The sequence below is a fragment of the Anolis sagrei genome, chromosome 11 (assembly GCF_037176765.1).
Source record: "Anolis sagrei isolate rAnoSag1 chromosome 11, rAnoSag1.mat, whole genome shotgun sequence".
NCBI classification, from domain to species: domain Eukaryota; kingdom Metazoa; phylum Chordata; class Lepidosauria; order Squamata; family Dactyloidae; genus Anolis; species Anolis sagrei.
The window spans coordinates 24307656-24379744 of NC_090031.1; the positions used below are offsets into that span (position 1 = coordinate 24307656).

The 72089-nt window shown below is 43.1% G+C and overlaps 2 protein-coding genes across 2 annotated transcripts; one reads left to right on the plus strand and one right to left on the minus strand.

Moving 5' to 3' along the window:
* Positions 1-914: 914 nt before the first annotated feature.
* On the plus strand, positions 915-49787 carry APPBP2 (amyloid beta precursor protein binding protein 2). The gene is made up of 13 exons (XM_060757010.2): positions 915-1105; positions 24973-25061; positions 28186-28337; positions 28540-28663; positions 30410-30578; positions 32887-32976; positions 36498-36565; positions 36673-36778; positions 38671-38795; positions 43586-43671; positions 45607-45797; positions 47208-47373; positions 49012-49787. The coding sequence occupies exons 1-13, from the start codon at positions 965-967 to the stop codon at positions 49263-49265; spliced, it is 1761 nt and encodes a 586-aa protein (XP_060612993.1). The 5' UTR covers positions 915-964; the 3' UTR covers positions 49266-49787.
* A 10585-nt stretch (positions 49788-60372) lies between these two features.
* On the minus strand, positions 60373-67989 carry CHCT1 (CHD1 helical C-terminal domain containing 1; the record flags this gene model as incomplete). Its single annotated transcript, XM_067472241.1, has 4 exons — positions 67886-67989; positions 67368-67592; positions 63079-63178; positions 60373-60465 (listed from the first exon to the last, which is right to left on the minus strand). Coding segments are annotated over exons 1-4 (522 nt in total), but the record flags the coding sequence as incomplete, so codon positions are not given.
* Positions 67990-72089: the final 4100 nt, after the last annotated feature.

Sequence of the window (72089 nt, forward strand, 5' to 3'; positions counted from 1 at the left end):
CTGCAGCCTACTCTTTCTTCTCAAGTCTGGTCCCCTCACTGTGAAAGAACCGGGACTGCGGCCTACTCTTTCCTCTCAAGCCTGGTCCCCTCGCTGTGAAAGAACCAGGACTGCGGCCTACTCTTTCCAATCAAGCCTGGTCCCCTCACTGTGAAAGAACCAGGACTGCGGCCTACTCTTTCCTTGTCCTGTCAGTGTTAAAGATCCAGGACTGCGGCCTACTCTTTCCCCTCAAGCCTGGTCCCCTCACTGTGAAAGAACCAGGGCTGCGGCCTACTATTCACTCTCAAGCCTGGTCCCCTAACTGTGAAAGATCCAGGACTGCGGCCTACTTTCCAATCAATCCTGGTCCCCTCACCATGAAAGAACCAGGACTATGGCCTAGTCTTTCCCCTCAAGCCTGCTCCCCTCACTGTGAAAGAACCAAGACTGCGGCCTACTCTATCCTCTCGCCCTGACAGTGTTAAAGAACCAGGACTGCGGCCTACTCTTTCCTCTCAAGCCTGGTCCCCTCACTGTGAAAGAACCAGGACTGCGGCCTACTCTTTCCTTGTCCTGTCAGTGTGAAAGAATCAGGACTGCGGCCTACTCTTTCCTCTCAATCCTGCTCCCCTCACTGTAAAAGAACCAGGACAGCGGCCTACTTTCAAAGCAAGCCTGGTCCCCTCACTGTCAAAGAACTAGGGCTACGGCCTACTCTTCGCTCGCCCTGTCAGTGTTAAAGAGACTGCGGCCTAGTCTTTCCCCTGAAGCCTGGCCTCTTTCTGGGCGGAGAGGAGGCTGTGTGAGAGGCTGCGGGCGGCGAGGCGCCTCCTGGGCCGGGTTGGGGGAGGCCCCGGGGGCGGAGCTGGGGCCGAGGCGCCTCTTCTCCGTCCGCAGCCACTGAGCGAGCCCTCCTCCGCCTCCTCCTCCTCCTTCCCTCCTCTCCCTCCCTCCCTCGGCCTGGGCAGGGCGTCCTCGCAAGATGGCGGCGGTGGAGCTGGAGTGGGTGCCCGAGACGCTCTACAACACCGCCATCTCTGCCGTGGTCGACAGCTACGGGCGCGCCAGGCGGAGGGACATCCGCTCCTTGCCCGAAAACATCCAGTTCGACGTCTACTACAAGGTGGGAAGGAAGGGGGGGACATGGAGGCCCAGGGAAATGGGGGACCCCCCTCCCCTCCTCTTCCCTTCCCGTCCTTCCCTGTGAGGGAAACGAGGGCGCCTGGAGAGAGGTTGGGGTTTGCTTGGGTCTTTTCCCCCCTCAAGGGCCTTCCTCTCCATCTCTCTTCCCCCCGCCTCTTGTTTATATTTATTGTTGTTTATTAGAGGAGGGAGAAATCAGGGCCAGGAAGGGGGAGAGGCACCTCCATCTTCCCTTAAAGAGACCCACTCGTGGGAAATCACGATTTCTGGGCCTATAGATAGAGGAATAGATAGGTTGGACTTGTATATCTTGTCTATATATGGCACATTTCTCTCCCCATACATTCTCATTCATATACACACATACAGACACATAAATATACATATATTCTCTCTATATATTTCCCTATCTCAGGATATTTCTCTCCCTATACATTCTCATTCACATATACACACATAAATATACATATATTCTCTCTATATTTCCCTATCTCAGTATATTTCTCACCCTATACATTCTCATTCACATATACACACACATAAATATACATATATTCTCTCTATATGTCTCTATCTCAGTATATTTCTCTCCCTATACGTTCTCATTCACATATACACACATAAATATATATATTCTCTCTATCTCAGTATATTTCTCTCACCATACATTCTCATTCACATATACACACATAAATATACATATATTCTCTCTATATTTCCCTATCTCAGTATATTTCTCACCCTATACATTCTCATTCACATATACACACACATAAATATACATATATTCTCTCTATATGTCTCTATCTCAGTATATTTCTCTCCCTATACATTCTCATTCACATATACACACATAAATATATATATTCTCTCTATCTCAGTATATTTCTCTCACCATACATTCTCATTCACATATACACACATAAATATACATATATTCTCTCTATATTTCTCTCTCAATATATTTCTCTCCTCATACATTCTCATTCACATATATACACACATATAATCTCCATATGTCTCTATCTCAGTATATTTATCTCCCCATACATTCTCATTCACATACACACACACACACATAAATATACATATATTTTCTATCTCAGTATATTTCTCTCCCTATACATTCTCATTCAGATACACACACATATATTCTCTCTCTATATTTCTCTATCTCAGTATATTTCTCTCCCCATACATTCTCATTCACATATACAGACACATAAATATACATATATTCTCTCTATATTTCTCTATTTCAGTATATTTCTCTCCCCATACATTCTCATTCACACACACACACACACACATATATATTCTCTCTATATATTTCCCTATCTCAGTATATTTCTCTTCCCATACATTCTCATTCACATATACACACACATATATATTCTCTCTATATATTTCTCTATCTCAGTATATTTCTCTCTCCATAGATTCTCATTCATACACACACATACAGGTGTGTGTATTCATACACACACATACAGACACATAAATATACATATATTTTCTCTATATTTCCCTATCTCAGTATATTTCTCTCCCCATACATTCTCATTCACATATACACATAAATATACATATATAGATAGATAGATAGATCCATTCTTCTTTCCATACATTCATATACATACACACACACACACTTTGCAGATCAATATGTGTGTGTCTATATATATATGTTTATTACTGTATGGGGAGAGAAATGTGCCAATATATAGAGATAAATGATCTATATGAATGTCTGGAGAGAAGAATGGATCTATATAGGGACAATATACATACTTTGCACACACACACACACACATATGAATGAGACTATGGGGAGAGAAAAATGCCAGTGTTTAGGGATAAATGATTTATATGCATATATATGTGTGTGTGTGTAGGCACATATATAGAAAGTAAGAGAGAAAGAGGAATATAGATATAAACTTTGCAGATAAACATATACATATAAACGAGAATGTATGGGGAAAGAAACATACCACTGTTTAGGGATAAATCATCTATATGTATATATAAATGTATGAGGAGAGAAGTGTGTGTGTGTGTATATATATGCTCTTTGCAGATAAATATGTATGTATTTGTATATACATATGAATGAGAATGTATGGAGAGAGAAATATGCCAATGTTTAAGGATAAATTATATATATATATATATATATATATATATATATGAGAAGTGTATATGGAAAGATATATAAAGAAATAGAGTGAAATGGGGGGTGTAAATAGAAACTTTGCAGATAAATATGTGTGTATATATGTATATACATATGAATGAGACTGGGGAGAGAATATGCCAATGTATAGGGATTTAATTTAATATATGTATGTATATGAATGTATGGGGAGAGAAAGGTATCTATATACGGATATATAGAGAAAATGAACATACGAGTGTGTGTATATATAGGGAGAATGATAAGTTGTTTATAGATATAGAAAGGAAAAGAGGAACATGCTTTTGTAAAGGGAGAGAGAAATATTTTGTGTATATATAGGGGAGAGGTGTGTGTATGTGTGTTGGTCCTCTGTATCCATGGATTTTGCAACCATAGGTTCCACTATCCACAGCTTGCAAATCTATACTTTGCCACTTTTGTATCTGGGACATATCTCTCTACCCTGTTTCAGGTAATGGGATTTGAGCATCCATAGGTTCAGTATCCACAAGGGTCTCCAGTGGATATCCAGGGCCTGCTATATTAATGTAAACACATTAATATAGCAGGCCCTGGATATCCACTGGATAGTGTCCAGGATGAAATGGTTGGGGCTCCATGTTTGGATTAAATGTGAAACACATATGTCATAAACGCCTTATAATACACATAGCCTGAAGGTAAATGTATGTATTTCCTGCCAGCATCTGCATATCTCCTCCCGATTTTCCCGTATGCTCTTCCTGTAGAATTGGGCCCATCTCTTAGAATGTACCTGCTTCACCTCTTCTCCTTTCTCTACAACATTCTTTTTTTCCTTTTCACCTCTTCTCTGTGGAATCTCTTCATCTGCTTTACCTTTTCTTTACCATTTTGTATCACATCAGCTTTTGAAACACTTCACTTTCTTCTCCACATGTCATCCATTTCTACAAACATGCACCTTCTGATTATTATTATTTTCTCAGAGGCAACTCTTCATTCCTTTTATATATTTTCTTCCTACGCCTTTAAAGAAAATCACTATTCTGTGCACACAGAGAGATTCAAATGTCAGGTTTCCTCCCTCTTCCAATTTATTATATTTATTTATGCTCCATATTTCTTTTCTTCAGGAATGTTTACTTTAGGAGCTGTTCTTTGGTGTGTTTTAGGTCAGCGTGTTGTTGTTAGTAAAGACTTTGCAGGACTCCTTCATATTTGATTTCTCTCTTTCTCTCCCACTCCCAACTGCAGAGAATGTACATTTTGGAAAAATAATTGTGGAATGCTATAACTTCCAGTCTTTAACAGCCAGCCAGCCAGCCAGCCAGGATGGGGGATTCTGGAAATTATAATTAAATATTTAGCATTTATATTGTCTAACCTTTATTTATTTCTCGTGTCAGGGCAGCCAGTCAATTATATTACATTTCTAACAGAACAAAGCAAACAATCAGAGAAAATACAAAATGTGTGAGTTTGGTAGTTGATTAGATGTCCTTTGACCAGTATCTGGCCCCTTGGAGTGCTTCTGGTGTTGCTGCAAGAAGGTCCTCCATTGTGCATGTGGCAGGGCTCAGGTTGCATTGCAGCAGGTGGTCTGTGGTATGCTCCTCTCCGCACTCGCATGTCGAGGATTCCGCTTTGTAGCCCCATTTCTGAAGGTTGGCTCTACATCTCGTGGTGCCAGAGCGCAGTCTGTTCAGCGCCTTCCAAGTCGCCCAGTCCTCTGTGTGCCCAGGGGGGAGTCTCTCATTTGGTATCAGCCATTGGTTGAGGTTCTGGGTTTGAGCCTGCCACTTTTGGACTCTCGCTTGCTGAGGCGTTCCAGCGAGTGTCTCTGTAGATCTTAGAAAACTATGTCTGGATTTAAGTCGTTGACGTGCTGGCTGATACCCAAACAGGGGATGAGCTGGAGATGTCTCTGCCTTGGTCCTTTCACTGTTGGCTGCCATTTCCCGGCGGATGAAAGTGGTGCGATACCGGCTAGACAGTGTAATTTCTCCAGTGGTGTAGGGCGCAGACACCCCGTGATAATGCGGCATGCCTCATTAAGAGCCACATCCACTGTTTTAGTGTGGTGAGATGTGTTCCACACTGGGCATGCATACTCAGCAGCAGAGTAGCACAGCGCAAGGGCAGATGTCTTCACTGTATCTGGTTGTGATCCCCAGGTTGTGCCAGTCAGCTTTCGTATGATATTGTTTCTAGCACCCACTTTTTGCTTGATGTTCAGGCAGTGCTTCTTGTAGGTAAGAGCACGGTCCAGAGTGACTCCCAGGTATTTGGGTGCACTGCAATGCTCCAGTGGGATTCCTTCCCAGGTGATCTTCAGAGCTCGGGATGCTGACCTGAAATATTACATTGGAGGGTAGGCAAGGATTTGCCATAATCTGCCTAGTTTGTAGTTTGCTGTTCTGTTTCTTCAGCTGTACTCTCAGGCAGCGTGCTCCACTCTGACTTGCTCCAGATCTTTTCGGGGTGATGGCAGGTGTAATCTACATCTAGAGCAGCATTTCTCAACCTGGGGGTCATAATAGTTGATTGTAAGTGAACTATGAATCCCAGCAACCACAATGCCCAAATGTCAAGCTCTATTTTCCCCAAACTCCACCACTGTTCACATACTGAATATTCATGCCAGTTTGGTCTGGATCCATCATTGTTTGAGTCCAGAGTGCTCTCTGGATGTAGGTGAACTGCAACTCCAAAACTCAAGGACAATGTCCACCAAAACCTTTCAGTGTTTTCTGTTGATCATGGGAGTTCTCTCTGCCAAGTTTGGTTCAATTCCACTGTTGGTATAGGACCTATACTATAGGTCATGAGAAGTTTGGCCAAATCCTATCGTAGGTGGGGTTCAGAATGCTCTTTGATTGTAGGTGAACTATAAATCCCAGCATCTACAACTCCCAAATGTCAAGGTCTATATTCCCCAAACTCCATTGGTGTTCACATTTGGGCATATTGAGTATTTGTGCCAAGTTTGGTCCAGATCCATCATTGTTTGAGTCCACAGTGCTCTCTGGATGTACGTGAACTACAACTCCCAAACTTAAGGTCAGTGCCCATCAGACCCTGCCAGTGTTTTCAGTTGGTCATGGGGGTTCTGTGTGCCAAGTTTGGTTCAATTTGATCGTTGGTGGAGTTTAGAATGCTCTTTGATTGTATGTGAACTATAAATCCCAGCAACTACAACTCCAAAATGACAAAACCAGTCCCTCCCCTTAACCCCACCAGTATTCAAATTTGGGCGTATCGGGTATTTGTGCCAAATTTGTTCCAGTGAATGAAAATACATCCAGGTATTTACATTACGCTTCATAACAGTAGGAAAATGACAGCAACAAAAATAAAGTTATGGTTGGGGTTCATCACAGCAAGAGGAACTGTATTAAGGGGTCACGACATTGGGAAGGATGAGAAATACTGATCTATGGGAAGTCAAATTGGAGAAGTCAGATTTAGGCATTGGAATGGCTTTGTAAACCTTTTTGGATCAGATCAAGGCAAAGAGGCGCTTATCTGAACTATCCTGCTGTTGCCCTAAAAAAAAATTACAATTCCAGTTTATTTTATTGCAGATGCTCCTCTTTAGCCCCTTTGAAAGCTGCAGTACTTTCTAGATGCTGGTGCAAGTCCCATCCACAGTCGCCACATAGCCAGTGGTTAGGGATGCTGGGATTTGCCACCCAGTGATAGCCAACATGATTTCCACTCCCTAGAGCCCTGATGGCGAACCTGTGACACGTGTGTCAGCACTGACATGCCTGGCTATTTTCTGTGACACGCGGCCACATGCGGCTGCATACAGAGAAGTATAGGGCTGCATCAGGGGCGTTTGAAGCAACTTACGCATTTCCCTGTGAAATAACGTCCAGGGTGGGGGAAAGAACTCTTGTCTGTTGGAGGCAAGTGTGAATGTTGCCATTGGCCACCTTGATTAGCATTGAATGGCCTTTCAGCTTCAAAGCCTGGCTGTGGAAGGTCCAGGGTGGGAGCAAGAATTCTTGTCTGTTGGAGGCAAGTGTGAATGTTGCAATTGGTCATTTTAATTAGCCTTGAATGGCCTGGCAGCTTCAAAGTCTGGCTCCTTCCTGCTCAGGGGAATCCTTTGTTGGGAGGTGTTAGCTGGGTTTGACTGATTCTTGTCTGGAATTTCCCTGTTTTTTAGGGTTTATATATCTGTGGAATAACATCCAGGGTGGGAGAAAGAACTCTTGTCTGTTGGAGACAAGTGTGAATGTTGCAATTGGCCATTTTTATTAGCTTTGAATGGCCTGGCAGCTTCAAAGTTTGGCTCCTTCCTGCTCAGGGGAATCCTTTGTTGGGAGGTGTTAGCTGGGTCTGACTGATTCTTGTCTGGAATTCCTCTGTTTCCTGAGTGTTGCTATTTCTTTACTCTCCTGATTTTAGCGTTTTTAAATACTGGTAGCCAGATTTTGTTCATTTTCATGGTTTCCTCCTTTCTGTCGAAAATTTCCACATGCTTCTTGTGGATTTCAGTGGCTTCTCTGTGTAGTCTGACATGGCTTTACTCACAATTTTTCCCTCTATGTACTTTTGTGAGACCTTATTCTCTGTGCTAAATAATATCAAAACCATCAAAAGAAACAGATTGACAGATGATCCTAGTAGCACTTGCTTGGGCTTGAAGTGCACAAAATGCCAACCTTCAATTGAACATTTAGTCAATGAAATTCAGCAACAAAAAAGTCACTAATAGGCAGCTTAGTTAAAGAATTTCTCCTCCCATTATGCATTTTTGTTATTTAAACTATAAATATCGCAAAATTATGGGGTTTTTTTTCTCAAAGTGGCACCCCACCTGAATTATGCTCGTTTTTTGGCAGATTTTGACACACCAAGCTGAAAAGGTTGCCCATCACTGCCCTAGAGAATGGCCCTTTGTATATTTAAAGGCGTCAAGATACTGTATGGAGGTACAGTACCTTCATTCTCTTAACGTTAATCTTGATTATTCCTGGCAAATGACTTTAGAGTGTTTATTTAACCTTAAGTAGGACTGTGTGTGACAGTCAGTTCGTTGATGAGAGAAAAATATGCAAACTCTACTTTTGGAATCCTTGTTTTTAGGAGGGAAAAATGTTGGAGGTGTTTCTGTGTGGGCAGGAGGTATATTTCGCAGTTTTCCCCCTGTGTGAGCTTCTAAAAAAGACTAGAATAGAATATAATAGAATATAATATAATACAATATAATAGAATGTAATGTAAGATAATATATTTTATTTCATATAATATTTATAATATTATAATGTAATACAATATAATACTACTAATAATGATTTTATAATTATATATTTTATATTACATGTAATATTACTAATAATATTACAGTATAGTGGTATAGTACAATATAGTGGTATAGTACAATATAGTAATATATAATACTAATATTGTGCTATGCTAATAATATAATAAATTGTATGAACATATATTATAATTATATTGGAGATTCCATCTGAACATTAGGAATACTGATATTGTACTATGCTAATAATATATATTGTATGTATATATTTCTTGTAAGCCGCCCTGAGACCCCTTCGGGGTGAGAAGCATGGCATATAAATGTGGTAAAGAAATAAAAATAAATAAAAATAGAAGATATCCTTCCCCTCCCTTGCTTTCAGCGCTGACCTAGTCCGGGAGGACAATCAAAGAGAAACAGAGCAGTAATGAGATCCAATTTAAGTCACTTCTAGATGTCCTCTATCTTGTGAGGTGTGGGAGTGCCATTGAAATAATAGCATTTTAACCATTCTAATTCTGCTTTCTCTTCCATACTTGAGATACTTTGTGGACACCTTCTGTGTTTTCGACAAAAAGGTTTCCCTTGTTCCTCAAAATGTGTCACTGCGCAGGAAATTAAAGCCATCTCTGGTTGGGAAGTAGAGCTGTATTATTTAGAAAAGGAAGGATCTGTTCAATCAGAGTCAGGGGGATCTCATAATTATAATATATTGTATGTACATACAATATTGATAATAATATTGTAATACAATATAATACTAAAAATAATACAATATAATAATATAATAATAATGTATTTTATATTACATAATAATCAGAATAATATTACAGTATAGTGGTATAGTACAATATAGTAATATAAAATACTAATATTGTGCTATGCTAATAATTATATTGTATGTACATGAAATTATATTATATTGTAAAACAATATAATAATAATAGTATTGCAGTATAGTGGTATGGTACAGCATAGTAATATATAATGCTAATATTGAGCTATGCTAATAATAAAATATAATTATATTGTATTGTAGTACAATATAATACTAATAATATTGCAGTATAGTGGTATAGTACAATATAGTAATATATAATATTAATATTGTGCTATGCTAATAATCATATTGTATGTACATAAAATTATATTGTATTGTAATACAATATAATACTAATAATATTGTAGTATAGTGGTATAGTACAATATAGTAATATATAATACTAATATTGTGCTATGCTAATTAATATAATAAATTGTATGAACATATATTATAATTATATTGGAGATTCCATCTGAACATTAGGAAGAACTTCCTGACTGTTAGAGCTGTTCAGCAGTGGAACTCTCTGCCCCGGAGTGTGGTGGAGGTTCCTTCTTTGGAAGCTTTTAAACAGAGGCTGGATGGCCATCTGTTGGGGGTATTTTGAATGCATTTTTCCTGCTTCTTGACAGGGGGTTGGACTGGATGGCCCATGAAGTCTCTTCCAACTCTATGATTCTATGATTCTAACAATATTGCAGTATAGTGGTATAGTACAATATAGTAATACACAATACTCATATTGTACTATGCTAACAATTATATTGTATGTACATAAAATTGCATTGTAATATAATATAATATAATATAATAATTATATATTTTATATTACATGTAATATTGCTAATAATATTGCAGTATAGTGGTATAGTACAATATAGTAATATATAATACTAATATTGTGCTATGCTAATAATATAATATATCGTATGTCCATATATTATAATTATATTATATTGTAATACAACATAATACTAATAATATTGCAGTATAGAGGTATAGTACAATATAGCAATACACAAATACTCATATTGTGCTATGCTAATAATTGACGGGGTTACACTCCCCCTAAGGGTGCAGGTCTGTAGCTTGGGGGTCCTTCTAGACTCAATGCTGTCACTTGAGGTTCAGGTGTCGGTGATGGCTGGGAGGGCCTTTTCACAACTCAAATTTGTGTGCCAGCTGCGACCATACCTCAGTGAGGTCCATGCCTTGGGTACATCCAGATTGGACTATTGCAATGCGCTCTATGTGGGGCTGCCCTTGGAGATGGCCCAGAAATTCTAACTGGTACAACGGGCGGCAGACAGGCTCCTTACTGGAGCAAACTATAGGGAGCATACTACACCCCTTTAAAAACAGCTTCCCTGGCTGCCAATAAGTTGCCGAGCCAAATTCAAGGTGCAGGTTATGACCTATAAAGCCCTAAACAGTTCGGGACCTGCCTATCTTCGCGATTGCATCTCCCTCTAACTTTAAGATCTTTCGAGGAGGCCCTCCTCTTGCTCCCACCACCGTCACAAGCACAAGGAAAGAGGGCCTTCTCGGTGGTGGCCTCCCACTTCTGGAATGTCCTTCCTCGAGAAAGAAGACAAGCCCCATCCCTCCCCTCTTTTGGTAAGAGCTTGAAGACCTGGTGGTTTAAACAAGCCTTTGAGAATGACTACTGTATTTTCTGTCGTATAAGACTACTTTTTAACCCAAGAAAATATTCTCAAAAGTCAGGGGTTGTCTTATATGCTGGGAGTCATCTTATAGAGTGGGTGCTGAAACTTCCAATCTGTGGAGAATCTGTGGTTGCCACATATGGTGGGGGGAGCTCAAAAATGGCAGTGGTCGCGTCCCTGCCGTATGCAGCAACTGTATGAAAGCATTAAGGGCAACACTGTACAAGTACGGTAGAAGAAAATGTATTCATTAGGATTTGTGGACTTAATGTGGTCCTGATGGTGAGGTGAAGGGACGCCTCGCCGGGAAGGTGTAAGTGAAGGGCGGAGCAAGTTGCAGGTGTCCGGGGCGCCCGGGATATGGAAAAAAGAGATAGAGTGGGTCTGGGCCCAGAAAAACACACCTCTTTTACCTGTCTGGCCCGCCCTTGTATCCTATTACCGTACCTCCTCCTCTGCCTCTCAGATCTCGCTCCTGAAGACTGCAGGTGCGCATGTGCGAGACCTGAGAGGCAGAGAAGGAGGTACAGTAATAGGAAAATTACCATATTGAAATCAAATCTGATGTTTTTAAAAATTTTATTTGGCGTGCTTTGGAAGAGGGGTAGTCTTATACGGCGAGTACATCCCAAATTCTATATTTTAACTGGAAAAATTGGGGATCGTCTTTTACGCTCAGTCGTCTTATATGTTGGAAAATATGGTAGTTCTAGCTCAGCCCCAGATGTTGTTGAATATGGCCATATTCTACCAATTACCCAGGTCACTTCCCCCTATCAGGCCCCGGAAATGAACAGCCATAGACTATACCAGCAGTTCTCAACCTGGGGGGTCGTTGCCTGCTATAGCATTGCACCTAATTTCCCGGGTCCTCTAAAAATGGCACTAGCCTCAGCCCGGCCTTTTAAATTGCCTTGAATAGGCTGGATTGTTTTAAATATATATGTGCTATTGTGATTTTTTATATTGTATTGTTTTGTATTGTTTATGTTTATGTTGTTTACTCTATGTATTGATGATGTTACTTGGAAACCCCTCTGAGTCTCCTCGGGGAGATAGAGCAGTATGTAAATGAAGTTTTGTTGTTGTTGTTGTTGTTGTTGGTCAACAGAAGGTCACTCATAGCCCACAGGGTGAACGTGTTGTTTGGTATCTTGCACGACTGCTGCACTGGAACAGTATTAAGGACTGTGATGTTAATTCCTGCATGGCAGTGGGTTGGAATGGTTCTTGATGGCTCTTCCAACTATTCTTCTACAAATCCACTGAATTGAAACACTTATGGAAAGGTTTATGATTGATATGAAAGGTTGGGGATATTGATTGAATTTGCAATGCTTTTTAGTCCCCCTTTGCTTGGGTAAAGGAGGTCACCTAGTTTCTGCTGTTTTTTTGGGGGTTTTTTGGAAAGACATTACTTCAAAATATGTTATTTGGAAATAGTAACTGGAGCAGAATTCTCTGAAGGTGGTTAACTAGACTACACCCAGAATAATGAAGACATGTGTTATTCTGCTTCTGATATAATATGATATTATAATTATATATTTTATATTGAATGTAATATTACTAATAATATTACAGTATAATTTATTTAGAGTTTATTTATTTAGAGTTTTTATAACCCGGGCTTCTCGACCTCCGGGGAGGGACTCAGGCCGGCTAACAACAGAGAATTCAATACAATAAGATAAAAGAACACAGAAATGCTGGACTACACCAACAACCACCATGTCACACAGAGAAGCCATTGAAATTCACAAGCATGTGGACAATTTCAACAGAAAGGAAGAGACCATGAAAATGAACAAAATCTGGCTACCAGTATTAAAAAACTCTAAAAGTACAACAGCAAAACAGCAGAGAGGAAACAATCAGGCACATCTTAACACCTCTCAACAAAAGATTTTCCCAGGCTCAGCCAGGCCTTCAAATGCTAATGAAGGTAGTCAGTTGAAACATTCACACCTAGCTCCAGCAGAGAAGAGCTCTTTGCCCCACCCCAGCCATTCCACAGATATAGAAACCCATTGTCCTAATTCCAACAGACCTCACTACCTCTGAGGATGCTTGCCATAGATGCAGGCGAAACGTCAGGAGAAATGCCTCTAGAACATGGCCCTATAGCCCAAAAAAACCCACAAGAACCTAATAAGATAAAACAATATACATCATCAATATAAAAATACATTAAACTACAGTTCATACAAATTACGAAAAGTCAGTTTTTCAGAGTGAAATCACAAATTCATCGCCATCCACCAGTAAGGTCAGCAGTTATTGACTCAATCATCATTCTGCAAATGCAGTATCCCAAAGCCATGATTTTACCAGCTTTCTAAAAGTCAGGAGGGAACAGGCAGATCTAATCTCCATCGGGAGGGAGTTCCAGAGTCGAGGGGCCACCACCGAGAAGGCCCTGTCCCTTGTTCCCACCGAACGCGATTGCGAAGGAGCTGGGACCGAGAGCAGGGCCCTTCCAGAAGATCTTAACAACCTTGATGGTTCATAGGGGAGAATCCATTCGGACAGGTAAATTGGGCCGGAACCGTTTAGGGATTTATAGGTCAACACCAGCACTTTAAATTGTGCTCGGAAGCTGATTGGCAGCCAGTTGAGCTGACGCAACAGAGGAGTTGTACCCCGCTCCTGTTAGTAGTCTGGCTGCCGCTCGTTGGACTAGTTATAGAGTCCGGGCAGTCTTCAGAGGCAACCCCACGTAGAGAGCATTGCAGTAGTCTATACGGGATGTAACCACCGTGGGCCAAGTCAGACTTCCCAAGGTATGGGCACAGCTGGCGCACAAGTTTTAATTGTGCAAAAGCTCCCCTGACCACCGCTGAGACCTGGGGTTCCATATAATGTTATAGTACAATGTAATATATAATATTAATATTGTGCTATGGTAATAATATAATATATTATATTTACTTTTTACTTGTACGCCGCTCTGAGTCCCCTTCGGGGTGAGAAGGGCGGCATATAAATGTCGTGAATGGATAAATAAATAAATAAATATAGTGCATTAGCAAAATGACAGTTATGAAGTAGCAATGAATATAATGTTATGGTTGGGGGTCAGCACAACATGAGGAACTGGATTAAGGGGTTGCGGCATTAGGATGATTGAGAAACACGGATCTAGATGTACCCTTCCTCTCTGGATATATGTGCCTGTGCCCTTCACTTCCTTCAATTCCTTTCTGGAACTGGTTTAAATAGGTATCTCCTCGTAATACGTTCTATCAGCCTTTCAGTAAGAAATGGTTGACATTTTGTGAAAGGGGATTGTGGCACAATAACAATAACAACGAAATCCCTGGTAGGATTGTAGTGCTGCAAATGAATTATGGAGGGAAAAGGCATGAGTATATTAGGCGAAGAGAAGTGAAAACAGCCTGGGAAAGGATTTAATGTTGCTCTCTTCCTGCAGCGGCAAGATGGAGTTATGATTAAAGTCTTTAATCCTATAGAGGAGCCAGTAGGATCCTTCTTGCTGTGGATTTCGCTTGGAGCGGAGAGCATCAGGTAGTTGCAGGGAAAGGCTGGACCCGGCATTCAGATTTATACTTGCCTAGTACATTTCCTATCCAGTCTGTCCCAAGACCTCGGGGCAGCATCTAATTGGGAAAGCAATAAGGATAGACGTGTCCCAGTAGCTAAATGGCCGACCTAATGGAAGAAGAGACATGACTAGAAAAATTAGAGATTTATTTCTGAGTGGTTTCTAACTTGGATTTCCCACATGTTGGAAATAACTTCCATTATTCCTGATAATTGATCACCGTGGTTTCCGTGTCCCCAGAAGTCCAATAACACCCGTTGGCCCAGTTTGGGAAACTTCTGTGTGGAGAGGCCAACATTAATCCCAGATCATGTACTCTTTTCTCTTTCCAGAACTGATTCCTCAGCTCTCTCATATAAAGTATAACATTGGTAGTTGTGTGAACTCTGGGTAATGTCGACACTGTCTCTTATGTCATCAGTTGGGGACTGATGACATAAATCTATATAAATAAAAATGTAATGTTCGTTTGTGAGGTTAACATAACTCAAAAACCACAGGACGAATTGACACCAAATTTGGCCACAAGACACCTAATAACACAAGGAGTGACCATCACTTTAAAAATTAGATTTTTTTCATTTGGGAGTTGTAGTTGCTGGGTTTTATAGTTTGCATACAATCAAAGAGCATTCTGAACTCCACCAATGACAAAATTGAACCAGTGACCAACAGAAAACACTGGAAGGATTTGGTGGGCATTGGCCTTGAATTTTGGAGTTGCAGTTCACCTACATCCAGAGAGCACTGTGGATTCAAACAGTGATGGATCTGGACCAAACTTGGTACGAATATTCCTTATGTCCAAATAGGAACACAGATGGAATTTGGGGTAAATAGACATTGACATTTGGGAGTTGTATTACTGGGATTTATAGTTCACCTACAATCAAACCTCACCAACAGTAGAATTGGGCCAAACCCCACATAGAATCCCCATGACCAACAGAAAATACTTTGTTTTCTGGTGGCCTTTCATGACCCTTCAGACACCCCCTCGTGACCCTCCCCCAGGGTCCCAATCCCCAGGTTGAAAAATGTTGCCTTAAGTCCATCCAGTCCAACTCCCTTCACCAGATCAGGAAAATATAATCAAAATCCTCCTGACAGAGCCATCCAGCCATAGATATAGATAGATAATATATATGATACACACACATATGTATATGACAGATATAGTATCATAGATTTGAAAGGGACCCCTAAAGAGGGACAATTATATGTTGCATGTTCCAGAGTAGGCAAACCAGACAACCTCTACATCAACACTGACAAAGAAACAACAAGAACCAGCCTGGACACAGCATATTATTTGAGAACACAGAAATGCTGGACCACACCAACAACCACCATGCCAGACTACACAGAGAAGCCATTGAAATCCACAAGCATGTGGACAATTTCAACAGAAAGGAGGAGACCATGAAAATGAACAAAATCTGGCTACCAGTATTTAAAAACTCTAAAATTACAACAACAAAACAACAGAGAGGAAACAGCCAGGCACATCTTAACACCTCTCAACAGAATATTTTCCCAGGCTCAGCCAGGCCTTCAAATGCTAATTATGGTGGTCAGCTGAAACATTCACACCTAGCTCCAGCAGAGAGCTCTTTGCCCCACCCCAGTCATTCCACAGATATATAAACCCATTTTCCTATTTCCAACAGACCTCACTACCTCTGAGGATGCTTGCCATAGATGCAGGCGAAACGTCAGGAGAAATGCCTCTAGAACATGGCCCTATAGCCCGAAAAAACCTACAAGAACCTAACAAGAAATATTGTTTACCCACAAGCATAAAGAACTTACATATATTAGAAACCAACACTTTCTCATAACATCATTTTCCAGATCACCAGACTGGGCCACAGCAACGTGTGGCAGGTCACAGCTAGTAAATGAAATAAATAAATATATAAATATTTCCAAGCGTGCTGCCTCTCCCTCCACTTCCCTTTAAATCTTGTTTGGCCACAAACTTGCCAGATAGATTGGGATTAGGCACTGTATTTTCAACTCATTTTTAAGAGTTAGATGGTGATTCAGTTCCTCTGCTGATGTTACTGGTCTCGTTCAAGTTTTGTATTTTTATCTTTGTGTGCATATCTAAAGAAAACCGAACTGTGGAGCAAGAATGAGATAATACTGGTTTGCTGTACAGCGCTGTTGTAAAGGTCGATGCTTGGTAAACATTTTGAACGTTTCTATGTAAATGCCAAGTGATACTACTTAAAAAGCCTGATTCAGTATTTGATGGTGTCATTGTCCTTCCAGGATATGCAGCTCCTTTTTCTTCTGTGGAATGGAAGTGTAGAGGTTCAGAAAAATCTGTATAAATTTGTATATGTAGTAAAACATTTCTTCATTGAAGTTGTTAGAAAGGTATACAGCGTTCCCTCACTACTACGCCGTTTGCTTTTTGCAGACTCGCTGTTTTGCGGATTTTTGTGGTACACATTCTACACATGTGTAGTACGCCCGGCATTGGCCCGCAACCCTGCCAGCGGTTGTTCCAGCTTGTTTACCCTACCGGGCCGCCAATGAGGCTCGGAGGTGAGGCCGCCTCCCAGTTTATGATTGGTTGCCGTTGCCCAGAGTGGCGTTCTAATCCCGCCTCCTAGCAACGATGGAGTGTGGAAGGGGGTTTCACCCTCCCCCTCAAGAGAGAGAGGCCGCCAATCAAGGCAGCTGTGATTTACGTAGCGTTTCCATTCATCAAAAAAAGAGGAGATACAAAGCAGTATGTAAATCGCAGCCTTGCAGCCCCTTCTTATATGTAGCAAAAAAAAGTGTGTGGTGCCTTTAAATCCCTCCTCACTTCTGCTTCACCCTCGGAATGCGATATATACATACACACACACACACTAGCTGTCCCCTGCCACGCGGTTCTGTGGTCCAGTCTGGTAATCTGGAAAATAAAGTAATGATAAAAGTGTTGGTTTCTAGTATATGTAATTTCTTTATGGTTGCGGGTAAACAGTTGTTTCTTTCTCAGTGTTGATGTAGAGATTGTCTGGTTTGCCTATTCTAGGTCTCTTTCTAATCTATGATACTGTCATATACATGTGTATGTGTGTGTGTGAATCATATATATCTATCTATATCTATGGCCCAGGCCTGTAGCGAGGGGGTGGTTTTAGGGGTTCAACCCCCCCCCGAAATGTTTCAGATTTTTTTTTAAAAAAACTGGTTTACTCATGAATTTTAACTGGTTAACCAAATCTCCATGCTAAGTCTATGAGATTCAAAAAATTAAGGGTCCCTCCAGAACTACAAGCACTATCTCAGGCAAATATTGACAATTTATTCACATTGTCATTACTTGCAGCAATAGCCGATGTAGTGAAGCAACCAAGTTGGGAGTGTGTGTGTTGAATGCTCTCATTAAGGAGGCCAGACTTGGTGGAGGTGGTTGACAGGAGTTGAACTGCAGACTATTGAAGGTTGCTCTGCCCCCTGCTGTGTTCTTTGCTTCAGCGTGAGCTAGGAGGCAGGTTTCAAGGCCCCCCCCCCCCCAAAAAAAATTTCAACCCCTCCCGAAATTTTTTTCTGGCTACGGCCCTGGCTGGATGGCTCTTTGTCAGGATGCCTTTGATTGTGTTTTCTTCCCCTGGTGAAGGGAGTTGGATTGGATGGCCTTAAGGCAGCATTTCTCAACCTGGGGTCACGAGAGGATGTCAGAAGGGTCGCCAAAGGCCACCAGAAAACATAGTATTTTCTGTTGGTCATGGGGGTTCTGTGTGGGAAGTTTGGCCTAATTCTACCATTGGTGGGGTACTCTGTGATTGTAGGTGAACTATAAATCCCAGTAACTACAATTCCCAAATGTCAAGGTCTATTTCCTCCAGACTCCATCTGTGTTCACATTTGGGCATATGGAGTATTTGTGCCAAGTTTGGTCTAGATCCTTCATTGTTTGAGTCCTCAGTGATCTCTGGATGCTGGTGAACTATTATTTACTTTATTTATTTACTTTATTTCTATACCGCTTTTCTCAGCGCTCAGGCGACTCAAAGCGGTGAACAACATCAGTACAAAATATCACAAAACAAGTATAGGGCAATTAGGAGGAGATGCGTTCGGAGAGGTAAGTAGGGCCAGAACCGTTTAGGGCTTTATAGGCTAAAGCCAGCACTTTGAATTGTGCCCGGTAGCAAACTGGTAGCCAGTGGAGCTGGCGCAACAGAGGAGTAGTATGCTTCCTCAGTGCCGCTGTTGTTAGCAACCTGGCTGCCGAGCACTGGACCATTTGAAGCTTCCGAGCAGTCTTCAAAGGCAATCCCACGTAGAGAGCGTTGCAGTAGTCTATGCGGGATGTAACCAGAGCGTGGACTACCGTGGCCAAGTCAGACTTCCCAGACTCCAAAACTCAAGGTCGATGCCCACCAAACCCTTCTAGTGTTTTATGTTGGTCATGGGAGTTCTGTGTGCCAAGTTTGGTCCACTTCCATCATTGGAGGAGTTCAGAATGCTCTCTGATTGTAGGTGGACTATAAATCCCAGCAACTACAAGTCCCAAATGACAAAATCAATTTTTTAGTGATGGTCACTCCTTGGGTTAGTAGTTGTCTTGTGGCCAAATTTGGTGGTAATTAGTCCAATGGTTTTTGAGTTATGATGTCACTCAAAACTAACAGAGCACACACTCACACACATATATAGACAGATAGAGAGAGAGAGAGAGAGACTCCCGGATTTTCACTTTTCGCGGGTGGTCTTGGAACATAACACCCACAATAGCTGAGGGAACACTGTACACTTACCTATGTAGGCTTGTGTTCAAAACAAGGTTTAGAGGGAAATTGCAATCTGAAGTGGGTTTGTTTACACATGTTGTGAGTCACTCCTTGGTAGAATTAAACAGGATTAATGTTGACAAGCACACAATAAACATTGTTTTATTCAAAAGGATGCTTTAGAAAGGAACGTACACAGCATATTCGAGAGTGTAAGAGATGTGGAACATGAAAAACAATTTGGCTATACTTATTTATTTATCGTATCAATAGCAAACCAAGGGTACAGTTGTGATGTATTTGAAAAACACAGAGTTTAAAAACCTGGCATTATATTAAATGTTCTTTGACCAGTAGCTGGCCACTTAGAGTGCCTCTGGTGTCGCTGTGAGAAGGTCCTCCGTTGGCATGTGGCAGGGCTCAGGCTGCATTGTAATAGATGGTCTGTGGTTTGCTTTTCTCCGCACTCGCATGTCATGGACTCCACTTTGTGGCTCCATTTTTTAAGGTTGGCTCTGCATCTTGTGGTGCCAAAGCACAGTCTGTTCAGCGCCTTCCAAGTTGCCCACTCTTCTGTGTGCCCAGGAGGGAGTCTCTCATTCGGTATCAGCCATGGCTTGAGGTTCTGGGTTTTTGCCTGCCGCTTTTGGACTCTTGCTTGCTGAGGTGTTCCTGCTAGAATATCTGTAGATCTTAGAACACTGTTTCTTGATTTAAGTTGTTGGCGTGGTGGCTGATTTCCAAATAGAGGATAGACTGGAGATGTCACTGACTTGGTCCTTTCATTATTGGCTGCTACTTCCCAGTGGATGTCAGGTGGTGCAGTACTGGCTAACCTATCTCTCAGGGGGGTGGTCAGGATGAATTTGGAAGCAAAGTATGTTATGGTAATAAGTAAGACTCTGAATTAATATTTATTTATTTACGACATTTATATGCTGCCCTCCTCAAGATATAGATATATATGTGTGTGTGTGTGTGTTTGTGTGTGTGTGTGTGTGTGTGTATATATATATATATATATATATATATATATATATATATATATACATGCAATATATTATATTATTAGCATAGTACAATATCAGTATTATACTGTATATTACTATATCAGTATTATACTGTATATTACTATATTGCACCCTCCCTTTTGGCCTTTCGTAAGGGCCTGAAAACATGGCTTTTCGAGATGGCCTTCAACTGAGTGCTATGTTATTGGAAATGACGACCGGAATGGACTACGACTATAAGAATGATTATGTCCCCATGATATGACGAAGCGGATTTTTAGTATAAGTAGATGTTTGTAGTAGTAGAATGTTGGTTACTGTCTTGATTTATTGTAAACTGTCTTTTTCTATGTTGTTGTACACCGCCACGAATCGCCCTAGGGCTGAGAGCGGCGGTTAATAAGTGCAAGTAATAAATAATAAATAATAAATAAATACTATACCATTATATTGTAATATTATTGGTAATATTACATGTAATATAAAATATATGGTTATAAAATCATATTATTATTATATAATTACATTATAATATTATAAATATTATATGTATATATTATATTATATTATTAGCATAGCACAGGAGACAAGATGGAACTGCCCCTGTCCCCTTCTGTCTTCACTCTGGCCTAGAGCGCAGAGAGACAAGAGACAAGATGGAACTGTCCCTTGGCCCCCTCTCTAGCCCAGGGTGGCAGTTGGTGCTGGGGGGAGGGGTCCCCAACTGATGACATATGCAGAAGACAAGGTGGAACTGTACCCTGGCCCCCTCTCTCTTCACTCTGGCCCAGAGCGCAGTTGATGCTGGGGGGAGGGATCCCCAAGTGATGACATATGCAGGAGACAAGATGGATGTGTCCCCTGATCCCCTCTCACTTCACTTTGGCCCAGAGAGGCAGTTGGTGCTGGGGGGAGGGGTCCCTAACTAATGACATATGCAGAAGACAAGATGGAACTGTCCCCTGGGCCTCTCTTTCTTCACTCTGTCCCAGAGCGGCAGTTGATGCTGGGGGGAAGGATCCCCAACTGATGACATATGCAAGAGACAAGATGGAACTGTCCCCTGGCCCCCGCTCTCTTCACTCTGGCTCAGAGCACAGTTGGTGCTGGGGGGAGGGGTCCCCAAGTGATGACATATGCAGGACGCAAGATGAAACTGTCCCCTGCCCCCCTCTCTCTTCACTCTGGCCCAGAGCACAGTTGGTGCTTGGGAGAGGGGTCCCCAACTTATGACATATGCAAGAGACAAGATGGAACTGTCCCTTGGTCCCCTCTCTCGCCCAGGGTGGCAGTTGGTGCTGGGGGGAGGGGTCCCCAACTGATGACATAGGCAGGAGACAAGGTAGAACTGTCCCCTGGCCCCCTCTCTCTTCAGTCTGATAAATCAATATAAATCCCTTTGATTCAACAGATGTACTTTTAGTTGAAATGGAGCCTTTAAATATGCATTCCAATTCGCAAACCCTTAAGCTCCCACTACGTTTGCATTATCTTTTTGTGTGTGATGTTTGGGGAGGGCGGACTGCAGCGCGTCTCAGTAAACAAGTCCTTGGATCCACTTTGCATCCAAGCCTCCCACGTGGGAATTGTCCGCCGAAGTTTGGGAGCAGGCCAGTTGGGCTGGCAATCTGGATCAAAGGTGGCCTCTTCTCCCAAATATCTCAAATGAGCGATCTGCTCCTTGATAGGCCGCCTTGGTGTGTCATTACCAAATAACCGGGCATGGCTCCCAGGAAGAGCAGTAAACATATCTGGAAGTATGTCATTTTGGCAGGCATGGAAGCGTCAGTTCTGGAAGTTGCAACACGTTTCCTGGAAGAATGTTTTTTCATAGTGGAATACAGTTTTATTGTCTACTAGCCATCCCCTGCCACGCGTTACTGTGGCCCAGTCTGTGTATATGTGTTTTGTGTGTGTATATGTGTATATATGTGGTTTTGCGCATGTGTTGTAATGTATTATTTTATTTTTTGGCTTTTAAAGTTTTTTCCGCTATGTTTTCAGTGTTTTTATGAGTGACGGTCACTCGTTGGCCTGATAGGTGTCTTGTGTCCAAATTTGGTGTCAATTTGCCCAGTGGTTTTTGAGTTATGCCAATCCCACAAACAAACATTACATTTTTATTTATATAGATTTTCATCCTTGCGACTGGGGAGGAGTGTAGATTTGAAAGGCAAGACGGTCAAAAGGTCTAGCATGCTGTCCCATCTCTGGAGGCTTGTTTCCAGCAGAAATGTGGCTGGAAGGGAAAGGGTCTTCCATCCCATCCCAAATTATAATCTGGCCCTCTGTTTATAAAGATTGAGGACTCCTGCCCTAACTGGTTCCAGCCCAGCTTAGCTGTACGAACGGATCTCTCCCTATGGACAACCTCAGAGCTTAAGATTGTCTGAAGAGGCCCTGCTCTCAGCCCCACCTCCTTCACAGGCATGATTGGCAAAGACGAGAGACGGGGTCTTCTCAGTGGTGGCCCCTTGGCTGTGGAACCCCCTCCCCAGGGATATTAGATCAACCCCCTCCCTCCTGACCTTCTGCAAGAGAGTGAAAACATGGTTTTTGTGACCAAGCCTTTAGAGAAGTTGTTATTATTTGTCGTGTCAGGGCAACCAGTCAATTATATTACATTTCTAAAAGAACAAAGCAAACAAATAGACAAAATATAAAATTTGTGAATTTGGTAGTTGATTAAATGTCTTTTGACCAGTATCTGGCCACTTTGAGTGCTTCTGGTGTTGCTGCAAGAAGGTCCTCCATTGTGCAGGTGGCAGGGCTCAGGTTGCATTGCAGCAGGTGGTCAGTGGTTTGCTCCTCTCCACACTTGCATGTCGAGGATTCCACTTTGTAGCCCCATTTCTGAAGGTTGGCTATGCATCTTGTGATGCCAGAGCGCAGTGTGTTCAGCGCTTTCCAAGTCGCCCAGTCCTCTGTGTGCCCAGGGGGGAGCCTCTCATTTGGTATCAACCATTGCTTGAGGTTCAGGGTTTGAGCCTGCCACTTTTGGACTCTCGCTTGCTGAGGTGTTCCAGCGAGTGTCTCTGTAGTTCTTAGAAAACTATTTCTTGATTTAAGTTGTTGACGTGCTGGCTGATACCCAAACAGGGGATGAGCTGGAGATGTCTCTGCCTTGGTCCTTTCACTATTGGCTGCTACTTCCCGGCGGATGTCAGGTGGTGCAATACCGGCTATGCAGTGTAATTTTTCCAGTGGTGTAGGGCGCAGGCACCCCGTGATAATGCGGTATGTCTCATTAAGAGCCACATCCACTGTTTTAGTGTGGTGAGATGTGTTCCACACTGGGCATGCGTACTCAGCAGCAGAGTAGCACAGCGCAAGGGCAGATGTCTTCACTGTATCTGGTTGTGATCCCCAGGTTGTGCCAGTCAGCTTTCGTACGATATTGTTTCTAGCACCCACTTTTTGCTTGATGTTCAGGCAGTGCTTCTTGTAGGTAAGAGCACGGTCCAGAGTGACTCCCAGGTATTTGGGTGCGCTGCAATGCTCCAGTGGGATTCCTTCCCAGGTGATCTTCAGAGCTCAGAATGCTTCTCTGTTCTTGAGATGAAAGGCACCTGTCTGTGTTTTAGATGGGTTGGGGATCAGCTGGTTTTCCCTGTAATAGGCAGTAAGAACACCTAGAGCTTCAGAAAGCTTCTGTTCTACCATCTCAAAGCTCCCTGCTTGAGCAGTAATGGCACGATCATCAGCATGGATGAAACTCTCTGGCCCTTCTGGCAGTGGCTGGTCATTGTGTAGATGTTGAACATGGATGGGGCAAGCACGCTCCCCTGAGGCAGGCCGTTCTTCTGTTTCCGCCATCTGCTTCTCTGGCCCTGGAACTCAACAAAAAAGCTCCTGTTTTGTAGCAGATTTCCTATGAGGCGGGTGAGACGGTCGTCCTTTATGATATTATACATTTTTCTCAGGAGGAGGCGGTGTTTCCCAGTATCATAGGCTGCTGACAGGTCTATGAAGACAGCTGTGATCTTCATAGACCTGTCAGGAGCCTATGATACTGAGAAGTTGTGAAATCGATAGACTTGGATCAGTGTGCAATGACCATTGGAACAGCCCGGATTACGCTCGTGGATTACATGCTTAACTCTGAATGTATTGTTAATTGTGTACTTTTAAATCCTATTTTAATATTTATTTAAGAGTACTTTGTGTTTTAAGGCATCGACTCATTGCCTGTGTGAGTCCCCTCCGGGGTGAAATGTCGTAAATACACTTGGGAACAATTTTGTTGAAATGTGTAAAAAACACTGTCTACACCAGGGATGGGAAAAGAGTGGGGTAAAAAAAAATACTTTGCACATTGTTTTACTCCACACTTTGCCCATTTCTGGTCTAGACAGTGAGCTAAATATCTCGATGTGTGGGATTACTTTGCCTCTTCTTGCCAAAACATGTATAAAAGATGTTAGGTTTTAAACTGAAACGTATTGTATTCAAGAGTAATGGCTTGATAGAGCAAAGCAGGATTTGCAACCCCTGTTGACAAAGAAGCAGTCACACCCTGCGCTGGGAGAAACAGTGTTCCACCCCTAAGGTTTAAATACCAAGTTCTCTATTTATGTCACTCGTAACTATTCTTTTTTTCCCCCCTCCAGCTTTACCAACAAGGCCGACTATGCCAGCTGGGTAGTGAATTTTGTGAACTAGAAGTTTTTGCAAAGGTGCTTCGGGCTCTAGATAAAAGGTAACCCCATCCTTGGAAATATTGGCCTCTTTTTTTGCTTTTTGCTTTTTTCATAAGTATTTTTGAAATTGTAGAACACATTTGGAAATTCTAATTGCCATAATAATAATAATAATAATAATAATAATAATAATAATAATAATTGGTTGTTGTAGGTTTTTTTTCGAGCTATATGGCCAAATTCTAGAGGCATTTTCTCCTGACGTTTCGCCTGCATCTATGGCAAGCATCCTCAGAGGTAGTGAGGTCTACTGGAACTAGGAAAACAGGTTTATATATCTGTGCAATGACCAGGGTGGGGCAAAGAACTGTTGTCTGTTGGAGCTAGGTGTGAATGTTTCAACTGACCACCTTGATTAGCATTTTGCTGTTGTAATTTTAGAGTTTTTAAATACTGGTAGCCAGTATTATTTGAGAACACAGAAATGCTGGACCACTCTCACAACCGCCATGCCAGACTACACAGAGAAGCCACTGAAATCCACAAGCATGTGGACAATTTCAACAGAAAGGAGGAAACCATGAAAATGAACAAAGTCTGGCTACCAGTATTTAAAAACTCTAAAATTACAACAGCAAAACAACAGAGGGGAAACAATCAGGCACATCTAATCACCTCTCAAGAAAAGATTACCCCAGGCACTTCCAGGCCATCAAATGCTAACCAAAGTGGTCAGTTGAAACATTCACATCTAGCTCCAACAGACAAGAGTTCTTTGCCCCACCCTGGTCATTCCACAGATATATAAACCCATTTTCCTAGTTCCAGTAGACCTCACTACCTCTGAGGAAGCTTGCCATAGATGCAGGCACAATGTCAGGAGAAAATGCCTCTAGAACATGGCCATATAGCCCGAAAAAACCTACAACAACCTAGTGATTCCGGCCATGAAAGCCTTCGACAATAATAATAATAATAATTATTATTATTATTATTATTTATACCACACCACCATCTCCCCAATGGGGACTCGGAGCGGCTTACATGGGGCCAAGCCCAGGACAGCATGTTACAGCAGAATAAAATCAAAACATAAACAACAAGCAACATATATTTCTAAAGTCACGTACTAGCCTTATTGATTGACATCGAAGCAGAATTCTCAGACTTGCTTACCGTGATGTAGGAGTAAGCAATGCACCAGTATATATGATTTCTTCCTTTTCAGCAAAAAAGACTAATGGTAATTTTGGAATAAAAAGTGAAATATGGTGTTCCCTCACTTATCGCGGGGGTAGGTTCCAGGACCACCCGCGATAAGTGAAAAACTGCAATGTAGGGATGCTATATATATAAAATGAGAAATGCCTTGCCCTACTTACCGGGTAAGGGCCGTTGCGGCAGTGGGTGCCCTCTTGCCGGCCATGCTGCTTGCAAGGAGCTTTCTATTCCCAGAAGCCCCCTGCGTGGTGGGAAGTTTCCCGCTGCTTGGCCAACTGGTTAACCGGCGGTAGGCCCCACCCCACCCCACCCCAGGGCCAACCGGCAGGAGGCCCCATCCCGCAGGGCTCTGTGGCTGCTGGGGCGAGGTGGGGAAGCCGGCCCTGGCTAATCCACCCAGCACCAGGCCCCACCCCTGGATTGGCCATGGCCATCTTCCCTTCCTTACCTCGACAGCCACAGAGGCCCAGGGCAGTCCTGCAAAGACTGCTGGGGTGAGGTGGGAAAGTTGGCCCTGGCTGTTCCAACCAGCAGCAGACCCCACCCCTTAATCGGCCAGGGCCGGCACCCCCAACTCGCCCCGGCAGCCACGAAGGCTCAGAGCAGCCCTGTAAAGACTGCTGGGTGAGGTGGGGAAGTTGGCCCTGGCCGATCCAATCAGCAGCAGGCCCCACCCCTGATCAGCCAGGGCCGGCATCCCCAACTTGCCCGGGCAGCCACGAAGGCTTGGGGCATCCCTGCAAAGACTGCTGGGGTGAGGTGGGGAAGTTGGCCCTGGCTGATCCAACCAGCAGCAGGCCCCACCCCTGGATCAGCCAGGGCCAGCGTCGCCCCGGCAGCCACAAAGGCCCAGGGCAGCCCTGCAAAGGCTGCTGGGTGAAGTGGAGAAGTTGGCCCTGACTAATCCAACCAGCAGCAGGCCCCATCCCTGAATCGGCTAGGGCCGGCATCCCCAACTCGCCCGGGCAGCCACGAAGGCTTGGGGTATCCCTGTAAAGACTGCTGGGGTGAGGTGGGGAAGTTGGCCCTGGCTAATCCAACCAGCAGCAGGCCCCTCCCCTGGATCAGCCAGGGCTGGCTTCCCTACCTTGCCCCAGCAGCCACAGAGCCCACAGACTCGCTGTTTCACATTTAGGGTTTAGAATATTAATTCTAAACTCTAACCACAAAACAGCGAGTCTGCGAAAAGCAAAACAGCGAGGGAACACTGTACTTACATTTCCCTGCAAAACGTTTGAACACTTTGTTGGTCTCTCCTGAAATTTGTGAAATGTTTGATAGGACTTATAAAGTGATCTTAGTCATGTTAGGAATAGTTGATCTTTATTTACTTACTTACTTACTTACTTACTTATTTATTTATGGCATTTATATGCCGCCCTTCTCACCCCAAAGTGGAGTCAGAGCAGCTTACAAGTAAATAATACTAATAATAAAACTTTATTTATACCCCGCCACCATCTCCCCAAGGGACTCGGAGTGGCTTACATGAGGCCAAGCCCAACAACACGTCAATAAAAACAACAAGCAATAAGCAAAATAAGCAATACAATTAATATAACTCACACATAAACAAAACACACAATGATTTAAAAACCTATGATCAGGCCAGATGTAGTATTATATAATATATAATAATATATTATATTATTACCTTAGCACAATATTAATATTATATATTGCTATATTGTACTATAACCTTATACTGTAATATTATTAGTAATATTACATGTAATATAAAATATATAATTATAATACCCTATTATTAGTAGTAGCATTGTATTGTATTACATTATAATATTATCAATAGTATATGTATATACAATATATTATATTATATTATATTATATTATAAGCACAGTGGATTACGTACAGTTCATTCCCTAGTTGGTATTGTCCAGATTGTAGCTTCAAAATAATAACAGAAAATAGAAAAATAATCCCTTTCCCTTTGTCTTTCAGACATCTACTTCATCATTGCTTTCAGGCGTTGATGGATCATGGGGTCAAAGTGGCCTCGGTTTTGGCCTATTCATTCAGCAGGAGGTGCTCCTACATCGCAGAATCGGATGCTGCCGTCAAAGAAAAAGCCATCCAGATCGGATTTGTTTTAGGTAAGTGGGGTGAAAATTGGGAAACTGGGCCTGTTTGCTTACTGGAAAAAAAGAGAGAAATTCCCACAAAATGCTCAAAAGCAATCCTGACTTTTACAGTAAGCCCTTATTAAAAATGGCTGCCACAGTCTCTTATACAGTAAGTAGTGCTAAACATGCACCCCTGTCATGCTCAATGCCTTGTCCGTGTCTTCTTTCCCAGGAGGTTTTCTCTCGGACGCTGGCTGGTATAGCGATGCCGAGAAAGTCTTCCTTTCCTGCCTACAGTTATGCACGCTCCACGATGAGATCCTCCACTGGTTTCGCGCTGTTGAATGTTGTGTCAGGTAAGCTGATGTTCCAGAAAACGGTGGAAGGGTGAGGTTATGTGTTTCAGTATTTAAAAGTTGCTGTGTCCATTAGGAAAATTAAGGTACATATGTGTCATAATGTTACTAAGCTGTTGAATGGAGGTACGAGTGTGTAAAATCTGTAAACAAAGGAGTGACGGGTAATCGACTGAATGTTTCAGTGGAATTTCTACAAGGTTGTGGTGTCTGTATGTTGAACTTGTGTTTTAAACGATCGTTTTGCATTTGTGTCTCTGAGAACAGCGCAGCGGTCTTACTGAAGTGAATAAGGCCAGACACACAATGTCTGCAGGGGCAGTTGTGGTTCAGAAGGGGCAGTGTCCCAAAGAGCCACACTTGCCAGCTTGTTTTTCTCCAGCGCGCGAGGTGTTTTCCTTTGGCTCCTTCTGCATTTGCTAACTATTTCTCAAGTCAGAGGAGGAAGGGGAACAGGCTTTACTCTTTGCTCGGTGTGCCTGATGAGCAAATAAGGTGACTTTGCCTGCCGAACATGAGCCAAACTTATTTATTATTATTTATTTACAACATTTGTGTTGGACCGCGCTCCCCTCACTTCTTTAAAACCCTCCTACCAGATATATCCTACCTTGTTCTTGCCCAGCATTTATTTTTTAAATTTTAAACTATTACATTTGGCCCGGCCATAGGTTTTTAAATCCCTGTCCGCAAACACCTCCAAGGTCATGTGGCTAGCATGACTGCATGGAGCACTATTACCTTCCCGTTGAAGCAGTACCTATTGATCTACTCACATATGTATGTTTTGGAACTGCTAGGCGGGCAGAAACTGGGGCTAACAATGGGAGCTCACCCCATCCGTGGATTTGAACTGCCGACAAGTTTAGCAGCTCAGTGGTTTAACCCATTGCACCACTGGGGCTCCATGCATAGGTTATGTAGTGTTTAATCTTCAGGGTTTCAAGCTGCTCTATGACTTTCCCTATTTATTTTATTTATTTATTTACTTTATTAGGGCTGGGCAACCACGGAAAAATTTGTTTCTAAACTCGTTTTTTGGGGTTTTTTGCGTTTCGATATTTAAAAGAATTCCGAAATTTTCCTTAAAAAAAGTTCAATATTTACAAAATTTCGTAAAATTACGAAACAAATACGAAACGGATACAAATCGATTCGTTAATGGCGGATGCGACCGAGCAATACGCTAAAAAACCTCCAAATGGGACAGGGGGAACTTCTGAAGCTTCCCTCTCCCTCTGTTGTTGACTGTTGGTGTGATATTTATAATTTTTTTTCACTGATTAAACAAACAACAACTATAAAACTTGCCCCAGACATGCGGAAATAATAAAGAAACGATTTCGAAACGAATACGGAACGAATACGAAGCAATTACGAAACGAATTGAAAAATTCGTTTCGTTTTTAGATGCTCCTGAATGGTTCGTTATCGCTTCGTAACCAAAAAAATAACAAATTTTTAACGAATTACGAAATTACGAAACGAAACTGCCCAGCCCTGTTATTTATATACCGCTTTTCTCAGCTCTCAGATGACTCAAAGCGGTGAACAACATCAATAAAACATCACGAGACAAGTATAGGGCAATTAAAAACAATTGTAACATAAATAATTTAACATCCGTATAACAATCATTAGCGCCTCAACAGTAAAATCAGAATGCAGTCTCATCATCCTTTATTCCGTATTCCTATGTTCAATTACACTGTTTAATCAAATGCTTGTTCAAAATGCTTTCCCTAGGTTACTCCATGTCCGAAACGGCAACTGCAAATACCACTTGGGAGGAGAAACCTTCGATCTGGCGCAGTCGTACATGGACAAGCTGGCGAAGCATGGCCAGCAGGCCAACAAGGCTGCCCTCTACGGCGAGCTGTGCGCCCTGCTCTTTGCAAAGAGCCACTACGACGAGGTGAGAAGACCCAGAAAAGAAGGTGGCCTGAACTGAGAAGGGCCAAGGGTCCTCAATGGTTGACTCAGAGAGAAGGCTGCTTTGTTGAATCCTGGCAACAGAACTCTTAACTCGTTCTGGGTGCCAAATAACGTTAGCATTTGGTTCAGATGCCAGGCTTTGTGGGAAGGAAGTTGTTTCGGTCACTGGGAAGAGTCAACACCAACAATAGCTCATGTGAAGAACAGATTGTTCTTGGTTCTCCGAGTTCTCTGTGAAGGCTCCCATCTTTCTGAGGCCGAGACAACATGTCTTTCTTCTATGGCAGTGTTTCTCAACCTTCCGAATGCTTCGACCCATTAATATAGTTCCTCATGTTGTGATGAACTTCAACCACAATATTATTTTCATTGCTACTTCTGCTAATGTTATGAATCATAAATGTAAATATTTTATTTATTTATTTATTTATTTACAACATTTATATGCCGCTCTTCTCACCCCGAAGGGGACACAGAGCGGCTTACAAGATAGATATATATACTCTCTCTCTCTCTCTCTCTCTTATTTATTTATTTGTTTGTTTATTTACAGCTTTTATATTCCGCCCTTCTCACCCCGCAGGGGACTCAGGGCGGATTACAGTGTACACATATATGGCAAACATTCAATGCCAATTTGACATACAAACATATACAGACATAGACAGAGACTATTTAACTTTTTCTGGCCACCAGGGGAGCTGTCGCTTTCATCATCCATCTGCGACACTTATGAAGTATTTCCGCATTCCCTGCATGCTTTTGCTGGAGTCTTTTTATGGCCTCATAAATTAGTTAATTTAGCCTCCCCACACTTTAAGGTGGTACCTTATTTTCCTACTTGACAGATGCAGCTGTCTTTCGGGTTGCAAAGGTGGACAACAGGCTATACAATGGTTGGAAACCCACCCCAACCCGGGCTGGCTTTGAACTCATGACCTTTTGGTCAGAGTGATCTTAATGCAGCTGACACTCAGCCAGCTGCGCCACAATCCCAGTGCCACAATCCCAGTGTGTGTGTGTGTGTGTGTGTGTGTATATACACACACACACAATATTATATTATTAGCATAGTATTTATTTATTTATTTATTCACTGCATTTCTATACCGCCTTTCTCAGCCATAGGCAACTCAAGGTGGTTCACAGTCGGCAGCGATTCAATGCCATAACAAATATCAGGGTACAGTTAAAAACAATTATAAAAACAATTCAGCATTAAAAATATAATATAATAAACAATAATATCTATAAAAACAAACAAACAGTGTCAGTATTGTATATTATGATACTGTATGATACCATTATATTATAATATTATTAGTAATATTACATGTAATATAAAATACATAATTATAATATCGCATTGTTATTACTGGTATTATATTGTATTACATATCTTATCTGCAGGATATATTTTCATTCACTGGATCAGATTTGGCACATACCCAATACGCCCAAAATTGAATACTAGTGGGGTTGGGGGAGGGATTGATTTTGTCATTTGGGAGCTGTAGTTGCTGGGATTTATAATTCACTTACAGTCAAAAAGCATTCTGAACTCCACCAATGACTGAATTGGATCATACTCCCCACATAAAACCCCCACAACCAACAGAAAATACTGGAAGAGTTTGGTGGGCATTGACCTTGAGTTTGGGAGTTGTAGTTCACCTACATCCAGAGAGCACTGTGGACTCAAACAATGATGGATCTGGACCAAATGTGGCACAAATAGTCAATATGCCCTGATGTGAACACTGGTGGAGTTTGGGGAAAATAGAGCTTGACATTTGGGAGTTGTAGTTGCTGGGATTTATAGTTCACCTACAAGAGCATTCTGAACTCCACAAATGACAGAACCGGGGCAAACTTCCCACACAGAACCCCCATGACCAACAGAAAATACTTAAAGCCATCCAGTCCATCTCACTTCACCAGGACAAGAAAACGTAATCAAAGCCCTCCTGACAAAGAGCCATCCAGCCATAGATATAGATCGATAGATGTGATTCACCCACCCACCGATATAGCATCATAGATTTGAAAGGGACCCTTAAAGAAGGACAATTATATGTTGCATGTTCCAGACAATCTCCACATCAACACTGACAAAGAAATAGCAAAAAATACTTTTTACACACAAGAATAAAGAAATTACATATATTAGAAACCAACACTTTCTCATTACTTTATTTTCCTGATCACCAGACTGAGCCACAGCAATACGTGGCAGGGGACGGCTAGTGCTAAATAATCTCGGTTTTTTTTGTCTCTGTCACCCACAGGCTTACAAATGGTGTATAGAAGCCATGAAGGAGATTTCGGTTGGTTTACCAGTGAAAGTAGTTGTGGACGTCTTACGGCAAGCTTCGAAGGTGAACTTCAATTTTCTGCAAGTAACCTGGGAGTAGCAGGGCGATGGCTGGAAGCCCTTCTGGGGTTTTATTTTGGAGCCATGTTTTGGGACTTATAGGAAGTGGGCCTGTTGGGAGCTGGGAGAGTAAAGGACCGCATAAGTCCTGCAATTTTGGACCTGGAAAACGAAAGGTGGGACAGTCAAGTAGTAGATGGAATAGTATTTCTACATCTGGTGGCTATATGAATGGTTGAAACGTTCTCTAGAGATATTGGTCCCTTGAAGGAGGCATGGCTGAAAAAGCACGCTCTCAGATCAAGGGAGTTATAGTTTGGGTAGGCACCGGCATTCTTGAACAGAGGAGACTAAAAATATTCACTTCTGTTAGTCCCAGCTTCTGTCAACCTACCAGTTTGAAAACATGAAAATGTGAGTAGATCAATAGGTACCGCCCCGGTGGGAAGGTAACAGCGTTCCATTCAGTCATGCCGGCCACATGACCTTGGAGGGGTCACCACAACATGAGAAAACTGTGAAGGGGTCACGGCATTAGGAAGGTTGAGAAAAACTGGTGTACAGTGTTCCCTCACTTATTACAGGTGTTACACTCTAGGACCACCTGCAAAAAGTGAAAATTTGTGAAGTAGGGTCGCTATATATGTATATCGAGTTCTGAGGTTGAAGCAGAAGCGAGGAGAAATTTAAAGGCACCGCGCATTTATTTATTTTTTTGCTCACTATCTGCTTTGCTTTGCAATCTCTTAAAAGGTTAGCAGACCTTTTAAAAGAAGTACAATGTTCCCTCACTTTTTTTTTTTTACTGTTGTTGATTGTATGTGGTGCTGATTTCTTTGGCCTTTGCTAAATTAAGTATTCCACAGGATGGGAACTGGCAACAGACTCCAAGAAGGTCAACAAATGACAAGAAGAACAGTTCAGCAAACGAATCTGTCTTTCCCTTTTCTCTCTGTTTTGATGTTAACACATTCATAGGAAGCAATTCTGGAGGCAGCTGCTGTTTACTTTGCCTGTTGTAGTCAGGCACACACAACTACCGCAGGGACAACTAGAAAAGAATCCCACTATTTCCCCACTGATACTTGAACTGAGATACAGTGTTCCCTCACTTATCGCAGGTGTTACGTTTCACGACCACACGCAATAAGTGAAAACCCCGAAGTATGGGCGGTATAGATGTATATCCCTTTCCAAGGGTGAAGAAGTGAGGAGAGATTTAAAGGCACTGCACACTTTTTTTGCTAGCTATCTCTCCTTTGGGTTGTTGTGGGTTTTTCAGGCTAAATGGCCATGTTTTAGAAGCATTCTCTCCTGATGTTTCGCCTGCATCTATGGCAAGCATACTCAGAGGATGCTTGCAGGGACAACTAGAAAAGAATCCCTTTCCAAGGGTGAAGAAGTGAGGAGAGATTTAAAAGCACTGCACAGTTTTTGCTAGATATCTCTGCTTTGGGTTGTTGTGGGTTTTTCAGGCTACATGGCCATGTTTTAGAAGCATTCTCTCCTGACGTTTCGCCTGCATCTATGGCAAGCATCCTCAGAGGTTGCTAGCTATCTCTGCTTTGGGTTGTTGTGGGTTTTTCAGGCTACATGGCCATGTTTTAGAAGCATTCTCTCCTGACGTTTCTCTTGTATCTATGGCAAGCACCCTCAGAGGTTGCTAGCTATCTCTGCTTTGGGTTGTTGTGGGTTTTTCAGGCTACATGGCCATGTTTTAGAAGCATTCTCTCCTGACGTTTCGCCTGTATCTATGGCAAGCATCCTCAGAGGTTGCTAGCTATCTCTGCTTTGGGTTGTTGTGGGTTTTTCAGGCTACATGGCCATGTTTTAGAAGCATTCTCTCCTGACGTTTCGCCTGTATCTATGGCAAGCATCCTCAGAGGTTGCTAGCTATCTCTGCTTTGGGTTGTTGTGGGTTTTTCAGGCTACATGGCCATGTTTTAGAATCATTCTCTCCTGACGTTTCGCCTGCATCTATGGCAAGCATCCTCAGAGGTTGCTAGCTATCTCTGCTTTGGGTTGTTGTGGGTTTTTCAGGCTGCATGGCCATGTTTTAGAATCATTCTCTCCTGACGTTTCGCCTGCATCTATGGCAAGCATCCTCAGAGGTTGCTAGCCATCTCTGCTTTGGGTTGTGGGTTTTTCGGGCTATATGGCTATGTTTTAGAATCGTTCTCTCCTGACGTTTCGCCTGCATCTATGGCAAGCATCCTCAGAGGTTGCTAGCTATCTCTGCTTTGGGTTGTTGTGGGTTTTTTGGGCTAAATGGCCATGTTTTAGAAGCATTCTTTCCTGACGTTTCGCCTGCATCTATGGCAAGCATCCTCAGAGGTTGCTAGCTATCTCTGCTTTGGGTTGTTGTGGGTTTTTCAGGCTAAATGGCTATGTTTTAGAATCATTCTCTCCTGACGTTTCGCCTGCATCTATGGCAAGCATCCTCAGAGGATGCTTGCAGGGACAACTAGAAAAGAATCCCACTATTTCCCCACGGATACTTCAACTGAGATACAGTGTTCCCTCACTTATCGTGGGTGTTACGTTCCAGGACCACCCGCAAAAAGTGAAAAACCGCAAAGTAGGGATGCTATATATTTTTTGCTAGCGATCTCTGCTTTGCTTTGCAATCTCTCTTGATTGGCTGCCTCTCTCCCGAGTGGGAGGGTGAAACCCCTTCCACACTCCATTTTTGCCAGGAGGCAGGATTAGAACACCAGTCTGGGCAATGGCAAACATTCATAAACTGATGGACATCAGATTGGCCCCTTCCCTGATGATATTCCGCAGGAAATTAAAGACGTGGCTGTTCAAGAAGGCGTTCGAACAAGAAATGCAATAATTGGTAATGACGACAGGAATGGAACAACGGAATATGATACTGGATTGTGGTTTAACGATGAGACGATGCGAATGGCTTTTTGTATTATTGATATTGATATTGTTGATGTTGTTGATGACGATGCTTTTGTTATTGCTGGATTGATTTTAGATTGTGTCTTGTAATTTGCACCCTGTCCTCTCTATGTTGTACACCGCTGTGAGTCGCCCCCGGGCTGAGAACAGCGGTATATAAGCACAGTAAATAAATAATAAATAAATAAACTGGGAGGCAAAAACCTGCGAAAGAGCAAGTCCGCAAAAAGCGAACCGCGAAGTAGCAAGGGAATACTGTAGATGCATCCTAAAACACACAGAGTGCCTCAGGCAACTATGGCGGCCTGGGATGGGGAGAGTTTTAGTTTCCAAGTTGTGCTCTGGGCTCTTTTCCAAGCTGCTTTACTGTCCCAATTACACAAGCAAAAGCCACTACTCGTACATTCCAAAGAAACATCTGAGAGCTGTTAGCGTGGCTGCTTTTTCCAACATGTTCTGCCCTCTTCCTTCAAGCAAGGGACCAACGTCTCTGGAGAAAGCACTATTCATGTGTCACTGGCAGCAATTGCAGTGCTGGGTCATTGGTGTAACAAGCAAGGCTTTGAGTATTCATAGAATCTCATATATTCTCTTCTCTGCCCCTTGGTTTAGGCCTGTGTGGTAAAGCGTGAATTCAAGAAAGCCGAGCAGTTGATAAAACATGCGGTGTACCTTGCGCGGTAAGGCATCCCCTTTCCCATACCTTCGATGCACCCTTTTGTGTCTCGGTCAAGAGAAAAACAGAATAGATAATCATGATCAATATCTGTCTTTTTAAATCTTTCAGGGAGCATTTTGGAGCCAAACACCCAAAATATTCAGACACACTACTAGACTATGGGTTTTATTTACTCAACGTAGACAACATATGCCAGTCGGTTGCCATTTATCAGGTATGGTCTCTCTTACGTCTGGAGTGCTGTTGAGTGGCTGTAGCTTTTTGTTTTGAAATATCTATTTCTTTAGGGTTGTTGTAGGTTTTTTCGGGCTATATGGCCATGTTCTAGAGGCATTCTCTCCTAAGGAGAGAATGCCTCTAGAACATGACCATATAGCCCGAAAAAACCTACTACAACAACCCAGTGATTCCGGCTATGAAAGCCTTCGACAATATCTATTTCTTTACTTGAGGTAAACAAAATATGGCATTGGTCGATATTTATCTTGTGTATCTCTGTCAAAGCATCTCAGAGTCAAAAAAACTGGCAAAAATAGAGTTGGAGGAGACCTCATGGGCTATCATCCAGTCCAACCCCATTCTGCCAAGAAGCAAGAAAATCACATTCAAAGCACCCCTGACAGATGGCCATCCAGCCTCCAAAGAAGCCTCCACCACACTTTGGGGCAGAGAGTTCCACTGCTGAACAGCTCTCACACTCATAGAATTGGAAGAGACCTTGTGGGCCATCCAGTCCAACCCCATTCTGCCAAGAAGCAGGAAAATCACATTCAAAGCACCCCTGACAGATGGCCATCCAGCCTCTGTTTAAAAGCCTCCAAAGAAGAAGCCTCCACCACACCTTGGGGCAGAGAGTTCCACTGCTGAACAGCTCTCACAGTCATAGAATCATAGAGTTGGAAGAGACCTTATGGGCTATCGTCCAGTCCAACCCCATTCTGCCAAGAAGCAGGACAATCGCATTCTAAGAACCCCCGACAGAGGGCCATCCAGTCTCTGTTTCAAAGCCTCCAAAGAAGGAGCCTCCACCACACTTCAGGGCAGAGAGTTCCCCTACTGAACAGCTCTCACAGACAGGAAGTTCTTCCTCATGTTCTGTCAGGAGTGCTTTGAATGTGATTTTCCTGCTCCTTGGCAAAATGAGGTTAGACTGGATGGCCCACCAGGTCTCTTCCAACTCTAGGATTCTATGACTCTGAGAGTTGTTCAGCAGTGGAACGCTCTGCATTGCAGTCTGGTGGGGACTTCTTCTTTAGAGGCTTTGAAACAGGCTGTATGGCCATCTGTCGGAGGTGCTTTGAATGCGATTTTTCTGCTCCTTGGCAAAATGAGCTTGGACTGGATGGTCCACCAGGTCTCTTCCAACTTTAGGATTCTATGACTGTGAGAGTTGTTCAGCAGTGGAACTCTCTGCCGCGGAATGTGGTGGAGGCTCCTTCTTTAGAGGCTTTTAAACAGAGGGTGGATGGCCATCTGTCAGGGGTGCTTTGAATGCGATTTTCCTGCTCCTTGGCAAAATGAGGTTGAACTGGATGGCCCATGGGGTCTCTTCCACCTCTAGGATTATAGAATCCTCCCTCAAATCTCTCCTGAAACCTTACGAGTATTTTAAGATTATTGTGATTAGTATGTGTACAGTGCAGATCCGTTGTTGATGGAGTTCACAGAGCTCTGTAGATGTGGGTGTACTACAATTCACATAATCCTGGGTCCACTCCCCCAAGCCTTGAAGGTAGTTTGGTCCAGATACATCGTTGGCAGGAGTCACAGTGTTTTCTGAATGTGGGAGCCATCTTGGAAAATATGCACCAAAATACAATCATATGAATATATTTGCATTTTCGTTAGATAGCTGGATGGAATGTTTTGGGGAAAATAGAATCAACCATACGTCTTCAGCTTATGCGACAGCATGTTTCAAATGTTCTTCTATGTTAAGTACAAAAACAGAGGACTCTAGGAAAAAGTCAAGGAAAATCTTAGTGTCCCCTCTCATGCAGGGAATCAATTGTGTGTGTTTTGGGTCTCAGAAATATCATGAAATGTGGGTTTAGATGGCCCATCTTGAGTGACTGGAACTCATTTGTTTTCTTTGCGTCATTTCAGACAGCGCTAGACATCAGGCAGTCTGTCTTTGGCGGAAAAAACATCCACGTCGCGACAGCTCATGAGGACTTGGCTTATTCGTCGTATGTTCACCAGTACAGTTCGGGAAAGTTTGACAATGCACTGTGAGTGCTCTTTTCCCTTTATATATCTGGGGTTTTTTTTGTTTTTTTTACTGTTGTTGATTTATGTGGTGCTGATTTCTTTGGCCTTTTCTAAATTAAGTATTCCACAGGATGGGAATTGGCAACAGACTCCTAGAAGGTCAACAAATGATAAGAATAATAGTTCAGGAAACTAATCTGTCTTTCCCTTTTTTCTCTGTTTTTATGTTAACACATTCATAGGAAGCAATTCTGGAGGCAGCTGCTGTTTACCTTGCCTGTTGTAGTCAGGCACACACAACTACTGCAGGGCCAACTAGAAAAGAATCCCACTATTTCCCTACTGATACTTGAACTGAGATACAGTGTTCCCTCACTTATCGCGGGTGTTACGTTCCAGGACCACCCGCAATAAGTGAAAACCCCGAAGTAGGGACGGTATAGATGTATATCCCTTTCCAAGGGTGAAGAAGTGAGGAGAGATTTAAAGGCACTGCACACTTTTGCTAGCTATCTCTGCTTTGGGTTGTTGTGGGTTTTTCGGGCTAAATGGTCATGTTTTAGAAGCATTCTCTCCTGACATTTCGCCTGTATCTATGGCAAGCATCCTCAGAGGTTGCTAACTATCTCTGCTTTGGGTTGTTGTGGGTTTTTCAGGCTATATGGCCATCTTTTAGAAGCATTCTCTCCTGATGTTTCGCCTGAATGTATGGCAAGCATCCTCAGAGGTTGCTAGCTATCTCTGCTTTGGGTTGTTGTGGGTTTTTCGGGCTATATGGCCATGTTTTAGAAGCATTCTCTCCTGACGTTTCGCCTGCATCTATGGCAAGCATCCTCAGAGGTTGCTAGCTATCTCTGCTTTGGATTGTTGTGGGTTTTGGGACTAAATGACTATTTTTTAGAAGGATTCTCTCCTGACATTTTGTCTGCATCTATGTATAGCAAGCATCCTCAGAGGTTGCTAGCTATCTGCTTTGGGTTGTTGTGGGTTTTTCAGGCTGTATGGCCATCTTTTAGAAGCATTCTCTCCTGACGTTTCGCCTGAATGTATGGCAAGCATCCTCGGAGATTGCTAGCTATCTCTGCTTTGGGTTGTTGTGGGTTTTTCAGGCTGTATGGCCATCTTTTAGAAGCATTCTCTCCTGACATTTCGCCTGTATCTATGGCAAGCATCCTCAGAGGTTGCTAGCTATCTCTGCTTTGGGCTGTTGTGGGTTTTTCGGGCTATATGGCCATGTTCTAGAAGCATTCTCTCCTGACGTTTCACCTGCATCTATGGAAAGCATCCTCATAGGTTGCTAGCTATCTCTGCTTTGGGTTGTTGTGGGTTTTTTTCAGGCTATATGGCCATGTTCTAGAAGCATTCTCTCCTGACATTTCGCCTGCATCTATGGCAAGCATCCTCAGAGGTTGTGAGACCTCACAACCTCTGAGGATGCTTGCCATAGATGCAGGCGAAATGTGAGGAGAGATTGCTTCTAGAACATGGCCATATAGCCCGAAAAACCTATAACAACCCAGTGATTCCAACCATGCTTTGCTTTGCAGTCTCTCTTGCTTGGCTGCCTCTCTCCCGAGGGGGAGGGTGACACCCCCTTCCACACTCCATCATTGCCAGGAGGCGGGATTACAATGCCTCTCTGAGCAACGGCAAGCATTCATAAACTGGGAGGCAAAAACCCGCGAAACAGCGAGTCCGCGAAAAGCAAACCGTGAAGTAGCGAGGGAACACTGTACACTGTTTCCACCTTTAAAGTCATATTTTTCCATCGATCTTTACCATCCTCCCAGTGCTAATGCTTCTAGAAACATACAACTGGACACAAGTCAAGGAAGAGAAAAAATAGGGGGAGGCTGGGAGGACATTTAAAAGGCTTTGTAAAAAGGGAGGCTTTTTTGTCAGAGGGTTTGCACGCCTGCATTTAATAAACTGTGGTGTTCGCTTGCTGTGAGTCACAAACGAAGGAAGGTTGTGCAACTTTGTAAGAAGGCGAAACCCCTTCCAGTGGAATAAATTATGCAGAATTTGAAACCACAGAAATGTGGCTTGAATACAGTAGCTTGTTTGTGGACGCGGGTGCCATTCGGCATTGAGGCAGCCAAAGCATCACGCTTTGTTCTCGCCTTGATTGCATAGGAATGAAATAGGACAAGAAATAAGGAGTAGGAGAGCAGTTTGGGAAAGCATCTACTTCTTCTGGTTGAGCGATCCTAGAAACCGTAGTCCATAATAGTAATTTTTCCATGAGTGAAGCATAAATGTCCTCCCACATACCATATCTTGTATATTGACTTACTCAACCAACATTTTCCCTTTGTCACAAGCATGTTCTTTGCTTTAAGAGGAATTTATTTTATTTATTTATTTAAAAGTTTTGTATACCGACCTTCTCACCTTTCTTGAGGGACTCAGACTAGTTTCCAACCATAATATCACATACAGTCAATAAAACATCATAATTCATATTACAGTAAAACCTTAAAACAGCAATTACATTCAATAACTACAATGGTCAGTCGTCACACTAAAATCGTTGTTCATCATCCTCCATCCATATCTCAGGGTATTGGCTCACTCGTCGAATGCCTGTCTCCATAACCAAGTCTTCACCTGTTTCCTAAATGTCAGGATAAAAGGGGCGGTTCTGATCTCCAGTGGGAAAGAGTTCCAGAGTCGCGGGGCCACCACCGAGATGGCCCTGTCCCTCGTCCCCACCAGACACGCTTGCGAGGCCGGTGGGACCGAGAGCAGGGCCTCTCCAGACAATCTTAATAATCTTGATGGTTCATAGGGGAGAATACGTTCGGAAAGCAATGTATTTTTCCAAGAAATCCCACAGGATCCTGTGTTTGGCATGTTTTCCTACCAGCTATATCAAAGCCTAAATACTAGGCTTGGTTGATAAAAAAAATGGTTCAAAACTCATTTCGGATGTAGGGGGTTCTGGTGGTTCAATTCTAAAGTCACTTCCGAATTTTTTGAAAAAAATTCAAAACTTTCCGGAACTTCCGAATTGCTTTGTTAATGGCAGACACGCATGCGCAGTAGGAAAAAAATCAGCACTGACACTGGGGAAACTTCAAGGGATTCTCTCTCCCTCATTTTTAGACCAATCCTGATGAAACTTTCTACAGTGGTAGAACACGTGGACCCTTCTTAGCTCACCAAATTTCATAACGTTTGACTTATCCATGGAGTTTTGGCAAATTTTCAAAGTTTTTATTAAAAAAATCATTTTTTAAAATAATAAGGAAATCTGTTCCTGGTTTAAAAGTGTTATTTCCTGTTTCATTGGGTGGTATTTATTTTGAAAGTAGTTGTTCTACTCCAGAAACCTTGTTTGTGTGGCACAAACTGTGTTAAATTAGTGGAGAACAGAAATCATAGTACAGACCCCACCAAGGGACATCTAGACTGACCCCCTTCTTCTGGGCACAAAGGAACCATCCTGACATCCATTTGCTTCCTTTACTGAGTTGGAGGGGACCTTCAAGACACATCCATCTGTTTATTCCTTTTTGCAGATGCAATCATTCATTTTATTTTATTATTACTGACTGATGTAAAGGGCTGGCTGGCTGTGACTGACTACTCCAGGGCTTTGTTCGTGTTTTTTAAGCAGTTTATGTTCTCTTGGCTTTTCAAGAGTTGCTTATTGCTTTGCTGCCTTCTTTCGACACCTTTGTAGATTCAATCAGTGTATTTTATATTTAGATGAAGATTGCTACAGACAGCTATAGGGGGTCCTTCAGCCATTTTGGCTAATGAGCAGCCAGGCAGTGTGGGAAATGTGGTTTAACAACAGGGCCTTTTGCAGTGTCTACCATTGGGGGGCTGGCCTTCACAAACTACAACAATGGCTGTGCTTAGCCACGCCCACCTCATCCCTCCTTCCATCGCTTATTGCTTTGCTGCCTTCTTTCGACACCTTTGTAGATTCAATCAGTTTATTTTATATTTAGATGAAGACTGCTACAGACAGCTATAGGGGGTCCTTCAGCCATTTTGGCTAATGAGCAGCCAGGCAGTGTGGGAAATGTGGTTTAACAACAGGGACTTTTGCAGTGTCTACCATTGGGGGCCTGGCCTTCACAAACTACAACAATGGCTGTGCTTAGCCACGCCCACCTCATCCCTCCTTCCATTGCTTATTGCTCTGCTGCCTTCTTTCGACACCTTTGTAGATTCAATCAGTTTATTTAATATTTAGATGAAGACTGCTACAGACAGCTATAGGGGGTCCTTCAGCCATTTTGGCTAATGAGCAGCCAGGCAGTGTGGGAAATGTGGTTTAACAACAGGGACTTTTGCAGTGTCTACCATTGGGGGCTTGGCCTTCACAAACTACAACAATGGCTGTGCTTAGCCACGCCCACCTCATCCCTCCTTCCCTCGCTGGGAAGGGAAGGCATGAGATTTGAAAACTTTTTAGACTTTACCAAAGGTGCTCAATGGTTGTGAAAATTAAAATAACCTTGGGAGACATCTGAACATTATCGAATATTTCCGGAGGAAAAAAAAGGGAAGTGATGCAAATTCGGATCTCCCCCCCCCCCCCCCCATCTTTCCTGCATGGTTCAAAACTGCTTCGGAAGTCAAAATTGAGATTTTTTTCTCCTGGCTTTCAGGCTTTTCCAAACAAACCTATCCAACTCTACTAAATACCTTAAAAGTGCTAGCTTTTGACCGATCTTGGTGGCTAATGTTTTTAATGGGGTGGCTTGGGTTTTTATTTAGATGCAGCGGTGCTCCAAGGAAAAAGGCAAGAGATGCCTATTGTCCTCATGTTTCTGTTGTGGTTTTGTTTTAGATTCCATGCCGAACGTGCCATCGGTATCATCACCCACATCCTCCCAGAGGATCACCTTCTCCTTGCCTCTTCCAAAAGGGTTAAAGGTATTTGTGTGCTTCTTTTTGTTCCAGTGCGCTAGATAAAGTAACCATGTTAGTATTGGAGAACTTAGGAAAGGCAGAAATACAGGAGGGAGCGAATCAGAAGGATCAGAAGCTGATGATAAATATAGAGTCTCATGTTAATTGTTTATTCTGAAATCCCAAATGCTCCATAATCTGAGATTGACCACCTTTGGTTTCTAATTATTTGTTTCATGCGTAAAATTGTCCTAAAATGTTGCATAAAACTATTATTTATTTATTTATTTATATCATTTTTACCCCGCCCATATCAGCCCAAAGGCGACTCAGGGCGGCGAACAATCGGCACAATTCGTTGCCGTATATAAAATACATACAACAATAAAAATATTATTTATCGTGTCATCCGCAACAGAACATTGTATTACATTTCTAACGGAACAAAACAAGCAAACAGATAAAAAAAACACACACACACAAATTTTGCAAACTTGGTAGCTGATTAAATGTCCTTTGACCAGTATCTGGCCACTTGGAATGCCTCTGGTGTTGCCGCAAGAAGATCCTCCATTGTGCATGTGGCAGGGCTCAGGGTGCATTGCAGCAGGTGGTCTGTGGTTTGTTCTTCTCCGCACTCACATGTCGTGGATTCCACTTTGTAGCCCCATTTCTGAAGGTTGGCTCTGCATCTCGTGGTGCCAGAGCGCAGTCTGTTCAGCGCCTTCCAAGTCGCCCAGTCTTCTGTGTGCCCAGGGGGGAGTCTCTCATCTGGTATCACCCACATATTGAGGTGCTGCGTTTGAGCCTGCCACTTTTGAACTCTCGCTTGCTGAGGTGGTCCAGCGAGTGTCTCTGTAGATCTAAGAAAACTATTTCTTGATTTAAGTCATTGATGTGCTGGCTGATACCCAAACAGGAGATGAGCTGGAGATGTCTCTGCCTTGGTCCTTTCACTATTGGCTGCAACTTCCCGGCGGATGTCAGGTGGTGCAATACCGGCTAAGCAGTGTAATTTCTCCAGTGGTGTGGGGCACAGACACCCTATGATAATGCGGCATGTCTCATTAAGAGCCACATCCACTGTTTTAGTGTGGTGAGATGTTTTCCACACTGGGCATGCGTATTCAGCAGCAGAGTAGCATAGCGCAAGGACAGATGTCTTCACTGTATCTGGTTGTGATCCCCAGGTTGTGCCAGTCAGCTTTCCCACTTTTTGCTTGAAGTTCAGGCAGTGCTTCTTGTAGGTCAGAGCATGGTCCAGAGTGACTCCCAGGTATTTGGGTGTGTTGCAATGCTCCAGTGGGATTCCTTCCCAGGTGATCCACAGGGCTCGGGATGCTTGTCTGTTCTTAAGGTGAAAGGCACATGTCTGTTGTTTTAGATGGATTAGGGATCAGTTGGTTTTCCCTGTAATAGGCAGTTAGAGCACCTAGAGCTTCGGAGAGCTTCTGTTCAACCATCTCAAAGCTCCCTGCTTGAGCGGTGATGGCACGATCATCAGCATAGATGAAACTCTCTGTCCCTTCTGGCAGTGGCTGGTCATTTGTGTAGATGTTGAACATGGATGGAGTGAGCACCACATTACACTATATCTAAAAACATCAAACTGGTAACAATAAAAAAATTTAAACTATGTCGTCATATTGAGTCTTCATCCGTTCCGTCGTCTTAGCCATTAGAGAACACATTTTTTTGGTCGAATACAGGCAAATAATCCAATCCGCAAATGCTTAACCCACAAGTGTGAGCCAGGCAGTGTCATATATGCAAACTGGCAGGTTAATTTGAGCTTTGTGTCCAATCCTGAAATGGGCTCATTGAATGGAAGGTAAATCCTGATTTGGGAGTCTCTTCCAAGACAGCTGGCCTTGGTATTTGGTACCAGCATACCTCCTCGTGGTGTGTCTGTGTGGCTTTCTCCTCCCCACGTCCCCAATCTTTCTGTCTTGTCCCAAGCCCTGATCTTGGAGGAGATTGCCATCGACTGTCACAACAAGGAGACGGAGCAGCGGTTGTTGCAGGAGGCCCACGACTTGCACCTCTCCTCGCTGCAGCTGGCCAAGAAAGCCTTCGGGGAGTTCAACGTCCAGACGGCCAAACACTACGGCAACCTGGGCCGGCTTTACCAGTCCATGAGGAAATTTAAGGTAACTGATGGTGGATATTGATCAAGTCGCTCTCTGATCGAGCCTTCGGGGTTGTGTGCACACATTGTGCGCTTCCAGCCATAGATATAATCAAGATATAGATAGATATGAATGATAGAGTATCATAATATCAAAGGCCATCCAATCCAACCCCTTTCAGCAGGGCAGGAGGACCCAATCAAAGCCCTCCCAACAAAGGTCCATCCATAACTATAGCTAACAAATCATACATACATATATATGTATGTATGTATGTATGTAGATAGATTTGATATCATAGATTTAGAAGGGACCGATAAAGGCCATCCAGTCCAACCCCCTCCTGCCAGGCCGGACACAAAGCCCTCCCGACAGAGGGCCATCCAGCCAGAGATATAGAAAATGATTCAGACATATATGTATAGATAGATATAGAGTACTGTAGACTTAGAAGGGACCCGTAAAGGCCATCCAGTCCAACCCCCTCTTGCCAGGCCAGACACAATCAAAGCCCTCCTGACAGAGGGCCATTCAGCCAGAGATATAGAAAATGATTCAAACATATATGTATATAGATAGAGGTAGAAATAGATAGATACATAGAGTACCATAGATTTAAAAGGGTCCCGTAAAGGCCATCTAGTCCAATCCCCTCCTGTGAGGCCAGACACAATCAAAGCCCTCCAACAGAGGACCATTCAGCCAGAAATACAGAAAATGATTCAGATATATATATGTATGTAGATAGAGATAGAGATAGATAGATACGTAGATTACCATAGCTTTAGAAGAAACCCGTAAAGGCCATCCAGCCTAACCCCCTCCTGTCAGGCCAGACACAATCAAAGCCCTCCTGACAGAGGGTCATCTAGCCATAGATACAGAAAATGATTCAGGCATATATGTATATAGATATAGATAGATACATAGAGTACCATAGCTTTAGAAGGGATCTGTAAAGGCCATCCAGTCCAACCCCCTCCTGCCAGGCCAGTCACAATCAAAGCCCTCCTGACAGAGGGCCATTCAGCCAGTGATAGACAATGATTCAAACGTATATGTATATGGATAGAGATAGAGATAGACACAATCAAAGCCCTCCCGACAGAGGGCCATCCAGCCATATATATACATATTGACCCTCCTTACCTGCCTCTTGTTTCTCTTGCAAACACACCAAAACACCAGGGGACCCACTGTTTGAGAACCACTGATCTACATGGTAAAATTCATCTAGTTTGACACCACTTTATTTCCCAAGGCTTAATGCTATAGAATCATGGGAGCGGCAGTTTTACAAGTCTGTTGGCCTTCCCTGCCAAAGAGTGCTCAAACTACAAATCCCAGGATTCCCTACTGTATAGAGGATGGTAGTGGTGGTGGTGATGATGGTGGTCCTGATGCCTAATCATTGTGGGGCCTTTCTTCCAGGAAGCAGAAGAAATGCATATCAAGGCGATCCAGATCAAGGAGTTGCTTCTCGGCCAGGAAGATTACGAAGTGGCCCTTTCCGTGGGACACTTGGCCTCGCTCTACAACTACGACATGAACCAGTACGAAAACGCCGAAAAGCTTTATCTGAGATCCATAGCGATTGGTGAGTGTTTTCTTTCTCTATTTAAAGACTTTCAAAGGCAAGGAACAAATAAAATAAATGAAAACGATACAATGATTGAAAAGATAGCCTTTAAATACCAGCCTTCAGCAAAGAAGTTGGAAGGACAACCCTGGGGAGTTGGGAGTAAATGGATAGAGTTGCTCGGATAACTCGTAGCTTGTAATAATTTTGTTAAAATTACCTTTTTGAAGCAATATTGAAGCTTTTTTAAAAACCGGAAGGCCCTTTGCCTTCCGAAGCTTTTTCTGCCATTTTAGTTACAACTCAGGAAGTGAGTCAGAAATGATTCAGCTTTTCCCCGCTTCTGATCCCTGGCCTCGGCTCAAGCCAGAGAAACCAGTTTTAAACCAGAGAAGGAAGGAATTTCCTGGCCTCAGCTCAAGCCAGAGAAGCCAGTTTTAAAGCCAGAGTAGGCAATTTTAAACCAGAGAAGGAAGGAATTTCTTGGCCTCTGCTCAAGCCAGAGAAGCCAGTTTTAAAGCCAGAGTTGCCGGTTTTAAACCAGAGAAGGAAGGAATTTCCTCCGCTTGCTTTTCCCCACTTCTAGTCCCTTGCCTCTGCTCAAGCCAAAGAAGCCAGTTATAAACCAGAGAAGGAAGGAGTTTCCTGGCCTCGGCTCAAGCCGGAGAAGCCAGTTATAAACCAGTGAAGGAAGGAATTCCCTGGCCTTGGCTCAAGCCAGAGAAGCCAGTTTTAAAGCCAGAGTAGCCAGTTTTAAACCAGAGAAGAAAGGAATTTCCTCCGCTTGCTTTTCCCCGCTTCTGGTCCCTGGCCTCGGCTCAAGCCAGAGAAGCCAGTTTTAAACCAGAGAAGGAAGGAATTTCCTAGCCTCAGCTCAAGCCAGAGAAGCCAGTTTTAAAGCCAGAGTAGCCAGTTTTAAACCAGAGAAGGAAGGAATTTCCTCCACTTGCTTTTCCCTGCTTCTGGTCTCTGGCCTCGGCTCAAGCCAGACAAACCAGGTTTAAACCAGAGAAGGGAGGAATTTCCTGGCCTTGGATCAAGCCAGAGAAGCCAGTTTTAAACCAGAGGAAGGAAGGAATTTCCTCTGCTTGCTTTTCCCTGCTTCTGGAGTAAAACAACTACTTTCAAAGTAAAGATCACCCAAGGAAACAGGAAATAACACTTTCAAATCTTTAACGAATTGATTCGGAAGTCTCGGAAGTTTCGAAAAGTTTAGAATTTTTTTTTCTGTGAAAATTGGAATTGACTTTAGAATTGAACTACATCCAAAACGAGTTTTGAACCATTTTTTTGTGAATCAACAAAGCCTAATATACAATACTGATATTGTAGTATGCTAATAATATAATATATTGAATGTGTATGTGTGTGTGTGTGTGTGTGTATATATATATATATATTCCTTCTCTGGTTTATAACTGGCTTCTCTGGCTTGAGCCGAGGACAGGAAATTCCTGGTTTATATATATATATTCCTGGTATATATACATATATATCTGGTTTATATATATATGGTAAGCTGCTCTGAGTCCCCTTCGGGATGAGAAAGGCAGCATATAAATGTCGTAAGTAAATATTTTGGGGAAAATGGGGCATGCTTCTGTTGATGGGGGAGGAAAACAATTGAACCCTTTTAATTATGCTTCCTTCTTATAGGAAAGAAGCTTTTTGGGGAAGGTTACAGCGGACTGGAATACGACTACCGGGGCCTCATTAAACTGTACAACTCCATTGGCAATTACGAGAAAGTATTTGAATACCACAACATTTTGGCCAACTGGAACCGGTTGCGGGATCGGCAGTTTTCGGTGACAGATGCCTTGGAGGACGTCAGCACCAGCCCTCACTCCACCGAGGAAGTCGTCCAGTCGTTCCTGATGTCGCAAAACGTAGAAGGACCGCTTTCCTAAGGAACTTGGCCAGCTTTCCCAATGGGGCTTTTTTCCCCCCTCCCCTTTTTTTGTTGTTGTTGTTACCCACAGTTACATGGGAGAAGTCATACTGTGAAATTTGAAAAACCATGTCGTTATTTTTTTTTTCCTCTCCCCCGCTCCCACCTTTTTTTTCTTCTTCTTTGTCTTCTCCTCGAGGGGGCTGTAAAAATTGCATTGAAACACTGGTCCGGTCCATAAAAAAAATAATCCCCTACCTTTGGGGTGATCTCAACTTTTGATGGAGTGACCGTACAAACGAATGTGTGCTTAATAATAATAATAATAATAATTCCTACCAGCATGAGTACGGCATGAGTTTTGTTTTGGCTCGAGAGAGAGAGAGAGAGAAAAAGAGAGACATACATAGAGAATATATATAAAAAGAAAAGCATAGACATTCCTAACGATCGTCTGTATTTTAACAAAATCTTTTTTGCCTTCGAAAAGAAGCCACTTTACCGGAGAATCGAAAGAGAGAAATAAAAGCATTTAACACTTTTCAAGAGTCGCATTCTTGATTGTGGCTTGTCTGTCAGGTGAGTCAAAGCTGTAAAATGCCGTTGGATGGCTCGCTTTACCTTGAAAAAGAGTCTTGATCAGATTGTTGGCAGAGGATATTCGCACGCGGAGAAGGGAAGAAAGACCTCGCTTCTTATTTTTGTGCTGCCTTACAAAAGAAACGTGGCAAAGGATTGACCTCAGAGAAACAACGCCTGGCTACGAACTCAGCATCGAAACTGGACCAGTGTTTGCCCGGACATCGTCGTCGTCGTCAGCGGGACATTATATAGTCTTCGCCTCCTTCTCCTCTCTCCTTTTTGTTCTGTTTTGCTGGTTTGGGGCAAAGTGTTTTCCGTCGCGGGATCAAGAGGATTCAAAAAGCGGACCATTTCTGCGCTCAGTTCGCAATCAGGAGTGTTATTTCCAGTGCTAACGAGAGACTTTCTACGTGCGCTAGATCACTAAATGTAGGAGCTTCAGCGTCGCGATGGCATGTTTTTTAAATTTCAGAGGCTCAACAGGTACACTTAGATGTTGACGCCGTAAAGCGAAACCTTTATCAAACGCTTCGCCCTCTCTCTCCTTTGTCCCATTCAGAATAGGCTCTCTCTAAAGGCTATACACACACACACACACACACACACACAAGGGTTGAATGAAAAGTAATTTCTCCACCTTCATAACTCCTCAACAGATGGCAGTATTGGTATGCGGCAGTACTGGCTTGTTCAGTAGCCTCTCCTCTACAGTTCCATTTTGGTGGGAAGCCTTAGCTGTCAGGATGTGTCCGTTCAAGCTTAAATCAACAAAAGCTGCCCGTCCACTCCATGACAGTTTGGGAGTGAATTACTGGAGGCCAATAAGGGCCATCTGGACAAAGCGGGGGGAGAAACGTAGGAGATGCTGTGTGTTGTGTGGGAGTGGAATATAACCGCTAGGATAGATAAGAAAGGGGTGTGTGGAGTGGATAGGTGAAATACCACAGCTTTGGTGGGAAAGAGTTAGAACTAGCTTTTACTTTGCTTTGGTGAGATCGAATAATAATTGTGTGTCCATGGAACGTTCCTTGTGAGCTTGGTTTTATTCTAAAATCTGCCAAGAGCTGACATTAACATTGAACGGTTGTGTTATTAAAGTGCAAAGTATGGAACCCTGTGCAGACTGTCTGTCAGTGCAACTTAAGTAGTGTGCCATCATTGAATTCTTGACAGCAGAAGGTGTCACCCCAAAGGAGATTCATCAGAGAATGCAAGCGGTTTATAGTGATTGTGTTGATGTGAGTACTCTGTGTCGTTGTCTGAGTAAGTTTAAAGACGTTGAGGTGACATCTGTCAAGAATTCAATGACTGTACGTTGCTTAAGTCTCATTGACCAACCACCTGCGCAGGATTCTATACTTCGCATTTTAACAACACAACCGTTCAATGCTAAGGCTTCCTGTCAAAATGTGGCAGCCGTTAGGAGGAAAAAATAATAAAGGGGATAATAATAATTTAGAATGAAATAGAAGATTTTTGTTCCTACCTGAATCTGAGAAGACCAATTCTAAATTTGCAAGCATGCAAAACCTGCAGATGATTGACACGGGGTCAGGTTGCTCTAGCCATGTTTGCTCTAGCCTGTTTATTCTAGCCAATGTTGACTTAGATATGAAGTCAAGAAGAGAATTTGGCAGGACAAAGAAATCAATAATATCGATCCAAGACTTGGAACATCTAAGGTCATATGGTGAGAGAGCGCCATCCTCTGACCACTTAATGTAAATAGCAGGCAATTTCAGAAACGCTTTTATTTTAAGTACATTCCTTCATGATTATTCATATTAAGAAATAAGTTATAATGAAATAATTAAGGCTGGATTGATTAGGAGATTGCCTTGATCAAATCTTATGTTATAAGCATATAAAAGTTATAATTCAATTAGAAATTGAACATATACGGGGTAACAGGCGAAAGTTGAGATAAGTTATATAACCAAGCAGATGTTTGGGGTCACAACGTGCCTGCCAAGACCTGATAAAGATGTCCTTGGCAACTATACATGAAAACACCTGTTAATGATTGTATTGTGTAAATGTCAGATCCTTTCTGCGCATGTGTAAAACAAGTATGCTATAAAAACTGGAACAATTGTGACTTCAAAGTTGTGACAGACATTGGAACTGTTCACCCTATCCTCTGTGGAGATAGTAATAAACGCCTGGAAATCGGCCAAGCTGTCTCTCCATCTTCCTTCCTTCTCCAAAAGCACTCTAATGATCTCGGGTAACGTATGTTCCGCAACAAAAATGGAACTGTAGAGGAGAGTCTACTGAACAAGCCAGAACCAGCCGCATACCAGTACTGCCATCTGTTGAGGAGTTACCAAGGTGTAGGCATTACTTTTCATTCAATCTTCGTGTGTATGTGTGTATAGCTTGCTTGTGCTCGCTCACTAGGTTATTTTTACTCGCCATTCAACAATCTGGTTTGATTTTATTTCCGTTTATTGTACATTTTTTGCAGAGATCAGTGGAGAATGCCAAAAACAAAACAAAACAAAAAAGCACAACCGGTTGCTCTCTTTGTTTTCCCCTTCCTCATTAGACAAAACCCTGTTTGTCTTTATATTTAATTTTGTCTATAAATGCAAGTATCCGCCTGTTATACGTTTGAAGGACAAAACATTATATATAACTCTGCCTGTCTTACTAGTTTGTCTTAATTTGAGTTGTGTGCGTTGGTGGGTTTTTTTTCGTTTCGTTTTCCTTTGGATTGAACCATCCTTGAGGTAACGACGGGCATGCCAAGACACCTTTGTAGCATTGACAGAAATGGGTAAGCGTGGTTGCTTATTACCTCAGTTTTCTTAATGCAGAGGCACGGGCAGTGCGTCTGCCTTAAGGGTATCGATCATTGGGTGGCCTCCCCTATTTTTCAGGGGGTTCCTACGTTGCCCAGAGAATGAGAGGTTCGCCTCTTTCACTTTGGGAGTGAACTTGATTCAATTTCGAGTTTTCGAGTGAAGGGCGTCAGGTCCTCTCGAGTCCAGAGGACAACAAAGTTTAGCAGTCAGTGGCTTTGGATCCTTCTCTTAATCCTGACTGTAGCAATAGGCTCGGCTTGTCATTTGGGATATTGCAGTTCATTGTTTTCAACTGGTGCCTTTAAGAAAAAATAAATACACACACCTCTTTGGTTCGTTTTTGTGCGCAGGCAGGAAGGAAGTCTTGTTGCCCCGTATTCGAGAGGAAGGTATTCGTATTCAGTGTATGGGAATCCACAGAGAGTCCATAGGATGTGGAATTGCCCACGATCGCAAGGACGCATCTCTCCATATAGATCAGACTCTGTGGCTTCTGCATTATAGCCCTGCAAAAGGTATCTAACAATACATTCCTTCTCCCCCAACTTTTGTTTAGTTTGTTTGTTTGTTGTTGAAAGCAGTGTGAGGCAGAAGGGAACGTTTGTCTCCCTTGATTTTCCTATACAGTGTTCCCTCACTTATCTCGGGTGTTACATTCCAGGACCACCCGCGATAAGTGAAAACCCGTGGAGTAGGGACGCTGTATTTATAGCGTCCCTACTTCGTCTGAACATTAGGAAGAACTTCCTGGCTGTGAGAGCTGTTCAGCAGTGGAACTCTCCTGCGGAGTGTGGTGGAGGCTCCTTCTTTGGAGGCTTGTAAACAGAAGCTGGATGGCCATCTGTCGGGGGTGCTTTGAATGCATTAATCCTGCTTCTTGACAGAATGGGGTTGGACTGGATGGCCCACGAGGTCTCTTCCAGTTCTGTGATTCTATGAAGGAAGGTTGTGTCCTGAGTTGCCCTTCAAAAACCGTGGTTCTTTAGACCAGTGGTTCTCAACCTGGGGTCCCCAGATGTTTTTGGCCTCCAACTCCTAGAAATCCTAACAGCTGGTAAATTGGCTGGGATTTCTGGGAGTTGTAGGCCAAAAACATCTGGGGACCCCAGGTTGAGAACCACTGCTTTAGACAATGTTAAAAGTAAAAGAAAAATGTTTTACTTCAGCAAACACAAAGGATAAGCAAAGGATAAGCAAATGCAATTGAAAAGTGCAAAAGAAAGCAAGGAAGTCTTAATCCAGACACAAATTAAAGTCTCTTACAAAGTCCTAAAAGAAACACCAGTCTTCCATCAGACAATGGGCAGTGAACTAAGGTCTTAGTAGCAGACACAAAGCAGATTCCATTGGAGTGAAAACATCAGTATCAGGGTTGTTGTTACCAGCGAAAGCTGACTGCTCCTGCTTCTGATTTATAGCCCTGAATTCCCCAGGAGGTGCTAGGGTGTCTCCCAATTAGCTCAGCGTTTTTAGCAGCTATCCTAGCTGGACGCCATCTGTGCTCTGTCTCTTTTCGTCTCTCTAGAAATGTGGACACTTTCAAACCCTCATTGTCTGATTCTTCTTCTCCCTCGTCATTATCAGCGATAGCTGACTGCTCCTGCTTCTGATTTATAGCCCTGAATTCCCCACGCAGGAGGTGCTAGGGCATCTCCCAATTAGCTCAGCATTTTTAGCAGCTATCCTAGCTGAATGCCATCTGTGTTCTGTCTCTTTTCGTCTCTCTAGAAATGTGGGCACTTTCAAACCCTCATTGTCTGATTCCTCTTCTCCCTCGTCGTTATCAGCGAAAGCTGATTGCTCCTGCTTCTGATTTATAGCCCTGAATTCCCCACGCAGGAGGTGCTAGGGCATCTCCCAATTAGCTCGGCGTTTTTAGCAGCTATCCTAGCTGGACGCCATCTGTGCTCTGTCTCTTTTTGTCTCTTTAGAACCCTCATTGTCTGATTCTTCTTCTCCCTCCAAATCCTGAGCACTTCCCTGCTCCCCTTCCTCTTCCAAAGGTTGCAAAGGTTGGTCATGTGTAACTTCATAAAGTTCTTCCTAAAGTAAGATCCATGCCCTCTTAAGAGATAGAAGAAACCGAAAGGGCTGTCTAGTGCAATCCCGTATTTAAAGTCCAGTCTGGCTTGCCTTAAATGAAGCCATTTGGGAAGAAAGTATCTCCGTCGGTCAGTTCAAGAGTCCGTCTTGGACGTTCAGAGCCACATTTTGGAGGGGAGCAGACACCGGTCTCCATATCTCAGACCATATTTCAATCCCCTCCGCCAACCTTGCCAGACCGAGTGCCCAAAGTGCTATTATTGCGAAGTGGGATATTTCCGTTTCTTTGGCCGTTTTCTCGCGTTTTCCTTTTCTCGGTTTTTGGCAGCGTTTGGCCTGTCGCACATTTCACCTCTTGGCCTTTCAGGGATGGGGATCCCTTGGCTGTGTGTTTTCATGGGAGGGCGGGGAGATTGGATCCAATGGGCAAGAGCGTGCTTTTGGGGGGTTCCTTTTGGACCGCTCCCCAAACTCAGGAATGTTTTGAGGCAACGGAAATGGCTTAGTCTCTCAAAGTGTGCATTCCAGGTTCTCATTGGCAAACACTTTTCGTTGTGATCGATCCTCGGTATCTTATAGCATGGAGAGGCCTTAGTGAACTGTTTTTTTTTAAGTGCACATTTCTTTTTTCATTTCAAGACACTAAAAAAAAATTAAGATGGGGAATATATAAATATATATATATATAACTATAGAAATATATAGAAATATCTAGAAACTTGGTGTTTGCTACACAAGTGTTGGGTCACTAACCGTCGCAGGTATCCTATGTGTAACTCCTTTCCCCCTCGGCTTTCTTTCGTATGTACAGTGTTCCCTCACTTATCACGGGTGTTACGTTCCAGGGCCACCCGCGAAAAGTGAAAATCCGCGAAGTAGGGATTGCGTTTCGAGGGTGAGGAGAGATTTAAAGGTACCGCGGACCTTTTTTTGCTTTGCTTTGTGATCTCTCTTGCTTCGCGGTCTTTCTCCCGAACCCTCCATTGTTGCCAGGACGCGGGATTAGAACACCGCTCTGGGCAAGGGCAACCATTCATAAACTGGGAGGCAAAAAACCGCGAAACAGCGAGTCCGCGAAACAGCGAACCGCGAAGTCACGTGGGAACACTGTATACGCCTTTCTAGGATGGTTCTGTTGCCATAGAAGACTGTAAAATTTAACAAAAGAGGGAGAGAACCTATAGAGTTGACGTCTTGGTTGCGTTTTCTCCGATCTTACCCATGTTCAGCACTTGTTTATTTTTCGATACGTCATAGAACTTCGCAGGGGATTTAAAGTACTGTGTATATGTAGATATAAATTTCACAGATACGCACGCACTCTATATCAGCAGCATTGTTGGAAGCAAAACATGGCTGAAAGCGGAGCAAGCACACCTCCCAGCGGCGCTAAACCCAAAATCCCCTTCTCTTTTGTGCCACAGTTATTTATACGAAGGCATCTCAAACACGCTCAGTCAACATTCTGTTCTTTTCTGTCAACAGATTTGGGGGTATATATATATATATATATATATATATATATATATATAGACATCGCACCTGACTGCAATGCCTAGTTTTATTCTTTGTAACCATCCAAACCATACCGAGTATGTTTGTAACCGACATTGTGATATTCTGTAATTGTATTGCTAAAACGAATTATTGACTTAATAAATAGAGTGTTCCTGCGTTTGGCGTGGGCCTGCTTTCTTCTTTGGCGAGGAAAACGATGTGCCGAAGACAGGACATTCGTTTTCTCCATCTGTTGGCTGCCATTCTTATAGACACATCTGTTCAATCCTTGTGCCGGCAGGACTGTTGACCGAATCCGGGGAGAATGGGTTGAGCTCCCTCTGTCAGCTCCAGCTCCCTATCTAGGGACATGAGAGAAGCCTCCCACAAGGATGATAAAAACATCCTTTTTCAGTCTGCTAAGTGAGCGGGAGCTCACCCCAACTTGGGATTGAACTGCCAAAATTTTGATTTGCAAGATTTTCTACTTCTGGCAGTTTAACCCGCTGTGCTAAAGCCCGGCCCTAAGTGATGTGTATGAGGGGAAGGAAGGAAATGAAGGAAGGGGAGGGAGGAAGAAAGAGGAGAGAAAGGAAAGAAGAAAAGGTAAGAGTGGAGGGAGGGAAGAAAGGAAGAAAAAGAAGGGAAGGATAAAAGGAAGAATGATAACTAAGGCCTTCTCAGAGCTGGAGAAGGGAGAAAGTAGGCGGGTAGTGATTCCAGTGACATCTGGGCAATGGCAGATATATGTTAGTAGGTTAAGGTAAAGGTTTTCCCTTGACATTAAGTCTAGTCAGGTCCAACTCTGGGTGTTGATGCTCATCTCCAGTTCTAAGATGAAGAGCCGGCGTTGTCCATAGACACCTCCAAGGTCATGTGGCCGACATGACTGCAAGGAACGCTGTTACCTTCCCACTGAAGCAGTACCTATTGATCTACTCATTTGCATGTTTTTGAACTGCTAGATTGGCAGAAGCTGGGGCTGACAGCAGGAGCTCACACCCAGATTCAAACCTGCGACTTTTCAATCAACAAGATTAGCAGCTCAGTGGTTTAACCCACTGGAAGAGGCCAAAAGAGCCATCTAACCCAACCCTTGGCCATCTAAGACCCAACTAAGCACTCCCAAAAGATGCCCTTCTATCTAAACAGTTTGAAGGCCTCCAAAGATGGAGAGTCCACCACCATTTGAAGCCGTCCTTCCCAGTCTTCTTCCATAGTTCAAGAAGTTCTTCCTAGTATTTTTGTGGGATCTCTTTTCCATATAAAAGGATATGATGTGGATGAAATGGAGAACATCTCTTGTGGCACAATGCTCTCAAAATGTGAGTGGTCAGAAGACGATGCTTCCAAAGGACAAAATCATCAGTGGTGGCTTGTAGTTGAAGTCAAACATGCCCCCCCCCCCATAAGAGATAGTAACTTATAGTTTTGCTAAGAGTAAGGACACCAGGCTGGATAATAAGGGTTAAGCCTTGGTCAGTTTATGCCCTATTTTCATATGTTTACAGCAGAAGGTAACCAATCACCCATCACAGGACAATAGACCAGCCTGGCTTGCAGGCCTTTCTAGGACTCACCAGGCATTTGGACATTTCCTGAGTTTCCATAATCCACTCAAGAATGCATTGTATTCTCTTGTCCCGCCTCCCTCCCTCCTGATTTGCTGACGCGCCAAAGTGGCAGGAGCCTTCTGATTGGCGATGGTCTGATCAATTATATTAATGCAGAGAATGACATAGGGGCACCGGTTCAAAGTGTGGTTTCCCATGAGAATGTTCCTACAGGTATAGGGATGATAGTTTACTCCCTGACCCAGAGAGTTCCCAGGATTTGGGGTTTGAAAACAACTTGGAGAAACTAATGAGCAGAGATGATAATAAGCACATAGACAGACGACTGGAAATTAGCCAAAACAGACAGCTCAGCCAAGGCCTTCACCGTTCTGCCAGGCTTCAAGAGAGAAGGCTGTCAAGGAAAACGAAACCAGTTTCTGGGTGCTTGGAATAGCCTAACGGAGGGATATAAAGTTTCCACCATGAAAAATATAATCAGACTAGCTGTACCCACCACGTGTTGCTGTGGCCAATCTTCCCTTCTTCTGTCTCTCCTTCTTTCCCTCCGTCCTTTGCTCCCTCTTTACTTCCTTTCCTTATTTCTTTCCTTCTCTCCTTCCTTTCTTCTCTCTTTCTTTCCTTCCATCTTATTTTCCTTCCTCTTTCTCTCCTTTCTTCTTTCTCTACCTTTCATTCTTCCTTAGCTCTTTGCTTCCATCCTTCCTTCTCTCTTCCCTTCTTTCCTTCACTCCCTCTTTTTTATGCTTCTTTCCCTCCCTCCTTCACTCCCTCTTTCTTTCCTTTTTTTCTGTCCTTCTCTCCTTCCTTCCTCCTCTATCTCTTTCTTTCCTTTTTCTTTTTCTTCCTCTTTCTCTCCTTTCTTACTTCTCTACCTCTTTTCTTCCTTTGCTTTTCGCTTCCTTCCTTCTCCTTCTTTCCTTCCTCTTTTTCTGCTTCTTTCTTTCCTTCCTTCCTTCACTCCCTCTTTCCTTTCTTTCCTTTTTTCTGTCCTTCTCTCCTTCCTTCCTTCTCTACCCCTTTCTTCCCCGCTTTTTCCCTTTCTCTTTCTCTTCTTTCTTCCTTCTCTACTTCTTTCCTTCTTTCACTTTTTGCTTCCATCCTTCTATCTTTCCTTCCCTCTCTCTTTTTCTCCTTCTTTCCTGTCTTCCTTCACTCCCTCTTTTCTTCCTTTCCTTTCCCCCCCCCCCCTTTCTTCTTCCTTCCTTCTTTACCTCTTTCTTTCCTTCCAGGAAAACAGCCCTAAAGACCAAAGAACTCCAGCTGGAGAACATCTATTGCCTTGCTGGTAGGTCCACTCGGCGTTCGAGAAGCAGTTCGACCCGGTAGCGGAGCCCACATCAGTAAGGATTGGATTACACTCAGCCTGGAAGAAGTTAAAAGGGGGATTTTCCTTTAAAGAAGAAGTTATTGAAAACAGTTGCCTGTCCTTCGTGGGCAAGATTAGGAATTTGTCAGTTGCCTAAAAGCTTAGAATCATTTGCTTAACTTTACTGAAAAAAAGAGAAGTTTCTGTTTGATTGTTCATTAATAAAAGACTTTGCTGTACTTCTCAAGCCATCTAAAGACTGTTTGTGGTGGAAACCTCTGAGAACTTCTCTTTAGGCCCCCTGGCTTTCCACTGGGCAAAAGTTGCACATCCTGTACTAAAGACAATTATTTACAGGCCCAGCGCGCGACAGAACAAACACTATTACGTTCCATTGAAGAACAATGGATGCAAGACGTAGCCACTGGATTATAACCCCAAACAGTAGGATTTGACCAAGAAGTTAGGTCTGGATTTAGTACCAAATCAAGGAGTAGCTTCAGATTGTTTGGGAGAGCAATGGCCGCTAGATGTCACTCCAACAGTTCAAATTAAACCACAAAAGGCCACCGAGAACTCTTGGAAAATGTGTCTTTTATATGGTCAGCTGCAGGTATCCACAGACATCGAACTAAAAACAGCCAATGATGAGGTCCTGCATCATTGGGTGAGCGCTTCACATATCGAAGGTCAGAAGTGCTTCTTGGGACCCTGCTTCTCCTTCACTGCTCAGGATGCTGGGAGATGCAGTCGGATCCTCATGAGACACGTCAATGTTGCTCTTCTGAGTTCTGGAGGAAGCCTTCTCCAGCCTGGAGGTGTGAAAGCTCTTTATGAACATCTTGGTCCCCCCACCCCAGGTATTGTTGGACTGCAATGCCCATCATCCCTTGCCAGGAGCTATTCTTGGCTAGGCCTCATGGGAGTTGCAGTCCGAACAACATCTACAAACCCACAACATTCTTACTGTTGTCATAATACAGTGCTTTGTGGCCCAGTCATTTGCCATGCCTTCTAGAGGACTTTAGAAGCCCTAAGGTTCACATTTTTGCCTTTCTCCAGAGATATTTTAGTCCCAGGAGAAGACAATGTTTTTTTCTTCTTTTATTATGGTCAAGAATTTCATCCCATTCCAATCTTCTCTTTTTCCTCTGTGTGGCTTTAGCTGAATGGGCCCCAGTTTAGGAATCAAAGTGGACCAACAGAGGGGGAAGATGGTGCCTCCTACCTCTCCTTTAGGCCACTCCCGGTGGGTTTCTCACAGTTTGGTGGTAACGAATGGATGGGACCCAGGTCCTCTGGCCTCTCTGTGGCCCCGTGAAGGCCCCAAGTATCGCGCAGCCTCATCAGGCGGCCATTTTCAGAGACGGGAACCTGGCTGGAGCCCTCCAAGTGACCATAAGCCTTCTGAAACATACACAAACATTGTATTTTTAAATTTCTTAATTACATTTGGCCTACCCATAGATTTTAAAGTGTGTTGCCCTACTGTTAATGCTTATGTTATTGTTTTATTATTTTGTTGTTTTTAAATTGCTTGTATTGTTGTTATTGCTTGTATTATTGTATTTTGGGCTCGGCCTCATGTAAGTCGCACCAAGTCCCCTGGGGAGATGGTAGCAGGGTATAAATAAAATGTTATTATTATTATTATTATTATTATTATTATTATTATTATTCTGTTTTCGGTTACAATCTATTACCCTCCAGATAGTTTTGTTGATCCATGTCTGGTAAAATCTGTCCTCTCTCAGTCCGCCAGCATAATAAGCCCTTCATTTCAATAGGATTCACTCCCGTGGATATGGGGTCCACCTCCCGTGGATATGGGGTCCATCTCCCGCGGATATGGGGATCATCTCCCACAGATATGGGATCCATCTCCCGCGGATATGGGGTGCATCTCCCACGGATATGGGGTGCATCTCCCACGGATATGGGGTGCATCTCCCGCGGATATGGGGTCCATCTCCCGCGGATATGGGGTCCATCTCCCGCGGATATGGGGTCCATTTCCCACGGATATGGGGTCCATCTCCCGCGGATATGGGGTCCATCTCCCGCGGATATGGGGTCCATCCTATATATAGATCTCTATATTCAACACAGAAGAGTTTCAATATTCTAAAAGGACTGGATCCCATCCAATTTTGGCAGTTAAGCAGGATCATCCCTGACCGACAGCCAAACACAACGTAAGCCAAGAGGATAACATGAGGAAGAACTTCCTGACTGTGAGAGCCATTCAGCAGTGGAACTCTCTGCCCCGGAGTGTGGTGGAGGCTCCTTCTTTGGAAGCTTTTAAACAGAGGCTGGATGGCCATCTGTCAGGGGTGATTTGAATGCAGTATTCCTGCTTCTTGGCAGAATGGGGTTGGACTGGATGGCCCATGAGGTCTCTTCCAACTCTTTGATTCTATGATTCTATGATAACAAGTATAGTAGTCAGTTCTGCATTGGAGATAGTTGCCATGATAATCTAGACCGAGGTCTTATAATCTAGCCATATTTTCATTTCTGTTCACAATAAGTAAGTACAGTGTGCCCTCACTTATCGTTGGTGTTACGTTCCAGGACCACCCGTGAAAAGTGAAAATCCGCGAAGTAGGGGTGCTAACTATATAAAGAGAAGGGTCCAGGAAGATATTGTATTTATTTTATTTATTGTATTGTATATTGTAAGCTGCTCTGAGTCCCCTTCAGGGTGAGAAGGGCAGCATATAAATGTCATACACACACACACACACACACACATATATGACATTTATATACTGCCCTTCTCATGGCCTCTCTCTCTCTCTCTCTCTCTCTATATATATATATATATAGGGTGAGGTAGAAGTGAGGAGAGATTTAAAGGCACCATGCACCTTTTTTTGCTACCTATAAGGAAGGGGGTATAAGGCCGTGATTTACATACTACTTTGTATCTCCTCTCTCTCTTTTTAATGATTGGCTGCCTTTCTCCTGAGGAGGAGGGTGAAACCCTTTTCTCCACACTCCATCATTGCCAGGAGGCAAAATTTATTTATTTATTTATTTATTTGCTTCACTTTTATAACGCATTTTTCAGCCCTTAACAGGCGACTCAATGCGGTTTACAGTGCAATTAAAACACGACAATACAGCAGTAGGATCAACAACGTCAATCCACAACACTTAACAATCAGACAGGACAATCAACAAGCAACATATATAACGCCTCAGTTGAATCAGATCCATTCTCTTAGTCCTTGTACCATTCCTAAGTTCCGTTTACCGTCTTCCTTGATTGGTTGCATTGCTTAGCCGAACGCTTGTTCATAAAGCCAGGTCTTGACCATTCTCCGAAACGTCAGCAACGAAGGTGCCTGTCTGATGTCTGCTGGCAAGGCATTCCATAGCCGAGGGGCCACCACTGAGAAGGCCCTGTCTCTCGTCCCCGCCAAGCGCGCCTGTGATGCAGGCGGGATCGAGAGCAGGGCCTCCCCAGACGATCTTAATGTTCTAGTCGGTTCATAGGTGGAGATGCATTCGGAGAGGTAAGCGGGGCCAGAACCGTTTAGGGCTTTATAGGCTAAAGCCAGCACCTTGAATTGTACTCGGTAGCGGATTGGCAGCCAGTGGAGCTGGCTCAGCAGAGGAGTGGTATGCTCCCTGAGTGCCGCTCCCGTTAGCAACCTGGCTGCCGAGTGCTGGACCAACTGAAGCTTCCGGGCAGTCTTCAAGGGCAACCCCACGTAGAGCGCGTTGCAGTAATCAATCCGGGATGTAACCAGAGCGTGGACCACCGTGGCCAAGTCAGACTTCCCAAGGTACGGGCACAGCTGGCGCACAAGTTTGACCCACGAAACAGTGAGCCCACTAAAAGCGAACCGTGAAGTAGCGAGGGAACACTGTATTTTGCAAAGCCAGTGGATTGTAATTGGTCTTACGAAGCAAACCAACTCTAAATGCTTTGTGTTGCAAGACAATGGAGGAATTTTGCACCAAATCATACCTCCCTATTTGAGACACCTCAAAACAATAGAATATCCTCACCAGAAACTTGGCCGTTTGGCCCGTCTTGCCATAATGGTACAGTTTGCACAGTTGCTTCTCGTCGAGGGATGAGAAGAGGGAGACGAACCTCCACAGCATCCTAAAACCAGGAGTTTAAAAGACAAAAAACAAACAGTCATTACAATTTAATCCTATTTCCAAATCTACCATCCTAAATGGAGTTGAAGACCCTCTAGAGCAGCGGTACTCAACCTGGGGGTCGCGACCCCCAGAGGGGTTGCCTGGCCATTTCGGAGAGGCCACCTCCTTTGTCCCTGTCCTCATGGGGAAACAGGTCAGGCGAGGGCTCCTTCGGAACTCGATATACATATATAGCATCCCTACTTTGCGGATTTTCACTTTTCGTGGGTGATCATGGAACATAACACCCGTGATAAGTGAAGGAACACTGTACTGTAATATGGCTCAGAAATTGCAATTAGTGCAACAATCAGCAGCGAGATTACTAACTGGGGCTAGCTATAGGGAGCATTCCACGCCCCTGGCTTCTGATAAGTTTCCAGACCCAAATCAAAGTGCAGGTTATCCCCTATAAAGCCTTATACACTTCAAGTTCTGCCTATCTTCAAGACCACATCTCCTTCTATGAACCGGCATGGGCTTTGAGATCTGTCAGGGAAGACCTCCTCTCAGTCCAACCATTGTGTCTCAAGCAGGGTTGGTGGGAACGAGAGAGAGAGAGAGAGGGCCTTACCAGTGATGGCTCCCTGGCTCTGGAGTGCTCTCCCTAGAGAGGTTAGGTTAGCCCACACTCTCCAAGCCTTTTGGGCGAGCTTAAAAACATGGCTTTTTAGATAGGCCTTTCACCTTGTGTCAGACTGAGAACTCAGCGATTGCGTCACTCTGCCACTTTGATTTGTTAATTCTAGATAGCCAGTTTTATTCACAGGTTTCACTGCGTTTTATGAATTGTACAATTTTATTAGATGGGGTTTCATATGAGGCTGCTGTTTTTACAGTTATGTTGCTGTCTGTTTTATATGCTTATGTATTGTTTGTTATGTTCAGCACTTGAAGTGCTTTTGTGAACCGCCCTGAGTCCCGTGGTGGCAGGCTATAAATACAGATTATTAATATTATTATTACTATTACAACATTGAGATGGAATTGTTGTTGTTGTTGTTGTTGTTACAACAATGAGATGGAATTATTATTATTATTATTATTATTATTACAACATCGAGACAGAAAGATGATTATGATGGTGATTATTATTATTATTATTATTATTACAACATCGTGATGGAAAGGATATTATTATTATTATTATTATTGTTATTACAACATCGAGATGGAAAGAATATTATTATTATTATTATTATTATTATTATTACAACATTCAGTTGGAAAGAATATTATTATTATTATTATTATTACAACATCGAGATGGAAAGAATATTATTATTATTATTATTATTATTATTATTACAACATCGTGATGGAAAGAATATTATTATTGTTGTTGTTATTACAACATCGAGTTGGAAAGAATATTATTATTATTACAACATCGAGATGGAAAGAGTATTATTGTTGTTGTTACAACATCGAGATGGAAAGAATATTATTATTATTATTATTATTATTATTATTACAACATCGAGTTGGAAAGAATATTATTATTATTACAACATTGAGATGGAAAGAATATTATTATTACTACTACTACTACAAGATGGAAATATTATTATTATTATTATTATTATTATATTACAATATTGAGACAGAAAGTTGATGATTATTATTGTTACAACATTGAGATGGAAATAATATTATTATTACTACAACAATGAGATGGAAATATTAGTAGTAGTAATATTATTATTACAACATTGAGACGGATTATGATTATGATTATTATTATAACATCGAGACGAAAAGATTATTATTATTATTATTACTTTTATTTTTATTATTTTCTTACCTGCCGCTCTCCAAGGCTTATTGGGATACAGCATTAAGTAGACAAAAAAAAACCACCATTTAAAACAAAGTCACCTATACCTATTTAAAATCCTCAACAAATGGTTGAGTAAATATATGTTTTGGTGCGTGTTAGTATGCATATTTGGGCAGTTTTTTTTCCCTTCAGCATATGACTGTGTTGTACTTTGTCTTGAGCCATTAGGAGAGGCAGGTAACTAATATTTATTATTATTATTATTATTATTATTATTATTATTATTATTATTATTATTTTGCTGACACAAAAACACAGTATGACACAGCAAACGAAATATTTAAGCTGTATTATTATTATTATTATTATTATTATTATTATTATTATTATTATTTTACCAACCCCGGTTGGGATCACTGTTATGTAATCTGAGCCCTTTGTTCTCTTCTTTGCCTTCTTGACTCGGCAAAATCAATTATTGAAATTGGCCTTTGATTAACTTGTTTTCCTGGCTGTCCCGGCAGATTTCTCATGTCACGGGCGAGACTTAGCCGTCCTTTCTTGCTTAACAAGATATTGAACTATGGTCAATATTGAGCGGCTGGGTTTTGCAAGCCTCGTCGTCCTTGTAAATCGCAGGCCCTGTTTTTGAGCGCGAACCCTTCTTTCAGAAGGAAAAAGACTATCGTACGATCTGTTTGCCGAGCCAGGAGTGTAGGATCCCCTCCCACAAAGTAATGGAAAACACATATGTTTGATTTGTTCCTATGCAGATAAGAAGAGCTGATTCAAAACATACACACGGGACGCTCGTACACAAGTCTTGTCTGGTTTTTAGGTTTAGCAGAACTTTTGAAAGAAGCACAGTGTTCCCTCACTTATCGCGGGTGTTACGTTCCAGGACCACCCGCGAAAAGTGAAAATCCGCGAAGTAGGGATGCTTATATATATATATATATCTGCTTTACTTTGCAATCTCTCTTGATTGGCGGCCTCTCTCCCGAGCGGGAGGGTGAAACCCCCTTCCACACTCCATCATTTCCAGGAAGCAGGATTAGAACACCAGTCTGGGCAATGGCAACCATTCATAGACTGGGAGACAAAAACCCGCGAAACAGCGAGTCCGCGAAAAGCGAACCACAAAGTAGCAAGTAAATACCGTATACTTAAAGCAAGATGGGTTAATAAAAGCTCTAAAGGCACCAGATCCTGTCTGGTCTGGGACGCTAAGCAGGGTCAGCCCTAGTCAGTATTTGGATGGGAGACCGGCAATTAATATATGGTAAGCTATAATTCAAAGGAAGAAACTGAATATTCTTAGCTTGATAACAGTATGAAATTCACGGGGTTGCTGTAGGTCAAGAGTTGTGCTGTTATTATAGTGTACCCCAGCTTGAGCAGCAAGAGGAAGCATATTATTATTATTATTATTATTATTATTATTATTATTACTACTACTACTACTACTACTATTACGATTATTATTACTACTATTTGATACACAACAAGATTAGTGCACAGCAAACAAGAGCACTATGCTGGTTGTTGTATTGGATCACACGTTGGACACTTCCCAGGCAGCATCTAGAACTATGTGATGTATTATTATTATTATTATTATTATTATTACTATTATTTGATACACAACAAGATGAACACACAGCAAACAAAAGCACTATGCTGGTTGTTGTGTTGGATCACACGACAGACACTTCCCAAGTGTCTAGGAATGTATGATGTATTATTACTATCATTATTATTATTATTATTTGATGCACAACAAGATTAGTCCACAGCAAACAAGAACACTATGCTGGTTGTTGTGTTGGATCACACGTCCGACACTTCCCAACTGTCTAGGAATGTGTGATGTATTATTATTATTATTATTATTATTATATAATATATAATATATATTACTATATATTACCTTATTGTTATTACTACACCAAATAAGAGCACTATGTTCGTTGTTGTAGTGGATCACACATCGGACACTTCCCAAGTGTCTAGGACTGTGTGATGTATTTGTGAATAACGGATGCAGGTCCGAGTTGGGTGGCCTTTTGCAGCTGACAGGTGGTAATTTTGTCAGCGCCGATTGTTTTTAAGTGCAGGCCAAAGTCTGTAAGCACTGCACCCAGTGTACCAATCACCCCTGGGATCACCTTAACTGGCTTGTACCAGAGTTTTTGATTGTTGTTGTTGTTGCTGTTGTTGTTGTTCCACTTGTGCTGTGGCACTCCTGAGATGTGCAGTTTAGGGTTAGGGCGTTTAGAACTTAGCCAGAGAGCTCTAGTGCTTCCCTAAACTACAAATCCCCATTGATGATTTGAGAACCAGCCGACAGGACTCCTATGTACGTTACTTTTTCCAGTGCTTCAGCTCCCACTTTTCGCAATAGTCCTGGAGGAACTTGTTGATGTGGTCTCCGAGGATGAGGAGGTTTTTCCGGGTGCAGCTCAGTCGCTTTTCCTTGGGAAAATCCTTGGGCAAATTCAGCTTCCGGAGACACTTCTTAAAGGGACGCAGGCACTCCTTGCACTGTGGGACGGAAAGGAGAACATTGGGAAGAAAACAAATCCCAAGTTGCCTGCCATGGCCTAATCTTATGGAATACTTCGAGTTGACGTTTACAGGGTCTTTAGTCTTTTCTGCAAAAAAGAGTGTTGTTGCCTCAGCAAACTACAAATCCCAGGACTCCATAGCATTGAGCCATAACACTTTGTAGATTGTGAGGTAGCGCAGTGGGTTATACCACTAGCGGCAGGAAATCTGCTGACCAGAGGGTTAGCAGTTCAAAGCCGCGAGTTGGGGTGAGCTCCCAACTGTCAGCTCTAGCTTCTGCCAACCTAGCAGTTCGAAAGCATTAAATGCGCCTTTTACCTTGGCGGGGAAGGTAAAAGGGCGCCCCTTGCAGACATGCAGGCAAAAGCACAATCAGAGATGTCTACAGCATGGAAAAATGGAACATGGTTAGAGTTGAGCATCGCCTCCACCTTGATTAGCATTGAATGGCCTAGCAGTTTCAAGGTCTGGCTTCGTACTGCCTGTGGAATCCTTTGTTGGGAGGTGATTAGCTGTCCCTGATTGTTTCTTGTCTGGAGTTCCCCATGTTTTTGAGTTGGGAGTCAGCTGTATGAAAATAACTACTGACCGAGAGGTCATGACTTCGAAGCCAGCCCGGGTCGGAGTCTAGCTTGCTGTCGACCTTTGCAGCCCGAAAGACTGTTTCATCTGTCAAGTAGGAAATTTAAGTAGGCTAATTTAATTTACAACGCCATAAAAATCTCCAGCAGCGGGCAAAAGAATGAGGAAGTACTCCATCAGATGCACAAGTGGACAGTGAAGCGACAGCTCCCCCGGTGGCCAGAATTCAAAAAGCATCCCCTCATGAAGCTGGAAAGTTAAATAGTCTCTTTGTCTCTGTCTATATATGTTGTGTGTCTATGGCATTAAATGCTTCCCATGTACATGCGCATTGTGATCCGCTCTGAGTCCTCTGCGGAGTGAGAAGGGAGGAATATAAATACCGTAAATAAATAAATATCTATATACCGTAATCCGCTCCAAGTCCCTCCGGGGAGATAAAATAGAAAATAAATAAATTATTATTATTATTATTAGACTAGCCTTAAATGAGCAATAAGATCAATTGACTGGTCTGAGTAGAAAAGCCAAAGTTTGTTGACGTGCATCCACCAATTGGCTGGCCTTTTCAGGCTCTTTTTGTTTATGGACCCGAACCCACTCTGTGTTTCTATGGGGAGATTTATCTTATTCCCTTTCCTTAAAAGCTCACGATTTTGAAGGTATCCTGGGTGAGTCCCTCGGCATAGTAAACCAGCGCATCTCCGGAAGACGCAGCTCTGGCAAAGGCTTCGCTGCGCATGGTTTCAAAGCTCCGTCCATTTGGGAAGTGGCTCTCCGTCTCCTGTGGACATCCATACATCCGAAAAAGGTCTTTGTCTTTCTTTCCCTCTCTCTTTCCTTCCTCCTTCCCTTCCTTCCTTCCCCTTCCTTCCATCCTTCCCTTTTGTCTTTCCTTCCTTCCTTTCATCCATCCAGCCATCCTTCCATTCCATCCTTCCCTCCTTCTCTCCCTTGTCTTTGCTTCCTTCTCTCTTTCTTTCGTTCCTCCCTTCCTTCCTTCCATCCATCCATCCTTCCCTCCCACCCTTTCATCCTTCCTTCCTTTGCTTTTGTCTTTCCTTCCCTCCCTCTCTCCCTTTCTCATACCATCCATCCCTTCCTTTTTTTATCCTTCCTTCTCTTTTTCCTTCCCCCTTCACTTTATTCCTTCCACCCTTTCATCCTTCCTTTCTTTCATCTTTCCTTTCTTCTTTCACTCTTCCCTCCCTCCTTCCCTCCCTTCCATCCTTCCTTCGCTTTTGTCTTTCCTTCTTTCCTGCTTTCCTCCCTCTCTCCGTCTTTCTCCTTCTATCCTTCCCTTCCTCCTTTTATCCTTCCTTCTTTTTCCTTTTTCCTTCCCTTCCTTCCATCCTTCCCTCCTTCTCTCCCTTTTGTCTCTCCTTCCTTCCCTCTTTCCTCCCTCCTTCCGTCTCTCCCTCCCTCCCTTCCATCCATCCTTCCTTTGCTTTTGTCTTTCCTTCTTTCCCTCTTTCCTCCCTCCTTCCCTCCCTTCCATCCCTCCTTCACTTTTGTCTTTCCTTCTTTCCTGCTTTTCTCTCTCTCTCCGTCTTTCTCCTATACTTCCCTTCCCATTTTTATCCCTCCTTCTTTTTCCTTCCTCCTTCCCTTCCTTCCTTCCATCCTTCCCTCCTTCTCTCCCTTTTGTCTTTCCTTCCCTCTTTCCTCCCTCCCTCCCTCCTTCCGTCCCTTCCATCCTTCCTTTGCTTTTGTCTTTCCTTCCCTCCCTCCCTCCCTTTGCTTTTGTCTTTCCTTCTTTCCTCCCTCTCTCCCTCTTTCTCCGTCCATCCTTCCCTCCCTCCCTTTGGTCCTTCTTTCCATCCTCCTGGCAGGGAGTGCTAGCATGTGGCCCCCAAGTTAGAAAGCTTGCCCAGGCCTGATGTGGACCCAAATGTGGACCCAGTTACTGAAAACTGGATTTTACAGAAGCTATCCAAGGTAATGAACCTGTTTGCTTGAGATTCAGCACCATGGATAGTTCTTTTTATAGGCAAGTTTTGAATTTGAAGTTGATTCTAAATCCGTTGATACAGAAACCGAGTCTAGGACCAGGTTATGGGTGCGTTGGTTGCCTCATAATCCCAAGGAACTGAAGAGAGGCCCTATCTCAAGGCTTGGCTTGAGAGTTTGATCTTTAGTCTGACTTGGACTTGAAATCATCATGATTCCCAATGTCAACTTCTGGTAGAAATGAATTAAAATCATAATTACGCAGACCTCGGTCCTCTTTGGCTCCCTGTCGTCCGCCGCCTCCTCCAGCATCTGAATTCTCTTTTCCTCGCTGCCTCTTGGAGAATCCATGGCGTCCCAAGGAGAATCCAGGACGAAATGGCCTTGCAAGACCTCTGCGGCTTTTGTGACCTCATTGCGAGGTCAATGGGTTCCGGATCCCTTAGACAATTGGCAGAGGAATTCCTCCAAGAAAGCTTGGAGACTCCTTGATCCATCCTCTAGAAAAGTTATCTCGCCTTCAATGAGCCGGGCCTTTCGTTGGGCAGATGGCAAAGGGATTGGAAAGCAAAATGGCCATTGTCTTGGCAGTTACTGCCTTTGGGTGCATCTACATCAGGCATGGGTCAACTTCAGCCTCCAGGTGTTTTGGACTTCAACTCCCACAATTCCTAACAGCCTACAGCCCTTCTCGAGCATCGAGGCTAATTTCCCTTTAAAAGTGAGCGGCGTCCCTCCGCTTTCAATATTTATCCTTCCATCCTTCCTTTTGTCTTTCATCCTTTCCTTTTGTCTTTCCTTCCTTCCCTCTTTCCTCCCTCCTTCCCTCTCTCCCTTTCTCTTTCCATTCTTCCCTTACCCCCTTTCATCCTTCCTTCCTTCTCTTTTCCTTCCTCCTTCCCTTCCTCCCTTCCTTCCATCCTTCCCTCTTTTATCTTTCCTTCCTTATCTCTTTCCTTCCTCCTTCCCTCCCTCTTTCTCCTTCCATCTTTGTCTTCCACCCTTTTGTCCTTCCTCCTCTTTCTTTTCCTTCTTTCCCTTTTTTCCTTCCTTCCTTCTCTTTTTCCTTCCTTCCCTTTCTTCCTTTCCTCTCTCTCTTTTCTCATTCCATCCGTCCCTTCCCCCCTTTCATTCTTTCTTCATTCTCTTTTTCCTTACTCCTTCCTTCCCTTCCTTCCACCCTTTCATCCTTCTTTCCATTCCTTTTGTCTTTCCTCCCCTTTCCTCCCTCCTTCCCTCTCTCCCTTTCTCCTTCCTCCTTCCCTTCCTTCCATCCTTCCTTTGCTTTTGTCTTTCCTTCCCTTCCCTCTTTCCTCGCTCCTTCCCTCTCTGCCTTTCTCCTTCCCTTCCTTCCTTCCTTCCTTCCTTCCTTCCTTCCTTCCTTTCCTTCCTTCCCCCTTTCCTCCCTCATCCCTCTCTCCCTTTCTCCTTCTCTTCCTTCCATCCTTTCTTTGCTTTTGTCCTTCCTTCCTTCCTTCCTCCCTCTTTCCCTCTCTCCCTTTCTCCTTCCTTCCATCCTTCTTTTGCTTTTGTCTTTCCTTCCCTCTTTCCTCCCTCCTTCCCCCTCTGCCTTTCTCCTTCCTCCTTCCCTTCCTTCCTTCTTTCCTTCCTTCCCCCTTTCCTCTCTCATCCCTCTTTCCCTTTCTCCTCTTCCTTCCATCCTTCCTTTGCTTTTGTCTTTCCTTCCTTCCTTTTTCCTCCCTCCTTCCCCCTTTGCCTTTCTCCTTCCTACTTCCCTTCCTTCCATCCTTCCTTTGACTTTTCCCTTCCTTCCTTCCTTCTTTTCTTCCTTCCCCCTTTCCTCCCTCATCCCTCTTTCCCTTTCTCCTTCCCTTCCTTCCATCCTTCCTTTGCTTTTGTTTTTCCTTCCTTCTTTCCTCCCTCCTTCCCCCTCTGCCTTTCTCCTTCCCTTCCTTCCATCCTTCCTTTGCTTCCTTCCTTCCTTCTTTCCTTCCTTCCCCCTTTCCTCCCTCATCCGTCTCTCCCTTTC

Excerpts from the sequence above, each read along its gene's own strand:
- APPBP2 (XM_060757010.2), top strand. The coding sequence starts at position 965 with ATGGCGGCGGTGGAGCTGGAGTGGGTGCCCGAGACGCTCTACAACACC. Across the intron at positions 28,338-28,539 it reads CCAGATCGGATTTGTTTTAG|GAGGTTTTCTCTCGGACGCT; the intron begins GTAAGTGGGGTG and ends CTTCTTTCCCAG. Across the intron at positions 36,779-38,670 it reads AGTCGGTTGCCATTTATCAG|ACAGCGCTAGACATCAGGCA; the intron begins GTATGGTCTCTC and ends GCGTCATTTCAG.